Below are 72,089 nucleotides of genomic sequence, written 5' to 3' on the forward strand. Positions count from 1 at the left end.
AAGACCTTCCTATAAAATCATATACGGATTTATGTATGTGATTAGTAGAGACATTGATGCTATAGGATGCATTACATCTATAGAGTCATTCTCAAGACTCATCAACACAATACCTACTTTATGTAGTGCGTTGCATTATTACCATGTCTCTTTTTAAATCCAAAACCTTGTAAATAAGCCTCTAGCAGAGCTGGTATAGGTTTTCCCCAATTTATATCACCTGATGAAATGTACAATACTTCACCTTGTTTGTATTGAGGGGGAGTGTTGAGTTTTAGACATTGGGTTGATTAGAGGGGTATAAATCCACATTCATGTGATTGGTGGAAGTGGATATTGGATAGGTGTTGGATGTGGATGATGGAGACTTGGTACTATTTAGTGAGTGGACATGTCCTTGTATTGTGTGGATCACCTTAGCCCTCATTTGATATGGTTGATAGCGAATACCATCTTGATGTGTTGGCTCCTATTGTGTGGTCCTCCATCTTCTTCTCTCCTTCTCCCACGTGAGCTTTCCTTTTCTCCCATTGAGCACTCTAGATTTTAACAGAAATGGTATCGATGTAATCAGTAGCTAAGGGTTCAAGTCTACGCATTTTGTTCTAAAAATTTTGACCACCAGAAGTGCTAGGTGTTGAGGGGTATTTAGGCACCATAGGCTAGGCATAAGTCCCAATAATCATGAATGTCAACACTCATATATGTGTGGTGGCAGTTACCAAGAACCATGATGGTCAGTTATAACTCCTTTTGGGATCTTCTTGTAAACGATATCTTGATATGTAATAGTAAGCCCTAACAATCATGAATGTCAGCACTCATATATGTGTGGCAGTTACCAAGAACCATGATGGTCAGTTATAACTCCTTTTGGGATCTTCTTGTAACGATATCTTGAAATGTAACAGTTAGACTGCTGTTTGGCTGTCTGATGGGATTCAAACTATACATACCTTTTGGCAACTTCTATGCTGGGAGATGAACTATTCTCCATGTTCCTGAATGGAATGTTCAAGATTGTTCTTTGATGAAAAAATGTATTTTGATTACTAGTTGTCTTTTTGACTATGATCTGACTCTGTATGCTTTTGCCTGATGGACGTTGATGGTTGGAAACTATTTAGGGATGAATGTACCCTGAACAAGATGCAATAGATTAGGAAACCATTAAAAGTAGCTATGAGGCTACAAAGAAAAGAGGGAAACCAGCACAAAACAAGTGCAAGAGGGAGGGTAGTGTCCAAGCACTTAATGAAGTGCAAAGTGGAGAAATGTAAATGATCCTTTGGAATTCTTTAATGATAGCATGCCTTGCCTGGGTACAAAACTTGGGTGTGAACTTTTCAATGCCATCCTTCAACATTCTCAAGTACTTTGTGACCCATCATCAAGAGAAATAACCAAGCCTTCAAGCATGCCTCATAGAGAATGCTCTCAGCACATTGTCCTTATCAAGCAAGCAATTCTAAATATTATTAATTTGAAGAAAAGTATACGGTCTGTGCTAATGAGCTCTAATCAATGCATTCTTGTATCCAAGGTCTCAAGAGACCTTCAAGTTCATAGGTGTAGCTTGTATTAGACAAGATCAATATTGCATGCCCAAGTTAATGATGGTAATGAACATTTCTACATTGGCTACATGTGGAAAGCAACACTGCACTAGGCCAATCTCCAATTAAAAAAAGGACCAAATACACTCATTTTGGGAGACTAGGAAACAATTTATACTTTTTACTATAGTCTTGTAGGTTTTTAGCTTCAAACGATTTGCTTGATATTGGCTGGAGTTAAGTGCCTATAACCAAACTTGTAGAGGCCTAGACCTAGAAACAAGAATTCCATGCCCTTTGTCATGCTTGTCCCTCATTCATTAATGATCTTGGTCGTCAAAGTCCCAATCCTTACACATGAAAAGAAACACCCAATCTAACCATAATGGGAAATTTTCTTTTGTTGTGTGTTAGCCCTACATGAATTTGTAAATATTTCCTAGTACACTCTTACCACATCTAGTTGAACAAGATCAAGATTACAAAGAAGATTGTTGTCTTCAAAATGTAATGGAAGATATTTATGATTTCATCATCGAATAATAATGAAATGCAAGTGATTTCCCATTGATCCTAAGTTGAGTGCTTTTTTCCATGTACTGAAGATGTGGAAAAGTATACTAACTGAAGATTTGAAGGCCATAATGACATAGCTTCCATTACTAAAGAATATATATTCCATGTACGAAAGTCCTATTCACGAAAACATAAAGTCCCAATTCTTTTAGCTTGTACAATAAGACTAATAACCCTCTTATCCATCGCACATCATTGTAGTGCATGCACATCGATTGGGTTGTTAAGATCATAAATGAATAGATAAATTTCAAAGTTTGTGATAATTGAGTGGTTTAAGATTAGTGTTTATGGCACAATTTTTACAATGTTACTTTTAAAAATTCATTAAGATAACTTCTCTATACTATGTTAAGCATAAGACACAAGCATGTTGACATGCATACATGATAAGAATCTGAGCAACTCACGCAAATAGATTAGGTTGTATGTGCAAGTATGGATCATATAGGTCTACTGACTATGCTAATTAACACTATTCATATGTGCTAATTGATATGCCCAGGTGCCAATTTGCCTTTCATTCTCTATTATAGGCATGAGATTTGACAATTTGAAAATCCTTTTGGGTTGACTTCTCTCTACTAGCCTTAAGCCACCTGTCATGCTAGCATCTGTAGATTAGCAAGCGGATAGAGGAATATAAGAAATGCATGTACATGGCTTGGGTGTCAATCTCACAAATCAATAGATAAAATTTAAAAGTTTGTGTCAATGTAGTTGCTAAAGACTGCATAATTTCTGCAATGATAGTTTGGAAAATCCTATGTTAAGCCCTAAGACACACACATGCTAGCATCTAGAGATTGGCAAGTGGATAAAGCTGAAATTGCTCTATCCACTTGCCAATCGATAGATGCCAGCATGCATGCTTACCATGGTGTAGAGAAGTTAATCCAAAATTATCTTTCAAAATTGTCATCGCAAAAATCATGCCATAGAAGTGGCTCACATTAAACATGAATTATTACTATAATTTCAAGAATTTTGCATTTCTCACACTAAACTCTCACAAAAGCAACTCTCGAATGAACCTTGTCAACAATTTAGTAAAATAACTAAAACTTAATATGTTACTTGAAAAAAGACACCAACATTTGGCATTGCGGTATGTATTGCCTGCAAGCGAACAAAAAGACTTTAACATTTGGCGTCACATTACTTAACATGCTCCTTCCTGCTCTATGGATTGCTGCTACAGGTGATGCCAATGGACGCCCCAAGGCCCCCCTTATATGGGGGCAAAACCTCCCTTGCACTGGTCCAACCCAGTGGGGACATTCTGGCCGACCAGCAGCCCCCTACTGGTCGACCTAGTACAAGTAGTCTATAAAACCCCCTTTGGGGGCACATAAAGTGAGGGCTGGTTGGCCCAGCCTGGCCACATGACAGGTTGCCATTGGCCCAAGCTTGTCAAGCCCTAACCCCACCTCCATTCAAGCCTAAATGACCCCAAAACTTGCTGGGACTGAGGTGCCATAGTCCTACTACAGATCCACTTGTATCAGGACCTCTTCCATGCTATGAAATGCCTAAACAGTCCGTACAAGTGTCTGTACGTTTGATGAAAATATTCGAAGTCCCCTTATGTCTTCTGCCACCTCAACGTAGCCATTACTTGCTGGAAACTCTATGCAATCCTGCCCTCTCCTACTGTAGTCAGCCTCTGGCAGTTGCTGCCTCAAATCTGCCCACATGGAGATGCTTTGTTTGCCAAGTACACTCCTCTCCATGTCGTCCACATGGTAGCCTATTTGCTACCCATGTGGCAGCCCCAAGCTCTTTCTAGAATCCTATGGTTCTCCCCTTGATGCACTCCTCATTTGGGGGCTCATAGGTGGGGAGATCACCAACCCTAATCTAGCAGCCTTTATGTAAGGGAGAGTTGACCCCTTCCCCCCTTCATGAACTGGACAATTGGCCTTTTATTGAACAATTACTCGCCAAGTGAATTTTGTTGGCTACCCAACAAAGGTTTTGGGGGGTCCATGAAACCTTGGATTCCCCCAGACATTTGCTGGCCTGTAATCTAGCCTTTTGACCAAGATGCCTCCCTTTATGCCATCCCTTTCACCCTTGCATGAAGCCCAAGCATAGCCCCCCATAGCAGTCTTACATGGACATGCTCCATACCAGTTTACGTGGATCACACGACCCTCATCAGGGGTTGTAAGTATCCAAGAAAGATCTTTGTTCTACTTCCCTAATCACAGCCTGTGGATGCAGGCAACCAGGTGCTGCCCTCGTTGCTTATCCTTGTGCCACCAGATCTGCCCCCATGACATCTGCTGAGGCAATGGTAAAGAGAGGACTGCCACCGGATCTAGCCATGTGGCACTCCTTTCTTTCCCATTGCCTAAGCAAGTGTCACCCATGCACTGCGGCTCACAAGGGGGGCCCCAGGAGAGAGAGAGAGAGAGAGAGAGAGAGAGAGAGAGAGAGAGAGAGAGAGGTTATAGGACCTATGCAACTCGCATCGTTCTCTATAAAATCATAGGATTGTACACTATAACATATACACTCTATCATTTCTCATTTATTGCACTCACCGCGCATCCATGCAACTAAGGGCACAAGTTAATCAACTATCTGGAAAGGCAAATGTCCCACCACCCATAAAGAGAGAGGGGCCATTGGACGATACACAAAACTGCAGCATGCATCCACACTTTTTGCGTTAATAGTCGTTTTGTGTTTGTTGAAAGAACATTCCTAAGTCATGTGGCCTTTGTATGAAGTCTTTCAAGCATTAATAGAAGGTTCCTTTCTTTGGAAAAAAAAAAAAAAAGAAGCATGTGGCCTAAATGATTGCATGGAGTACTTTCATGACCAACACTCATTCACTATTTGGCCATCCACTTTGCACTTCAGCACCATACTCCAGATGCCAACCAATCGCCTAGGTCCCTTGTCTCGGTCTTGTCCTTCTCTAACTCTTCGTACAACGACTTGTGTGAGCCCTTCTTGAGCGTGTGGCTTGAATAACCAGGCCTCGCCACTCACCCTCCCGCTGGTGCTCAAATGGCCATTGTATGGACCTATGCAAAAGCATTTTTTGAGATGGTGCAAAAACATTTTCTGAGATGGGGACACATCCTCTAGGCCTTCCCCTTCTACTACTAGTCCTCAAACTCCTCTCTCCCTACGAGTGGCACAGCAGCAGCAACCACGATAGATGAGGCCTCACTTCATACACCATCCCCTTGTCACGCAAGAAGATCGAGTCTCCACCTCCCCTTTTCCCTTCTTTCTTCCCCCTCCATGTTCCATTACTTCATGTGCGAGTAATTGCACAACTTCCGATAACTAGATCCACTAGCATTCGATAGGTAGCATTCGTTCTCTCTTTGCATTGTACTGAAATTGAAAGTGCGAATAGTGCTCCCCATACAGGGGTGATGACGATAGAATCTTGCGTTGCCCCTAGGGCTTGAACTGAGAACCGATAAATACACACCTGGATGTTTTAGCCTCGTGGTGAGCATTCCAAGAGCAAGGCCGCTCGGCTACCGACGAGTACTCGTGATCCGCTGCACCACCTGATAGAATACTGAGGTACGCGTGGGGCTCGAAAGCAAGACGGCGGGCAGGGAGAGAGACACACCGAGGAGGCGTGGGGGCGGGGGCTTTCCACTCCTCACTACTAGTAGGAGCCCTCACTTGTAAAGAGGAGCTGGAGCCATGATAGATGAGAGCCCTGGGTGTGTCTTCTCGCTTGCTGCACCAACCTTGTTGTCACCCGGCTATGGCTATGGCTATGGCGACCTCCCTCTCCTCCTCCTCCTCCTCCTCCTCCTGCCCCTCCCCCTCTTTCTTCCCCCTCCCTCAGCCCCTCTCCCCTCCCTTCCTTCCCTTCGATCCTCGTCCTTCCTCCCTTTCTTGCCTCTTCTCCACCACCTCTTCTCCTCATTTGCCTCTATCCCGCTCTGCCTTGCCTTCTCAGTCCACCAAGACCCCGGCTTCTCCTCCTCCTCCCTCCTCTTCCTCCCGTAAGCCCCAGTTGGTTTGCCCCGGTTGTGGCGTCTTCATGCAGGAGAAGCACCCCGACTCGCCCGGATTTTTTCAGCGACCCCGCCGCTTGGTCGACGGTGTTGAGCAAGAGGACTCCATAGCGGAGTTGTTGGTCGGGAACCTGGACTTGGATGAAGACGACGAAGAGTGCGAAAGTGAGGAGGACGAAGAGGATGACGATGAAAATGACGAGAAGAATGAAAAAGTCGGAGGAGAATGGAAGTGGGTGTCATTAGGGGACAAAGACGACGAGGATGGGAATGGGAAGGTTAGCTTAGATGGCTTAGACAGCTTAGGCAAAGAAGATAAAGAGTGGAAAAAGAGTTTGGATGGCTTCCGACCCGCGGGACCAGAATACGGTCGTGGTGATGGTGGTTGGAATCAAATTGGCGGACACAGGGTGGATGTCAAGGCGGGGAGATTAGACAGGGAGAAGGGCAAAGGTAAAGAGAAGGAGGCCGAGAAGTTGTTAGTGTGCGCTCGATGTCATGAGCTGAGAAACTATGGCAAAGTCAAGGACGAGACAACGGAGAATCTTTTGCCGGACTTTGACTTTGAGCGGACCGTGGGCGCGCGTCTGATGAAGACCCATGCAGCACGAACGATTGTTGTGATGGTTGTTGACGCCGCAGATTTCGATGGCTCCTTCCCTCGAAGAGTAGCGTCTTTGCTGTCACAGCTCGATGAACAAGAGGGCAGAGCTTGGAAGGAGAAGAGGTCCGGAAATGTTCCTCGCTTAGTACTTGTAGTGAATAAAATTGATCTGTTGCCAAAGCAGATATCACCTGTTCGGCTTGACCATTGGATCAGAAGAAGGGCGAAGGAAGGAGGAGCACCTCGACTGAGCGGTCTATTCCTCGTGAGTTGTATAAAAAGCTGGGGAGTTAGAGCTGTTTTACTGGGCATCAAAGATCTTGCTGGACCAAGGGGACAGGTGTGGGTGGTAGGGGCACAAAACGCTGGCAAGTCGTCTCTTATAAATGCACTGTCCAAAGTTGAGGAGGGAACCAAAGTCACCCAGTTGACAGAAGCTCCTGTTCCAGGCACTACTCTAGGAATAGTGAGATTGGATGGCATTCTCCCTTCCAAGGCAAAGCTTTTCGATACGCCTGGCCTCTTGCATCCTCATCAAATCACTCTAAAGCTAACTAGGGAAGAACAGAAAAGGGCGCAGATTCGCAAGGAGCTCAGACCACGCACTTGGAGAATCAAGGTTGGTATGATGGCATTCAATTTATAACGTTCTGGTTGGAGAGCAACATTCAAATGGTCCTCCCGCCCCCCCTTTTCTTAAAAGCATTGGCTCATGAATCTCCAAAACATCACTCATGAAGGCATAGCTGACAGAGTTTGCTAAACTTTTGTGGTTTGTGCTCCTCTTGAAGTTGTCTTGACCTGTGAAGAAAGTCCGAACTTGTCTTGAGAATGTCTTGAGAATATAAGCTGAGGCAGCCAAACTCCTAAATTTTGCATGTACTAATGTGGTAGTCGTTTCTGCATTATAGGAGTTTAAGCTCTTGGGCTCATTGTCTTCTCCCTTGTCCTGAATGCTGGGCATTCTCTTTGCTGAACTGCTGATTAACTGTCACAGGCTCGTGCCTCTCACCAGCTACTTCCATGGGATTGCTGTGCCTTCATCTTCTGTTCTAGAAGGGCTAAAAACTCCTCCAATTGTAGTCGATCAGGATCATGAAGCAGGGTATCGACCAGCACTGAAACAATCAATTCACTTGTGAAAAATGGAAGTTGAAATGAGTAGGCACAAATGTCCCTTGAGAACAATAGTTTGCAAAGTAAGCTGCGAAGAAATTGGCCACACACTGAGGAAAGTTTGGGAGAGACTAAAATGAAATCGTATAGACTTCACAAGCAGTTGTAGCTTGAATGAAGAGATTTTGGACTACTTTTTAATTAGCCTTCTCCTTTAGTGCTAGCCTTCGTCATGGCTGAGTCTGCCCTTCACCTCTGGAGTGCCGACAGAAACTCAATATGAAGACTTTGTATAAATTGGATGCTCAACTATGTATGGGTGTGTGGATTTGTATGTGTGAGAGCATATCTTTATACTATGGTCTACACCCACTGTTGGGCGTTGATGACGTCAGTGGGAATGTCATATAGCTAGTCCCTGCTATGCGTGATGGAGCTCATGGTTTTCAACCTTATGAGTGACTATCATGAGATGGAAACTGCACTATGGTGAGTTTTTAGAGGATGAGTTTGGGAATGATCCTAGATTCATCTAGGAATATGCTTCCACCGTATTAGCGGACATGCAAATCTCACGTGGTGAAGTTTTCGTCCATGTTGCGGCCTGCTGGTATTCTGATGATTCTTTCTATCTTAAATGGTGCGTTGCCCTATCAGCTAGATTTAGATGCTTGTTTGGGAGAGACTAAAATAAAATCGTTTAGACTTCACAAGCGCGGCCTGCTGGTATTGTGATGATTCTTTCTATCTTAAATGGTGCGTTGCCCTATCAGCTAGATTTAGATGCTCGTTTGGGAGAGACTAAAATGAAATCGTTTAGACTCCACAAGAAGTTGTAGCTTGAATAAAGAGATTTTGGACTACTTTTTGATTAGCCTTCTCCTTGAGAGCTAGCCTTTGTCATGGCTGAGTCTGCCCTTCACATTCGGAGTGCCGACAGAAACTCAGTATGAAGACTTTGTAATGGATGCTCAAGTATGCGTGAGCATGTGGATTTGTATGTGTGACAGCATATCTTTATACTATGGTCTACACCCACTGTTGGGCGCTGATGATGCCAGTGGGGATGTCATAGTAGCTGGTCCCTGCTATGCGTGATGGAGTTTATGGTTTTCAACCTTATGAGTGACTATCATGAGATTGAAACTGCTGTGTCTTTAGAGGATGAGTTTGGGAATGTTCCTGGATTCATCTAGGTATACACACTGAGGAAAGTGCCTTGCAGCACCTCTTTGGGCACCATGGGAGGACTCAGTCCACAAGTCAATGACTGGAAAATCTGGCAAGAACCCTGGAGCAGACTGAGAGTAGGGAGAGGAGAGGAGGGTGTGAGAGAGCATTGAGCTCAAAATCTCAATACTGTGGCTGTCAGAGAACAAGTGTCAAATCCCGTTGGTAAGCTCTCAAATGAGGAGAGCACGGGGGAGTGGGGGGGAAGATGGAGAAGAGAGAGGCTGCCATGTGGGGTGTACAGAGGCTGCCTCATGGGCAGGATACCAACATCCTTCTCGCAATCAGTGAAGGTCCACTGTTTAGGGCAGACCTGTCCCACGGAGGACTGACATGGTGCTGGGCCACACATGAGCATTGTCAAGGGGCAGACAATGCAGAGTAGGCCTGGTGTTGGGTGGGTATACGGCCCAGGCAGTCGGCAGAATTGAAGGCAGGCAGATAGGCCCCAGGGGGTGTGGCCTGGTCGGCCTGTTCACAGACTGGGACGGCCAGTCTGCAGAACAGTCGGCATTCAGATTGCCAGTCGGCCTGTTTCATGGGCAGATCAGCCCCTATATAAAGTCCCTATTGTGGGGGGCATGGTTATTCAAAAGGTTACTCGCAGGGTGCAGCAGTAGGGCTCTAGGAGTTCTGTAATAGCACGAGAAGAGACAGCGAAGGTGGCAGCAGGAGGATGCACAGCAGCTAGCAGATCCAGCCTTTACATGTGCATCCAGGCACAAGAGAAAGGAGATCAAAGGCAGAAGCAGGTTGTGACTAAAGCATCTAGAGGAGACCTTAGCTTGTGCGTAGGGCTCATCCAGTGAATGGAACACACGGAGGCAGAAACGGAACTGTCAGACAGTTTTGGCCTGCTGCCATAGCCTCGAAAGACCTCACAGCAGAGGGAGTGGACAGTAGATTAGGGCAACACTCGTGGCCTCAGTTCAAGCACGAGTGGACAGCACCTGCTGTCCACGTAGTGTGGTTTGTGAGTGCACTATTTTGTGATACATTAAGTCCTCTCGTGAATTTATTGGTTGCCATAGCATGCTGTCTATTCCAGATCAGAAGCGTGGTGGTTCATGCTTACATGTATGCTGCACTATCTCACAGTAGGATCTATATTTCCAAGTGTGGTCTGGTGGGCAACTTAATTATTCTCCACTGCATGTTCTGACATGCTACTAGAAGCTAGGACTTAAGCTAGAAGTACATGGTCAGATAGTTTATTCCAACAGTGGCTGCAACATTGGACAAGAACCCAGAAGCATGTGGGGAGTATGGAGAGAAGAGGAAGTTGCAAGAGGAAGGGGGGCTTTGGGTCCTTAAATGACCCCATAAACCATATTTTCTAATCGTCTCTTTGTTTGATTAAAGATTCAGTTGAATGGTCTATAATTACAGGCGCTGATGATGTCAGTGGGGATGTCATAATAGCTAGTCCCTGCGATGTGTGACGGAGTTCGAGGTTTCAACCTTACGAGTGACTATCATGAGCTTGAGATTGGACACTGTGTTCTGTTTTAAGAGGATGAGTTTGGGCATGTTCCTGGACTCATCTAGATATCTACTTACAGGCAGGTTAGCTTGCATGAAATTACAAACTTATTTGTTTTAAAATAGATAACTACTGGTCTTTATCCTGACTGAGTTGACCTTAATCTCTGTACAAACTAGACACAGCAAAGACCATATCAATCAGTGAACACGAGTCTGAGGATACATGGAAAGGTGGGCATTGGGTAACATTTTTTTGTGTAGTCTACTACACCCATTGTCTATGCCCACCTTTTAGTCCTGATGAGTCGGTGGGAATACCATGTAGATAGTTCTGCTAAGTACGAAGCTTATTCATGGGATTCAAAGCTGCACGTTTCTTTTTTTCCTATCTGAATCATGGCACAATTCCCCTGTATATGTGTGTTGGTAAGTGTGTCTGGATGCCACATGCTCTTGATGGTTTTGCACTTCTAAATCCTGCACCCATGAAATGTATGAATATGTTGTTTGACTCCTTGGGTTAGCTCTCAGTGGATGCTATGGTTTGAGAATATCAAATGGTATACATCTCCAACTTTTGGTGCCACAACCGTTTTTGGAAGAATTGACTTTTAATTCTTTTGTGCTGGCAGGCCAATGATACGATTCATGTAGGGGGGCTAGCAAGGCTTGATGTGAACGATATGTCAGCTGGCAGCATTTATGTTACAGTTTGGGCATCACCCTTAATACCTTGCCATCTAGGCAAGACAATGAAAGCAGACGATATATATGAAAAGCATGTGGGCGATAAATTGCAGGTAGGCTGCTTTGACTTCTTTTGGCTTCCATTTAAAATCTTATCATGGTAAGCGATTTGACACCAGCTGATTAGATTTATGGCCAATTTCCATATACCTTTGTGTTTACAGCCCCCTTTTAACAAGGAGCGATTGGATGAGTTGGGGCCATGGGTCCGAACTCCTGTCAGCATTACTGGAGACAGCTGGGACAAGAGTTCTGTTGACATTGCAGTTGCAGGTATGGGGTGGTTTGCATTAGGCCTTAAGGGCACTGCCAATTTAGATATCTGGACCTATGAAGGAGTTGCAATCACTACTCGCAGTGCCCTAGTTCCTGACATGGCAAGTACTTTTGAAAAGGCTGGGTTTACTGCAGTAAAAGGAGGCACAGCTAAAGTGAACTAGTATTTATAAAAACTGCAAAGCTACCATCCACATTAGAGCTACACACAGTTTACATAGAGTCCGCCATGACACCACTCCGTGTTGATGCCATCTCTCAGAGGGTGACATATCTTCACAAGATAATTCAAAATTGGCTTTTGTCCTTTTGAAACAAAACCCAAGTGACAACGGAGTTGGACTGCTCAGCTAGCTGAGGTTATGAAAGAGTTGCTGACTGGTACATAAGCATCACTACGAACACTCTCTGTCCTTAATCGGAACATGTGCCAATGGATGGATGAAGAAGCTCAATTGTCCGGTGAAAAATCTATCCATTCTATTCTTGGCAAGTTTTCACAGCCATCAGATGCCAGATTTATCAACATGCTGTTTAACACTTGTGAAGGACCAAACATAACCGTCCTTATGCTCCTAAGAGAATACGTGTGCAAATTTTGTACAAGTTTGATGGACTTCAGAAGTCATTTGTTATGGCACTTTTTGCTTTGTCGTACTCGCATCATGCTATGTCACTTCCAATAATACGTGCTTACAAGGCAAGAAGTTGGCTTTCTATGTCATGAGATGGGATGGAGCATGGTTGACACGTACGATCACGTTCGATGCATACCGTTCGATATTAGTACAGTACTAAACGAACTAAAAAATCTTAGGCGTACGTCCGATGGTACATTCGATACCCAAAAAAAAAGACAGATTTTAGAGTTTTGGAGTAGGTACTTGTACAAGCTTTAAAACTTGTACAAAACATGTAATATAGGTGCTTGATGGAGATAGAGGGAGAGAGATGAAGATGCTTGATGCAGCTTTAGCCTCGTCACTTGTTGGAGATGGAGAAGGGAGAGTCGAGACTCAGAGTCGGAGGTAGATGCTTAGTGTGAGATCATAGTGAGGAGAGAGGGGGTTTATATGGAACCTTGCCATTTGGGAGGCCCAAAATCAGTTTGGCAGAACCACCACCAATAACACAACCAGTCATCCAAAACAAACGAATGAAAAAAACAAAAATAAAAACAAACAAACAAAACAAACCGGGGGGGGGGGGAGAGGAAAAAAAAAAACGAACATAATGTACGGATCGTACGGAACAGAACGGAACGTATGGAAGATTCCGTACGTTGAACGAAGGCAACCATGGGATGGAGGTAATCAGCACTATTGTTGGTGTCTTTATCTTTGGGTGTTGCAAGCCCATCGTAACTAAATGCGATTTTGTTGTTCTCCACGTTGTATTTATTCTTAATTATCTTGTGTACTTTAGGAGAAACCCTAGAAATGCAGTGAAGAAGTTTCTAGAAATGCTTTGTCTGGGAAAATTAGAAACGGCTAGAATGGTTGGCCCAAAAAAAATAGTAACTCATAAATAATAGATATAGATATAAACACAATACCATATATACGTAACAATTAGAAATGCTCAGGAAAAAAAAAAGTTTGAATTAAACAAAAGATATGGATATAAATGCAAATAGCATGTGTGTGTGTTTATATGTTCAAAGTGTCCTTTCTATGTTTTTAGTTTTTGAGTAGTAGATGCTCCTTACTGGAGCAGCTATGAATGTGACATTCTTTTTTTCCTTAATGAGATACTGTCTTTTACAAAATAAAATGTGTGTATATCTGTACATGTAGTCTAGAGTATATATGTCACAGTGTACAGTCCGATGATTTTATAGAGAATGATGCAAGTTGCATAGGTCCTATAATCTCCCTCTCTCGTGTCTCTCTCTCTCTCTCTCTCGTGTGTCAACTCCCCACTTGTGAGCCCTGAAATGAGCAGTGCATGGGGGGTTGACACCTGCTTAGGCAATGGGAACGAAATGACTGCCACATGGCTAGATCTGGTGGCAGTCCTTTCTTTCCCATTGCCTCAGAAGATGCCATGTGGGCAGTTGCGCTGGCACAAAGACAAGTAACGAGGGCAGCACCATGGCTGCCTGCATCCACAGGTCATGTAGGTGCATCCACAGGCTGTGATTACAGAACAGAGACCTTTCTTGGATGTTTACAGCCCCTGATCAGGGCCATGCAGTCCACAAAAGGATTGCTATGGAGCATGTCCATCCTCGGGGCTATTCATGGGCTTCATGCAGGGGTGAAAGGGCTGTCATAAAGGGAGGCATCCTCGTCAAAAGGCTGGGTTACAGCCCAGCAATTGTCTGGGGGAATTGGGGGTTTCATGGACCCCCCAAAACCTTGGTCAGGCAACCAACAGAATTCGCCTAGTCAGCACAGCTAAGCAGTTGTTCAATAAAAGGCCAGTTGGCTGGTTCATTAAGGGGGAAGGGGGTCAGCTCTCCCTTTACACAAAGGCGTGTTGGATTAGGGTTGGTCACCTCCTCACGTGAGCCCCAAAGGATAGTTTTGAAAATCCTATGTTAAGCCCTAAGACACGTGCATGCTAGCATTTAGAGATTGGCAAGTGGATAAAGAAGTCTACGATGATGTGTGATGCATAAGAGGGTTATTGGTTCTATTGTAAAAGGATTGGGACTTTATATTTCCATTGAATAGGACTTTAGCACATGAAAAATATACTCTTTAGTAATGGAAGTTATATCATTGTGGCCTTCGATAAAGAAGTCTACGATGATGTGTGATGGATAAGAGGGTTATTGGTTCTATTGTACAAGCTAAAAGGATTGGGACTTTTTATTTCCATTGAAGAGGACTTTAGCACATGAAAAATATACTCTTTAGTAATGGAAGTTATAATATCATTGTGGCCTTCAAATCCTTAATTAGTATACTTTCAGCACATGAGACGAAACACTCAACCTAGGCTTAATGGATAATCACTTGCATTGCATTTTTCGATGATGAAATCGCAAATATCTTCCCTTACACTTTGGAGACAACAATCTTCTTTGTAATCCTCTTTAATCTTGATCTTGTTCCATTAGATGTGGCAAAAGAGTGTTAGGAAATATTTACAATTTCATGTATGGCTAACACAAACACAAGCAATTTTCTTTATGGTTAGATTGGGGATTTCTTTTCATGTGCCAGGATTGGGACTTTGACAACCAAGATCATTAATGAATGAGGGGCAAGCATGACAAAGGGCATGGACTTTCTAGAACTTTGGTTATAGGCACTTAGCTGCAAGCCAATATCAAGCATATCTTTTGAAGATAGAAACCTACAAGACTACAGTAAAAAGTATAAAGGGATGTAGGTAAATTAGATATGTGGAAGATATGGGCAGTGCAAAGAAGTAGAGTGTCATTGTTTCTATCAAGAAAACTTGAGGGAAAAGGCAAACATAACAGAGAATTGAAAGAAAATAGGGAGAAAGCCCAAGGTGATGAAGATAGAGATGCCAACATAGCCAACAAGAAGACAGACTCTAGGAGACTTGGTAATGGAAGATGCTAACAAGGATAATGTATCATCTAAGGGAGAGGACTCAAAGAAGAAGGAAAGAAGCAAATGAGAGTGGCACCTAGCATATGTCAGTGGGGCAAGAAGCATTAGAGGTGCTAACTAGCAATGACAATGGTTACTAGCGTCACAGGTGGTGCTAACTAGCATCGAACAATGGTAACCAACATTGCAGGTGCTAACTTGAGTGTGATATTAGGAGCTAGCATTGTATGTGCTAACAAGCATTGCACGTGCTGAATAGCATATGATAGTGGCAACTCTGCTAGCTAGCGTATGACAGTGTAACCAACAATGCATGTCTTTACTAGCATTGGAGTGTGCAAACTTGAGTGTGACAGTGGTAGCCAGCATTGCATGTACTGACTAGCATATGATAGTGGTAACCGCATATGATAGTAGTAAGTAGCATATGATCGTGGTAACGAGCATATGATAGTGGTAATTGGCATATGATAGTGATAACCAACATAGGATATTGGTAGCTGGCAAGTGGTAACTAGCATATTACAGTGGTAGCTAGCACTGCACGTGCTATCAAGAATTACAAGCGTTCACTACCATATAATAGTGGTAAGTAGTAAGTTTCTAATTAGCATATGACATTGCTAACTAGCATATACGAGTAGTAATTAGTAGTAGTAAGTTTCTAATTAGCATATGACATTGCTAACTAGCATATACGAGTAGTAATTAGTAGTAGTAGTAAGTTTCTAATTAGCATATGACATTGCTAACTAGCATATACGAGGAGTAATTAGTATTGCAAGTGCTATCAAGCGTCACAAATATTAATTAGAATATGACAGTGGCCATAACATTGCAAGTGCTAACTAGCATATGATAATGGTAACTAGCATTGCAAGTGCTAATGATGATGTAGTTTACTATATTACTTGAGGCTCATCAATTAGGTGCACTGGATGCTAGATATCACTATTTCTTCCAACTCTTTTTCAGTAAACATCCTTCTTATTGGGGTAAAAATGTGTCCCGGTCTCCCAAAATGAGTGTACGAGGTATTTTTTCAAATTGATGATTAGGCTAGTGTAGTGTTGCCTTCAACATGTAGCCAATGAGAATAGTCCATTACCATCATTAACTTGCGCATGCAATTTCAATCTTGCTTAGAACAAGCTACACCTATGAGCTTGAAAGTCTCTTGAGACCTTGGATACAAGAACGCGTTTAATTAGAGCTCATTAGCATAGACAATATACTTTCTTCAAAGTATTTTTCTTTAGAAGTTGCTTGCTTGATAAGGGCCAATGTGCTAAGAACATTCTCTATGAGGCATTCTTGAACCTTGTCTATTTCTTTTGATGATGGGTCACAAAGTACTTGCATTTGAGGATGTTGAAGGATGGCATTGAAAAGTTCACACCGAAGGGTTTTGTACCCATGCAAGGCATCCTATCATTAAAGAATTTCAAAGGATCAATTATGATTCTCCACTTTTGCACTTCATCAATTCCTAGACACTACCCTCCCCTCTTGCACTTGTTTTGTACCGGCTACTCTCCTTTCTTTGTAGCCTTAGTTAATTATAATGCTATCCTAATCTATTACATCATTGCATCTTCCCTTGTTGTCTTGCATTGTTACCCAATACAATCTACAAACCTACACTTTAGTGCAAGCTGAAACTAAGTAATTGTTGGAGCAACAAAGAATATCAATGCAGCTAGGAATCCACGCATGATTTCACATTAGAAAACACACTTTAGACATATAAATTTCATCTCCTACACTAGTCTTCCATCAATTTGGTATTACTCCAAATTTTTATCTCTATCATTGGCTAGCAATTTCGATTATATAATAAGCTAGTTTGGCAAGTAGGAAGTCTACCTACAAACAAAGACCAATAAAGCATTGAGTTTTTTTTTGAGATGGAAAAAACTTATTTATTATATCAAGCTAATTACATTGACCTATATAGGATAACTTTGGAAGGTAGATGACTGAGCATAGAAGAGTGCTTGAGGATGTAAGAGCAAACCAACACACACTGTATCTAACCTCTTGAATAGTTATAAAAAGAGACAAAACAATAAATACCAAAGTTTTGGAGCTGGCTTGAATATGGAAACCGACTACAAGAATACTTTGATAGTCTATCCATAATGCCAAGTCAAAAAGGAAAAGAGTGAATGGTAGCATCAAGATCTATTGACTATGCAACTTGTTGGATGCTTTTGAGTAAAAGACTAGATCGTGTTGCTAATTGGGAATCTCTTGCATCGCCTAAAGTGTCTCAAAGGCTATCATGAATAAGATCATGGTACTATGGTAGCCACGTATCATGATCAATCATAATCTAAGGTTTGAATGCAAAAATTAGAGTAAGTATATAATATATGGCCATTGATGATTGTTAGTATAGTAGTACTCGACAATCATCAAGTACTACTGTCGAGTACAGTAGCACTTGGCTTGCTACATGTCTACCAATGGTTAGGATTCTCTCCCTTTCTCTATTTTTGGTTTAGTTGGTTGATCAAACCACTGTTTATAGTAGAGTGATGGGGCGTCTTGTAGAGTTTGTGATGCCCAACCCAAGATACTTTTTCGAAGTGAATGAGTTGAGAACCTCCCTTCCACAATGTTGAAGATTTTTGCCAAATAAGAATATAACTAGAGCTTGATCTCTATTGTTAATGCCTCCATTGTAGCCAATAATAGAAGGTTTTGTCTTAGACCTACCCCCCATGCATTCATTCCTTCTTTTGATAGGGCCCATACATTATTGCGAGCATCATTTGATAATTGAATGTTTGGGAAGAGATGAAAACTAGATGAGCTCAAGGTCCATGAGCTTGCCTTGACTATTCCATCTAATGTGACGTTTGGGCTCGTTCCATATTTGCCATATGGCTTTCCATAGGTGATTGCCTTGGGTTTTGGTTGGTTCATAGTTGAAAGATGGTTATAGTTGTGGATAATTTGTCCACTTCGGAATCTTTTTACTACAACTTAATTGGCACAACAAAGTCTTATCTAGAATTTTCACAATCCATTTGGTAGGAAGATTTTGGCACAACCCAAATTACCATGTCATAGCAACAAATAGTACATCAAAAAAATAAGAGGGAGGTAACTAAGTGACATCTAAAAGCGATGATCTTCTTGACAAAGCCATACAAGGAAAACACTCGCTATGACAAATCCACTATAATGGGAAACAATGGATTGAGAATTCTATAGAGAAGAGAGAACTAAGAGGCAGCTAGCTAGATGACCAAGACATCTAAAAAGTTATGATCTTCTTAACAAAACCCTAAGGGAAAAACACTACTGCTGCAAGACATCCACTATAATGGGAAAAAATGGATTGTGGATGGTAATGACAAGGATTTGATTAGGTAGTGCAATCTAGAGAGTGGGCAAGGTAGGAAAGAATTAATGTCTACAAAAGACCTCATAGGTCTATGAGACAAAGTATCAGCACCAAAAAGTGACTTACTACATCTGTATAACCAGAGAATCGAGGGATTGCACAAGGCCAACTCCACCGTGGTTATTATGGGGCATAGCTACATTCTAACATTATCATAAAGTGGCCTTTATGACATTAATTTAAGATTCAAAGTCTGATTTGAAATCCCTAATCAATGCTTGCCCATCTCGATAAACTGCCCATTTGCCTGCCTTGCGTGCTTCCTTTATCTTAGTGAGCTCATTGGTTCTTTGTTTGAGCTGGATCAGAGTGAACTTCTTAGATATCCAAATCTTTGTACCTTCAACTTATGTGTTTGACTGAGAATGTTGATTCTTGCTACCTTCCCTCTGCAGTAGATATGTGCATGTGTGCCAGTTTGACATACATTGAAATGTCATTTTCTTCCCATTCAAAGCAGTACTTCTTAAGGCAGATGACTCTATCCTCAATGCTTTTCTCCTCATCATCAATAAAGGCAGCCTTCTTTTAGTCCCCCAATGCGTAAGATCGTCGAGCTCTAGCTTTCTGCTCTTTTACTTCCACATAAAGGTCATCTCTATTGACTTTGTTACTAGCGTTAGCAGCTATTTCTTACTTGATTGATCTCACGTGAGTGGTGATCATGCCCTAAATCGAGGAGACAAGTATCAGAGTCGGTGGAGATGCATTACATTTGTGTGCTGCCTCTGCAATAATTTCCTCCTTTCCTCTACTCTCCATATCCTGTACTTTTCTCCCAAGGGCTACAAGTTGAAGCTTGAGCTCTTTGATATCTTGCTATAGGTAATAGATTTGCTCTTGCTGGTCAATATTAACCATCCTCCTTTGATGTGTTTTTGCATAGGGGGAAGGTTTCTTTGCAATGGTCAAATACGAAGGCTTGAAAGAGGGGGCTAGGGTTGCAAAAAATTTGACCTTAGGCAATGCCATGGTGACCTACACTTGTGTATATACCCCTTCTTAAAGCTAACCCCTGTGTCTAAGAGAGAGAGAGAGAGAGAGAGAGAGAGAGAGAGAGAGAGAGAGACTATTAGAGTCTATGAAAGGCAAAGAGTTCTATGAGACTTTAGAAACCTAGAAAAACAATAGAAAAAACTAAAGAGGAGATTCAATATAGTGGGCATCCAATCCTAAAACCTACCTACTTACATTTCTTATAGATTGAGAGTCTTTAGGTTTTGACTTGAACTCCCTAGTGAGAGCCTAAGCTTCATGGTACAAGTCACTTACCCTCCTTTCTAGCTTCCTTCACATTCACTAACATGATGACCTTTTGTTTCAATGGTTAGGAGGTTAGATACTTGGTTGCCCATAGCTTTGTGCCTTTTAGAGTTTTAGATTGATGAAGAAGTTTTAGCCTACTTTCTTTGGTTTCAATTACTGGGAATTGAGACCCTAGGCTACCCATAGCTTTGTGCTAGGTTTTTGGATTGATGAAGAATTTTTTAGCCTACCTTCTCTAGTTACAAATTTAATAATAGCATGGTTTTATAGTGTCCTTTACAGCAATTCCACTACCTCCAATAGTGGTGTAGCTATCTTTATTTTTTCAAACCCCATCTCAAAAGTGTAGCCATTGCCTCAAATATAGCAAGAAACCAATGCAAATAGCATGTGCTAACTTCTCCCATTCCTTTTCCTCCTTGATTCCTAGGAAGGAGGATCACTTATACATTGTTTTACAACTTTGATAATGCATTCGAGGTGGAACCGCTTGTTCCTTTAGGTTTCTGATATTGCCAAACACTTTTGTACTTCTACCATCTACTATTTGATCTATTGATTTTCTTACTAAAGTATCCCAAATTGTTGTTGTAGACCCAAAAACTATGAATGTTGTCTAGGGGATGCTTGAGTAGAGGCCATCGCCTAAGCAAAAGGCTCGACCTTGCCTTTCACCATTATGGTTTGGTATGTACTACTTGGTGAAGCTTGCATGGATATTGAGCTATTGACAAATGCTAGAAGTAGCCGTAGTTTAAAGCTCTAACGTTTATACACATGCGATAGATGTCCAGCTCTTGGGAACACAATTGGCCTGAGCTTCTTAAGCTTGTAGAAACATGTGTGGCAACAATTTGTAGTAGTAATATCAGTAATGAAATTGGAAAATCGCTTTGCATTTGCATGCCATAATGGAAGATTTATACAAGCAACAATCATTGCCCTGAAAACTGGTTTTTTTAATGATAGAACATAGGCAAAAGCTCCCACCACAGATATTTAAAGGCAGTAGGCTTTGTGGGTCCTTGGCTGCATTTTCTAGAAATACATGGAGACTTTGAAGCTAGGACATAAACCTTTGGTTTCAACCATGGAGGTTAGCCCATTCAAGTTTGGGGAGTGGGAAAGATGGGAACAAATAGTGGCAAAATGAGAAGAAGTAGATGCTAGATGAGAGAGAGAGAGAGAGATGAGAGAGAGAGAGAGAGAGAGAGAGAGAGAGAGAGAGAGAGAGAGAGAGAGAGAGAGAGAGAGAGAGAGAGTCCACATGAAAGTGAGTTATAACTACCTACTTCAATGTTTTTTAAAAAGAGAACTCTTATGTGGGTTGTAATTGTCTAGATAAAAGATTGGCTTGTTTTGAAATAAGCACAAAAGGTGCTCATTAACAATGTCTATGGACATGCTATTTTGTATGCATTAATGTGCTTTAACCATTGAGAACCCTCAACAGTATTATTGAATGTAGAAGCCTTACTAGTCTTGACTTCTTCCACAACAACAAAGTCTACCACTAGCAAAGCAACTTTTGTCATTTGACTATACCAATATCTAAATGATATAACTACTAATACCTAACTCTCTACACAGAAGAGAAACCATTGTAGCTATCTAAAATCATTGACTTCTATGACGTCTATGGCATGACTAGATGCTAAGACCGAGTCTTAGACATGGACTACAATATCAAGGCTTAATTCCTAAGAATGCTCAAAATCATAAAACCATAAGATAACATAATACAAAGTCAATGAAATCTCAAGTGACCAAGTCGACCAAGAGTTCTCAAAATAAAATAACAATAACACCAGAATAACAAGACATCAAGAAAAGAAGATACATCAAATAGACATATTCAACTTAGAGACAAGCTACAAACAAAGACAGACTTTTCCTAGTGACATCGCAATGACAACAAACAATAGAGCACTACACAACCACTCTCTACCGTGGTAGGCATTGACTTTGCAAATCAAGCAAGCAACCCCAACACACATGCCACAAATATATGCACAACAAGAAACCGAGATGTGCCTTGGCATAGTCATTGCATACATTAAAGTACACAACACAACACCCACAACAAAGTGGACTCGCAATAAAATGACAAATAGATGGTATCACACAAAAATGTGGACAAAAGAACATGTCAACTTCCACACACAAAATCTTGACACAAGCAAGATGAACATACAACACAACATGCAATCCACTCCAAATTGAATGCTATAATCAAAGTACTAAAATGACAAGCTATAGTCATCTATGTTACGGGAACATTGGGTGGTGATGTAGGAACTAGCTTGGGCTTTAAAGTTTTGTATTATGTCTCAAAAGGCAAGATAATAACCTTAAGTTCCAGTTACAAAGTTGTTCGACCAATAAAGATGAAACAAAAGAATTTATTTTCTTCTGTTCTTAATAGACTCAGCATCCCCCCCCAAGCAATTTTGTATGTAAGCATGTTAATTGGGAGTTTGGTAAACCCGAAATGAGATATAGAATGGTTAAATACGTTTGTAGTTGAAATGTTATACCAGTCTAAGAAACTACTTATTAGGTTGACCTCCGCCAGATGAGCGTAGAGTTGTATCTCAAAATCAGTGTGATCTATCTCTCTAATTATGAATGAAGAATAGTATTAAAATCCGATTTACTGTCTATCATGTTGCGCCTTTACAATTTAGATGTGGTGTTTTGTTTTAATCCAACTGTTCTTTGGCTTTGGAATGAGAGAAAGATGAGTTATTGTGTTTTCAACTAAGCAATCTTGTGAATTTTGCATTATATTTGACAGTCTTCTCTCCAAATGTATTGCCAATCTGAAAAGTATTTTTTTACATTTAGATCGATGTATTGTACTCCATTAACCATAGTGATCCTACATGTTTGAATACCCAAAAAAAGAAGGCTTGGTGATCGACGACCTAGTTCAAAAGTTTGTGTGCCATGAAGAATCGCACACAACCTAGACATAAGTGTTGTTGTCTTGCTCTAAATTAGAAAGGATCGAGCAAATATTGTCATCTACAGGATTAGATCACCCCAATCTAGTGTTTCCAAAAGAAAGTGGGTTCCGACAAGAGAATGCATGTCTGAGAATCACAATGAAGGAAATTCCATATCACAATGAATGAAACTTTGAGTTCGACTCCAAAGAGAGCAAGAGTAGTAGAAACACAATGAAAAGCAATAGTAAGTTGTTGAACTACACCTAAGAACCCACAAAGGGGGGAGGGTGCAATCACAATGGTGACTTGGGAAGAATCTGAGGTCAAAATTCTAGAAGATGAATAAAGGGGAAATCCAGAGATTTCCAGTATTTTAGGATCAAGCGAATTGAAGTCAATAAGAATAAGTTTTCAGTATTTTAGGATCAAGGGAAAGTCCAGAGATTTCTAGTATTTTAGCATCAAGCAAATTGAAGTCAATAGGAATAAGTTTTGCCAATTGCCATTCCATATCACTCCAATAATTGAGGAGAAAAATGAATAATTGCCACCAGATCTCTTGGCGCTTTATGAGCCTGGGAATGAGGTTGCAGAAGATGTTGGACCGGAATTAAAAGACACAGTCACGAACAATGCAAACAAATGTGGAGAACTAGAAAGTTTCAAGGAAAAAGAAGTAGATTTGGACCAAGAATCCAGTACAAAGACGAAGAGTCCAAATACAAATAAGTAGAAGTAGATTTGAACCAAGAATTTGAATACAAAGACTAAGAATTGAACAAAAGATCCAAGGAAAAAGTAGATTCGGACCAAGAATCTGAATTTGAAGACAAAGACAGACCACCGGGAAGGTTTGGGAAATATTGAAGTAATTTAGATAGAGAATCGGAGTAAGAAGATGCATTTCATACTCTGCCTAATAGTCCAAGGGATGAAGAGGAAGCAATGACACCACTAGGATCCCATCTTCATTAGCATCAATATTATTAGCACCTTTATCGCCAAGACAAATTGTGCACCCACAAGTGGCAAGCCTAAAGTGAAAATTCAAAATTTTGAGGTAAAGACAAAGAAGATCCTGATAGCCATGTGGCTCTATTTGAAACCAGTGGTTTCAACACTACGTGCAGAGATCTAGAGAAGCTCCAGTAGTTTGTGGGTACAGTTGCAGGAAAAGCAATGTAGTGGTTCATCCCGTATGGAGTGGGTCACTTCCACACATATGATGAACTCAAGGAGCATTTTTTGGAGATGTTTCATAAATACAGTGACCCTATTGACCTTTAGAAAAAGCTAAGAGAATAGAAATAGAAAAAACTATTCATAGGAGACTACACCTAGCAGTTTTTGAACCTAAATGCAAGATTGGCCCAAGCAAAAAGACCAACCCCTAAAACGATGGTTGAAAACTTTTACAAGGGATTCAAACCATAATTTTGCAATGTAGTTGGAGGCCTGACATTGCCAACAGGTGCAAATGGGTTCAATAGCTTAATTAACATAGCTAAAAGAGCTGAAAGATGAATAAGAACAGCAAGAAAAAAGAAGAAAAACCTCAAGATGGATTTCAATGATGGTTTCAAGGGAAGTTTGGAAGATTAGGACAGTGAGTTTGAGACCAAATTTGATTCAAGCAATGAAGAGTCCGACTATGGTTTAGACCCTGAATCAAAAAAGCAAAAGAAGAAGAAGAAAAACAAAGCATTGAAGAAGACTAAAAAGGAAGAAAAGAAGGAGAAAACAATGTCTAAAAAGGCTTCCACATCCTCGAATCTCAAGAAGCCTGTGGAGCAAATGCTGTAGTTGTTCGAGCTAAGTCCAGAATGGAACACAACTTCACTGTGGATGTTAACATCCATAGAGTACAATTGCTAAATGCAAGGTAATTAATGATTAGAGGAGATTAGGCTTCATGATCTACTTCAACGGACAAGCTAAGAGAGTTTGGTCCCCAAATACCCCAAGGCCAATGATTGCTGGCAATGTGCACATGGAAGGAGTACAGTACAAACTCAAGGAGTTTGATCCCTAAATATCCCAAGGCCAAAGCTTCCAGGCAACATGCACATATTGTAGGTTCCAACTGACACCCCAAGGCTAACGATTGCAGGCAACGTGCACATTTCAGATCTACGTCAGTGGAAATAGCCATGGAAAGAGTATAAGACAAGCTCAGGGAGTTTGATCCCCAAATACCCCGAGGCAAAAGAGTGCAAGCAACGTGCACAGGCTATATGTTCTAGCTGCAAGTTGATGTTAAGTGTCTCGCAAAAGTTAAGAATTGCCACTCCAGGTTTTGAGCTTTGAGGTGCAAGGCTAACACAAGCGCTATTTGGGAACCGATTAGGAACACCTCCTAATGTCAAGTTTGTCCCAAGCACTCTAATATGGTTAACAGAAGTGCTATTTCTGCTAGTAGGGAGAGATGGAAAGAATAGCAATATGCCTTGTCACCCTACGGGCCCAAGAGCCCTTGGTTATAAAGAGGAGAGTGCTAAAAGGGAAAGGGTTGGGCCCTCCCTTCAAAAGGTGACATGTATAAAAGGCCAAAGTGTTGACTTCGATCTTCATTGTTGTTTGCACAAGTTTGAATACAAGCTTCCTCTTCTCTTCCAAGAGAGTGTTTTGGGTGTTCCCTTGTTTCCATTGTAGTGCCCTTGCATTTGACACTCCATCCCCCTTCACTCTCCTCTTCCCTTCTCCTTCTCCCTCCCTTCTCTGCTCTTCCCCTTCCCTCCCTTCTCCTTCTCCCTCCCTTCTCCCCTCTCTTCTCCCCTCTTCCCCTTCCCTCTTTCTCACATGGAAACACATTGCAACAATCCAAAGGCCGCTTGAGTGACACTTGTGGACGACTCGTGCCTTGCAGTGCTCTCATAAGGAGTAGCTTGGAGTGGAGGCTCCATCTACATCTCTTCAACATCCCCATGACATGTGAGTCACCGTCGAGACCCACACATTTTTGGCACTGCTGCCAGGGATAAAAGACATGCTTTTGCATTGCAGTTGTCTTCCTTCGTTATCTACCCATTGCACAAGGCTTCAAGTAGGAAAGCTGTCATTTTGTGTTCAAAAGTCATTTTGGAGCATTTGAAGCTTGTTTTTGATGCTTTTTAGTGTTTTGAGTTGATAGGAACTTAGTTTGTGAGATTGGTAAGAAGTGTGTGATGTCCAAACACATCAAAAAACAACAAAAATGATGATTCTTGCTGAATTTTGAAGTTGTTTTGTGTTCTAGAACTCACCCCTCAAGAAAATTTGCATTTTGGCTTTTAAAAAGGGTTTTTTTTCCAAGTTTTTTTCATTGTGTAGGTAGACTAGGTAGTGTAGCACCCCCCTTGTGGGGGTTAAAGGTCACTGTGCCTTTACCCCGATTATGTACAATACTCAAACACATATATAAATGAATGAAAAAGAGGATTAGGGTGGTTCTGCACCCACCAAAACTTGTGTGGATCTATGTTTCTCTCTCTCCCTCTTCCGTTTCTACTTCCGTTAAGAGCACTCTCAACTGGTATCAGAGCCTGGGTGATCTAGCTGAGTGTGCGTGAATGCTTGAAGCTCAGCAGCTCTGTGGGAGGAAGGAGAAGCTCTGTGGGAAGCTTTGTGGGTGACTTTACTTGCATCCGAGTGTGTAGAGACCTTGGAAGAACCTTTGGAAAAGTCACTTTGGTTTTGCGAAGTGGTTTTGAGAGCCTATTAAGAGTTTTTAAAGAAAAAGTCGTTTTTTGAGCTTTTCCCTGTTCCGTTCGATGACAGAGACTCTGTATTGACTTGTAGAGGCAATTATTGCTTGATTTTGGTGTCCACTTCACTTCAGGAGCTTGGAAACACCTTCATTCTTGAATCTGGGATCATTTCATTGGATTTCTGACTCACTGTGTCAGTTTCTGCGTTTTTTGCCCGGGTGTTGGAACTCAAGTTTGGAGCAACCATTTGCAGATCTGTCAGTTCCGATGGACTCAGGAGATCCTAAAACTTCTATCTTACTCATCATTCACACTCCGGTGGAGTTTACAAACAGCTCTGTTTCCAAAAACGTTTTTCAGTCCATGTGTTGGACCCAGTGATTGAGACCACAGTTTCTAAAACCGTCTATCCCATTGCATTCCGGACGCTCAAAAACCCCTACCTGTCAGTTCTTGCATGATTCGGTGGAGGATTTTCAGAGTTATAGATCTCTGTGTATTCGATTTCGTCTCTCTGTTATGCATTTTTCATTCTAAGGTTTTGAAACCTTAGATTTATGCCACATGGTAGTGGATAAGTGTTGACTCCCATTTCTCACTCATCGGTTGGGATTTTGGAGTTCTGGCAGAAGCGAGATATTTGCAGATTTTCTTGTTGAGTCCGATTATGCAATGGTGCCCATGTTTTGAGGCATCTCAGGTTCTATTTTCAGTAGCGGTCATTACCGTGGGACTATGATTTCTTGAGCATACCTTATGCAGATCACTCTGGTTGCACTTTGAGTAGTGTGTGCTCATTCGTGGTATGCATTGGGTTGTAATGGATGATTTATAGGCCATTTGGATGCATTACGGTCCTTATTGGATGTGTTGATAGGCCCAAATTGCCTTGTGGGATGCTATTTTTTATGGACACTTTGCACATGGATGCTATTTTATGCTGAGGGACAGCTTTGACACATTGCAAGTGATGCACTGATAGTGCTATGCTCTCTTGGATGAGATATTATTGATGCATATGCCAGTGGATGGTGTTTATGCTTGAGTCATTTGGCACTTATTGGCATTTTCTTTTGGGCCAGATTTGCTCATATGGATGCATAGTATATGCACATGAGTCAGATGCATCTTTTGTTGCTTTGAGCTTTGAGTTTTGGTGATATTTTACTCTATTGTGGCATACACATTTGGGTGCACCTGGTATTTGGTGTGATTCTCTCTTGCAGGCACTAGCATTTGGGATTTTGTTTCATTTGCATCATGGCATCGTCTTCCATGTCTGAAAAGGAGTTTTTCAGCATTAAAAAGTTTGATGGGACAAACTTTTCTTTGTGGAAAGAACAAATAAGGGATGTGCTTATTCAAAAAAAGCAGATTAAACCCTTGGCAAGGATTGAAGCTAAGCCTGCAAATATGTCTAAGGATGATTGGAATGAGTTGGATGCATTAGCAAAGTCTACTATTAGACTTCATCTTGCAGAGTCAGTTTATTTCACAGTAATAAATGAGCAGACTACGGAAGATTTGTGAAAGAAACTGTGTGCCACTTATGAAAAGGAAACTACCTCTAATGAAATTTACTTCATGAAGAGGTTGTTTGAGCTCTGCAGATGAAGGAAGGGGTCTCCATTGCTTCTCATTTGAATGAATTCAATATTATTTTCAGCCATTCAGGCTCAGAAGATGAATTTTGATGTGGAAACTAAGGCAATATTTCTCTTATGTTCATTGCCATCCTCATGGGATACCTTCCGTATAGCTGTCAGTAACTCTACACCTGGTGGAGTACTGAAATTTGATGATGTTGTGGGTAGCTTGTTGGTCGAGGAGATTAGACCGAAGTCTATGGACGGCAATAAGCAAGATGCAGCCTTAAATGTGCGAAGGGGCAGATCATAGTTCAGGCGAAAGTTCCAAGAAAGAGGGAAGTCACGTAGCAAATCCAGGGCACAGAACATTGAGTGTTACCATTGTGGCAATAAGGGCCATATGAAAAAAGATTGCTACAAGCTGAAAAGAGAGCAAAAGGATAAGAAAAAGAATGCAAATTGGGGTGCAAATCAAAAGGAAGAGAGTCCAAGGGAGGACAAAGGAAAAGTGAAGATCGAGGAGATCAATGCAGTCACACATGATAGTGACAATGATGTTCTCTTCATGTCTAGTTTATCTGCAGAGTTGCTTACCACTTCCGATGATGCATATTCCCAAGATTGGATTTTGGATTCTAGTGCTTCATTCCATGTTACTCCCCATAGGGAATGGTTCTCCACTTATGATAGTGGAAAGATAGGTTGTGTGCATCTTGGAAATGACTATGCATGTGACATAGTGGGAGCAGGTGACATAAAGTTTTCTTTTGCAAATGGGTCTGCATTTGTTTTGAAACATGTGAGACATGTGCCTAAGCTGACCAAGAGTCTTATTTCAGTGGGTCAGCTAGATGATGTTGGTTTTCACACCGCTTTTGGCTTTCAGAGTTGGAAAATTCAGAAGGGCTCTATGCTTTTGGCCAGGGGTGCCAAGTGTGGGACTTTGTATCCCTTACATGTATCAGGGGTATTTGATCATGTTGTTGCAATAACCGAGCAGCCAAGCACTTCTTTGTGGCATTACAGGTTGGGGCACATGAGCTAGAATGGAATGAAACTCTTATGCCATTTGGGTTATGTACCGCATTTAAGTTTCTCTGATTTTGAATTTTGTGAGCACTGTCTCTATGGGAAGCAGACTAAATCAGCCCATAAAAGAAAGGGAAAGAAAGAATTTGAAAAGCTTGATTTGGTGCATTCAGACGTATGTGGTCCCATGCCTACACGGCCATTAGGCGGGCCTGAATACTATATGTGATATTCATTGATGATGCAACTAGGAAAGTGTGGGCTTATGCTATATCTTGGAAGTGTGATGTGTTCCAGGTATTTCAGAAATGGCTGGCCTTGGTTGAGAATCAGTCAGGTAGAACGCTTAAATGTCTATGGACTAACAATGGTGGAGAGTATCTCTCTCATGACTTTTAGCATTTTTGTGATACACATGGGATTAAGAGGGAGCTCACATCCCCTCATACTCCAGAGCCAAATCCACTTGTAGAAAAGATGAACCATACCATTCAAGAAAGGTTGCAATGCATGCTTTCCAATGCAAGTCTTTTTGGTGGTTTTTGGGCTGAGGCAATGAAGACTGCAGTGCATGTGATCAATAGATCACCTAGTAAGAGTTTGGATGGGGGTATTCCTGAAGTGGCATGGAGTGGCAAGAAGCCCTCTTACTCTCATTTGCATATATTTGGGTGTGAGGCATATGCACATGTGCCAAAAGAGCTTCGAAAGAAGCTAGATCCTAAGTCTAGGAAATGCATCTTTCTGGGTTATGGTGAAAGTGGAGAGATGGGTTATCGTCTCTAGGAATCAAAAGCAAAGAAGATCATATGCAGCCATGATGTAGTCTTCAATGAGAAGAAGATGCATAAGGCACCCATGAGGGATGTGGAAATGAGGAGAATCACTTTTCAGGATGTGAATCCACTTGCATATGTTGATAGACAGCAAGCTGTCCATGCACCAAATGTGCAAGAAATGGTACCACCAAGTACTCCCACAGGTATACAATCAAGGGTAGATGATGGATCATCTATCGGTGGAAATGATGAGCCAAATGTGGCTGATATGCAGGTGGGACAGCAAGCTGAAATGCTCTTGAGAAGATCTTCTAGAATGTCTAGACCGCCTGATAAGTTTGTTCCAGGGGTAGACTATGTGATGCTTACTGATTGCGGGGAGCCTTCTTGCTACAGAGAGGCTATGATGTGTGAGGATCAACGCAAGTGGGAGTATGCTATGCAATTAGAGATGAGTTCACTTATGAAGAATAAGACTTGGGACTTGGTTTCTTTGCCACATGGAAAGAAAGCATTGCCATGTAAATGGGTCTACAAAATGAAGGTCACAGGTGATGATGTGCCTAGGTACAAGGCCCGTTTAGTCGCTAAAGGGTTCAAGCAAGAGAAGGGTGTGGACTTTGATGAGATATTCTCTCCGGTTTTGAAGATGACCACACTTAGATGCATGCTTGGACTAGTGGCATCAAAGGATATGGAGCTTATGCAGATGGATGTCAAGACAGCTTTCTTGCATGGGGATTTGCATGAGGAAATTTACATGGTGTAGCCGAAAGGCTTTGAAGAAAAGGGCAAAGAGAATTTAGTTTACAAGCTAAAGAAAAGTCTCTATGGTCTTAAGCAAGCCCCTAGAGAATGGTATCAAAAGTTTGATGCTTTCATTCGGTCTCAGGGTTTTAGAAGGAGTGAAATTGATCACTACCTCTACACTAAAAGGGCTAAGGATAATAGCCTGATAATCTTGGCACTATATGTGGATGATATGCTATTGGCTAGCAAGAATACTTATGAGCTAGATGCATTTAAGGCCAAGTTGCATGAGGCCTCTGATATGAAGGATTTGGGATTTACAGGTCATATTCTTTGTATGCACATCACGCGTGATCAGAGTAGGAAACTCCTTTGGCTTTCACAAAAAGAGTATGTTACAAAAGTATTGCAGCGTTTTAATATGGAGGGGGGGAAGGCAGTGAGTACTCCATCACCTCCATATGTGAAACTGAGTCATACAGATAGTCCCAAATCAGATGAGGAGAGGGCCATGATGGCCAAGGTTCCTTATGCATCAGTAGTTGGGAGTCTTATGTATGCTATGATAGCTACTAGACCAGACATTGCATTTGTAGTGGGAGTTGTTAGCCGGTATATGGCTAATCCAGGAAAGAGGCATTAGGAGGCAGTTAAGTGCATCATGAGGTACATGAAGGGTACCAAGGAGATGAGCATCTGTTTTGGTAGAGGAGACATGCGTGTACTTGGGTACACAGATTCAGACTATGCAGGGCATGTGGATAGTAGGAGATCCACTTCTGGTTATGTGTTCACCTTTGCAGGTTGTGCAGTGTCGTGGATGTCTCGCACACAGAAATGCGTTGCTTTGTCTACCACAGAGGCTGAGTATGTTGCAGCCACAGAGGGTTGCAAGGAGGCTATATGGCTTGATCGACTAGTGGGAGATTTGGGGATTCATACAGGTGTACCGACATTGCATAGTGATTCCATGAGTGCTATTCAGCTAGCACGGAATCTGGTCTTTCATGCAAAGACCAAACACATTGAGGTCATGAACCATTTCATCAGGGAGGTACTTGAGGACAAGTGCATAGAGCTTGTCAAGGTTCATACAGATGATAACCCTGTAGATATGCTGACGAAGAGTCTACCTAGTCAGCGGTTTGAGTATTGTCATGTATTGATAAGCATTGGATAGTATGCCCACTGGTTGTTCTCCCTTAAAGGCACATTGTCCATTAAGTGGGAGGTTGTGGGGGTTAAAGGTCACTGTGCCTTTACCCCGGTTATGTACAATACTCAAACACATATATAAATGAATGAAAAAGAAGATTAGGGTCGTTCTGCACCCACCAAAACTTGTGTGGCTCTCTATTTCTCTCTCTCCCTCTTCCGTTCCTGCTTCCGTTGAGAGCACTCTCACCCCTAGCATAACAAAACCAGAACAAAAACTCAAAATCCCCCAAAAACCCCAAAAAACCAATTGGTGACAAAGTGTTCCACTATCCCCACGAGTTGGCACCATAGAGCTATCCCACTGACCGGTGCGTTAGCCATATCCTGTCAGTTAAACCACGTTGACTCGATGCGATAGCTATATCCCATCGACCTAACCTTTGACCACAGCCTAACCCATCGCCTTGATTAAATGCAGGTCGGAGTTAGTTATCCTGCCTACCTGTGCTGGCAGCCGTTGAGTCGTGGCCTTAGAGCGATCTCGCCAACCGTTGCTATCTCATTATCTTGTCGATCGCCGCTCTATGAGTATCCCATCATTCGGTGTGATACCTTAGCCCCACACCCATGGTCATATCTGTATTCCATTGCCCATCGCTATAATTATTTCGTCGCCCGTTGCTATTTTTATTTTGCCACCCATTGCTATTTTTATTTTGCCGCCCGTTGTCACTATAAGTATTCTATTGCCTATCATGCCGCCCATTGCTATTTTTGATCCCCACACCCATCGCTATAACTACACCATCGATTGACACGTTGATCCTTATCCCACCGACTTCTTATCCCACCATTCATTGTCTTAACCTTACCCCTACGCTCATAGGGATACCACTTGCGTCTTATCCCATCAAACACGTGGCAAGACTTATTTCACCGATCAGCGCGATACATCTACTACATCACCCGTTGCGTTCTGCTCACTTCGCCACCCATCGTCGCTATAATTATCATGCCGCCCACCGTCGCTATGCCAGTATCCCGCCATCTAGTGTGATACCCTATCTCTATGACCGTCGCCATAGAGCTATCCCCATGATCGTTGGGATACCTTTGGGATAGCCTAGGAGTTCAAAAAAATCTAGAACCTCAATTCAGCATGAGTGTGCCTAGTTAGAGATCTCCCACATGCACTTGAGGTCCGAGACAATTTTGCCCAAGGATACCATGTCAGAAGATAGTGCTTTGAGCTATGCTTAGCCTACCCTGCACCCTAGCTAGGAATCCGATAGCTTGATTTCTAGCCCCCACTCATTAATAAGGAACTTCCAAGGGGGAGCACCTTATGAACCCCCACCAGTCCAGGTGCCACCAACCTTCATCAACTATGGGGCACCACCGTTTCCACCTTATCGCCCATTGCATGGAACTAACGTTCCCGTGCCCCAGGACCCACCTCCTCTGGGAGTCCCTTTCCATCCATACCTATTGAATGCAGGCCTTGGCACATCCGTTCCAATGGTGGTACTAGCAACTACATGGATACCACCACCCGAGCTAGGTTTAAGGCTAGCCTTGCATCCAGTCAGGCCCACAACAACACCACCCTTGCTAGCCGCTCAAATAGTGTTAACTAATGAGGCCATGTGCATCTTGGTGAAGGCCCTAGCAAAGGGGGCCACACCACCTCCACCCGCCCCAGTGTTTCCCGTAGGGATTACGAATCCCTCAAGGAGCCGCGACCCATAGCAATCTCCAAGCTAAGGACCAAGTTCCTTGGACAAGGAGACCCAATCTCCCAGGTGGAGCGATTTGACCAAATTTGCGAAGCTTCTAGTGCTCCCGGGGACCTAGAAATGGCCAATGTGTTCAGTCTCAGCTTGGATGGCAAAGTAGGCCAATGGTATAGGGCTCTCACCCTAGAAGAGAAAATCAACTGGGAGACATTCAGAAAGGCCTTGATTGTGGGGTTTGCCCCTAGTGGCCATAAATGGAGCCCGATTAATCAATTATATGGGGTAAAGAAGAACAATAAGGAATCCCTAAGGGATTACATTGCCAGGATCAAACACCTCAACGATCGTTGTGAATCATACGAGCAGATGAGCGACGAACGACTGCCTCACTTACTCATCGGATTGGTAGACCCGAAGCTGCACGACCACCTCATGGTGATGAATCCTACCTCCTTATATCTATGCAACAAGGTGGCCATCCGTATATGTGACAACATGATGGACAATGAGAATTTAGATAAAACCCCGAATCCCTCAGAATTAGCTCCATCAGTTAGGTCTTCAAGTGTAGAAACGATCAAGAAGGAGACCTACGAGCCCAAGGGTTTGGATATGAGTGAGCTAACCTCCAATCTACTAGATCAGCTAGGCTAGTAGTGGAGGACAAGAACTCCAAGGAGGTGCCGAGCAATCCCACTTGTTTCCATAGAGAGACAACGTTTGGTGTGGGGTATGCAATGGAAACCACTGCCTATGCCTAAGGGCAAGGCTGGCACTCTTCTGCGCACACTGCCATAGGTGGGGAAACCATGATACCTCCCAATGTTAGTTTTTGAGGTCCCTTCCCCAACCCATGTATCAAATGAGACGCCCATTAGCCCTAACAGCTCCGCCTAATCCCCTGAACACATAGGGTGGTCCTATGGCCAGTTCAAGACAGTACAGAGCTCAGCTAGCTCCGTTACCTCCACCCATATTGGGCTCGTAATCCCCACTACCTTATATAACCCTAATCAATCAAGTGTTGGTAGAGGAAGTGCCCAATGACTGGAAGGAGACGGATCCAGGTCACAGACCTCATGATTACTACCCTTATGAGGAGGGAAGTGGCACCCTGATCCACTACCTCCTACCAGAGGATCAATAGAACCCTGTATTCTAGACGGCTCCCGTGAATGCAAGGGAAAGAGACCTAAACTCAATCACTTGGAGACTCCCAATCCAACGTTTTACCTGCCAGGGTCCCCATAGAGCAAGTGAATGCCCTACCTAGGTACTTCAAACCTTCTGGTGTACTATTTCAAATGCCAAGGGCCACATTTCTTGAAGGACTGTCCATATAGGGATCATAGCCCTGCTCGACCAACCCCACACCCTTGTGTGTGGGGTGTGGGACTGAGTATCTATTTCAAGATTGTCCCACGAGGAGACCGGCAACCCCAATCATCCTGCCAAAGAGTACTAGCCTTAATCTACTTAGCATTAAACAAGGCTAGGTTGCTGCAGTGCCCCACAAGTCATCACGAGAATGCAAGCTAAGGCATTAGGCAAGGCAATGAGGAAGCTGGCAAGGAAGGATAAAGGGTCCCTATCGACAAGCCCCGAGATTCCTCCACACCTCCTAACCCGATCCAAGAAGGCCATTCAAGTAGGTGATGGCTCTGACCAGGTGCTTATTTAGGACGATTTTGATGAGGAGACAACCACTCTTGCTACCTCCTCTACTTCTGAACATGCTTCCACCTAGGGTGGCCCTGAAGTGCCTCCGAGCCTAGAGGTAAACAATCCAGTGTAGGCCCAAGGCCTAGCACCCTCGCCCTCCTATAAGGAGACCTATCTCGACCCAGTCCTAGAAAAGCAATACATAAAGGATGCCCAAAACTTGATACGGAACTGCCAACAAAAGTTCGAGCATGACTCAAGGCAAGCAAAGGGTCAGATACTATTCATCCAGCCCACTTGATGGGTGAAATCGCTCAACGTGTCAAAAAGAGTAGAGGAAGAGGAATACCTCATCTTCGATCAGTCAGAAGCCCCAGATCTAATGCAGAAATTATTCTAGGAAGATCCAGTACTGTAAAACCTCTAGAAGGAAGGAGATCCATATGGCTTCAAAGACCTATTGCCCATGGAAGAAGATGTTTCACAAGAACCCTGCGATAGTGCCTAGTTGGCTGCCCTCCTATTGACAGAGGTAAAAATGTCGATCCTTCCTTGCTAAGAGGAAATCCCATCCTATGGCATGACCTGTCCAATTGGATGAATAGACTGCTCTTGCTCCCAGTCCGTGGTAGCCCTAATCCTAGCCAGTCATCGCCAGAAAAGGGGCAGAACTTACCTAAGGTTCCCATCAACAAGCTAGGCCAGTACTTTGAGGGTGATGACACGACCCCATTGCTATCCCCATAATCTATCAAAACCAAAAAGTTGAAGCCATACTGGATGGGGGAGCGCACTGAGTGTCTGTACCAAGGAATGCTGGGTGAAATGGGAAAAACACGCACTCCAGCAAACCCATCTGGGGGAACTACTGAGCCCTTCAAAGTTCTTACTAGCATAAATATTAAGGTATTTGGATTCATGTACCCCATCAAGTTCGTAGTCATGGACTTCAGTCATCGGTAGTCGAGATATGAAGCTATCCTAGGTAGGCCCTTCTTGCAAATATCTGGACTTGTGCATGACTGGCATAATGATAACATCTACTTGCGGCACAAGGAGCAAACCATGAGAGTGGACTTGAACACCTACAAGGTCCACCCATTGTCAGGACATATCTTTTGCAGAATCTGACACCACTGCTTGAACCACCTTTCTGAAGCTATTCCAACCCTGTGACAACGAAGAGGATGGGGACTCTGATGACTTTTGGTATGCACCTCTCTCCGAGCCAGAATTCTTGTAGAAGTGGATGCACATCTTAGCCAATTTAGATGTCCCAAAGAGAGTAGGGTTTTAGATCACCACCCTTGAGCTCGAGGGTCTAACCCCGGTTGTTCCCCTAAGAATGTTTAACATGCTCAAACCCCAAGAGGTAAGCAAGGGAACCATGAGGGTAAAATCAGATCTCCACTACCTATCATACGTGGGTGCCACGACTGCTCACCAGGAGTTCTCCTCCGATTGGGGAACCGGGTGAGTAAGATAACTTCCCCCGTCGGCTCTATAAGTGTGCAATGGAAGAGACTCCTTTAGGTCCTAAACCCCCTATATCCAAAAGCATGGCTGAGGCCAAAAGGACCATAGCTTTGACAGAAAGAAAGGAGGAAACTGAAGAAAAAGAGGACCTATGTCAGGGACCAGCCCATTACAAGGACTACACGATTGAGGATCGTAAGATCTTATACCAAGAGGCCAATAGGTCTTGGGAAGATGGATGCTCACAAAGGTATGATGGGCCAGCCTCGATCAAGGAGGTAAACCTAGCCTCAGAAGGGCAAGACCCCCAACCGATATTCGTCGCCATCGTGACGATCTCACCCGCAACAAGGAGAATGCCTTAATAGCTCTCCTACAAGAGTACAAGGACTGTGTGGCCTGGAAGTACACCGACATGAAAGGGGTGCCTACAGAAGTAGTGCAACACACAATCCCCATGCTAGACAAAGGCTGGTACATCAATGCCCTTACCCTATGAATTCCAAATATGCACTCATAGTGAGGGAAGAAATCCAAAAACTCATAGATGCAGGATTCATCTATGAGATTGAGCATATGGACTGGGTATCAACCATCATAATAGTCCTAAAGAAAAGTGGAAAAAATATAGTATGCATGGATTTGAAAAAGGTTAATGCCACCACTAGACATGACCACTACCCCTTGCCATTCTCAGAACATGTTTTGGAAAGGGTGGTTGGAAAGGAAGCTTATAGCTTCCTAGATAGATTTTTAGGTTACAAAAAAGTGTCGATCGCCCTGCAAAATCAACATAAAATCACCTTCGCGAGCTGAGTGGGGTGTGTGTAGCCAGGGTGATTATATTCGGATTAACCAATGCCCTTGTCACCTTCCAATGGATGATGATCACAGTATTCAAAGAGTATCTGAGAGAATTTGTGGACGTCTTCTTGGATGACATCTACATGAACTCGATGTGGGATGACCACTTGAAGTTTCTCATTCTCATCCTCGAGAAGTGCCGCCTATACCACATATCCTTGAATCCTCTTAAGTGCAAGTTCTGGGTCAAACATGGTGTCATTCTGGGCCACATAGTATCATGGAATGGAATCTCTACTACGGACGACAATAAAATCAAACTCATCTTGGAGATACCAGTGACCACGCCCCACCAATGCCAATGGAGTCCAACAATTTATTGGGCACATGGGCTATTACAGAAGATTCATCTTGTTCTACGCGAACATAGTCCGCCCATTATACAAACTACTAGTATCCTTTGAGTGGACCGAGAAATGCCAGAAATCCTTCGAAACCCTCAAACTAGCTCTAGCCACTGCATTAGTGTTGAGGTCATCCGACTGGAATTTAATATTCCATGTCCATATCAATGCCTCCAACTTTGCCATCGGGTGTGTGTTAGCCCAACCCGAGGAGCATAATTTGGATTACCTGGTATACTTTGCGAGCCGCCAATTAAACGAGGCTGAGGTTAACTACACCACAACAGAGAGGGAAGGCTTGGCCATGGTGTATGCAGTCAAGGAGTTCAAGCACTACTTGCTGGCTAGCAAGTTTGTCTTCTTCATGGACCACCAAGCATTGCTATACTTGGTTAACAAGCCCTGCATGACTGGATGCATCACTAGGTGGATGTTAATCCTTTTAGAGTTTGACTTCACAATCACAATATGTAAAGGAAAAGCCCACGTCTTGGCTGACCACCTGTTGAGAATCCCAAATGGTGAAGCCCCAATGGGAGCAGAAGATAATCTCCCTGATGCTCTTCTTCCTCGACCAAATGGGCTGCCAAAATCGGCCACTACTTGGCAAACAAATTACTTCTGGGCCAAGCCCTTAAGAAGGATCAAGCCCACAAACTCATTAAGGATGCAACGCCATACCAACTAATAGCAGGCCAACTATATCGCAAGGGCAAGGATGGCATCTTGCGAAGATGTGTGTGCGAACATGAATACATTGAAGTGCTTAAAGAAGCCCACTCAAGAATCGCAAGAGGTCATTTTGCTATTGATGTTACAGCATGTAAAATGTTGCAAGCAAGTCTTTGGTGGCCTTCTCTCTTTGGAGACGCGGTCGAATTCATCAAATGATGCGACCCTTGCAAGCGTATCCAAATCCCACATAAGGCAGACATCATGCCCTTGACTGGAATCCTGACCGATCAAACCTTCGAGAAATGGGGCATTAATTTTATTAGGCTCATAAGCCCAACAGCTAAGGAAACTGGGGCCAGATACATCATCTCGACTATTGATTACTTCACTAAGTGGGTAGAAGGGAAAGCGAAGGTGAAGGTATATTGCCAAATTCTTATATGAACAAGTCATCACGCGGTTTGGATGTCCATTGGAGTTAGTCAGTAGGTGACTGAGGAACTCAGGTCCTCAATGAAACGATAGCAATTCTGATTAGTGAGTTTTACAGAGGAAGTCAACGCCATACTAGCCTAGGACAAATGGCTTGGCTGAAAGCTCCACTAAAATGTGCTGTAAGATCATCACTTGTGCAGTAGAAGCCAGTCATACCAACTAGGAGCATAAGCTCTTAACAGTGTTATGGGCCTACAGAACCTCCTACAAAGTGGCCACGCACTGTACCCCCTTCAACCTAGCCTTCAGGGTGGAGGCGGTGATGCCAATGGAGTATGTAGTGCCTAAACTTCATCTTACTGTTAAGGAAAGTCTTACAAAGAATGTGTTAGTAGAACGGCTAGTTGACCTCGAAAGGTTAGAAGAGACAAGGTTGCATGTAGCCTACTCTCTCTAGGTAGAAAAGGCCTGACATAAAAAGTGGTTCGATCGTAACCTCAAGAACAAGGGCCTGGCAGAGGGAGATTTGGCACTCCTATGCAGTGTCCGTAATACCAAACACAAGCTAAAGTACCGAGATATCGGTCCCTATCGTGTGGTTGAGATCACTCCCCAAGGATCATGCTGCCGAACAGCCACCCTTGATAAAACAGAAATGGATGGCTACCTTAATGGGAGCAAATTAAAAAGATACTATGGCCCACTCACTCTCTCCACCCTTCAAGCCATGCATAGAGAAAAAGAACTCAAGGCCGAGGTGGCCAGGATGAAACGCCAGGCCATCGACGAAGCCAGAGCCCATAACGCTAAGCTCCGATAGTGTAAGCAAATTATAATACTTAAGGCAACGACTAAATAGCTAGAACTAATGGGTGAGCTAATATTGGAGCCAGCTAGGTTGCTTGTTCAACTACAGGTTCTGCACATGAGCATCAAAGCACTCGTAGACCCAAAAGTGAGCCACAACTTCATCTCCCTCGAGGTATGGGAAAAGCTACAGGTACCCCTAAACCTCACCATCACTTCAGTAAGAGCTATAAATAGCCAACTCCTACAAACCTTGGGTTTTGTGAATTTAAGTCTAACGGTTGTTCGCCAGGTAGTGGAAATACAATTTTATGTTCACCCCACAAAAGCAACCGAGTCGGACTATTTGTGGTAATATTGTGTACTTGGTACTTTGGAGTTGGTCCACTGCATTTGGTTCGTCGATAGGTTCTTGTGGTGCTACATCTCGGGTCAACACAGGTTCTTGTGTTACTACCTATGAAACCTTTGCAGCTTATACCCTCGTCTTTGGGACCCATGAAACCTTCTTGCCTCAGCCGTCCAAGTGTTTGGTGTTATCAGAGCTGTTGGGGGGATGTGGCGGCAAATGAGGTGTATTGGAGCTTGAGGCTCGAAGCGCGGGCTTGCAGTATGGTCTTCTTCTTGTATCGGATGGTTTCAAAAGAGATGTTCTTGGAGCGACTGGGGTCTACTTTGCTTCTTGGACTTCCTTTGGGCATCGGGTGTGATCGAAGTGACATTGGGCATAGAGGATAGCCTCTTGTACTTGTTGTTTATGAATTTCTTGAGTGGAGGATGGTAGTGGTAGTGGAGCGGGCAATGGCACCGGTTTAACACTACAACTAGCTTTTCACTGCTGGGAGAGGATTGGCTCCAAGAATTAGACGTGTGCGCCATCATGCACTCATGCTGCGCCTGTGAGACTACACCCTCCACTACCATACAGTGGTAGCATATGCAGCACTGAAGGAGCTAGAGGTGCAAGATGCACTTAGAGTCGTTGGCCTGATCAGAGTGGCAGACCGTCTCCCATGCCACCTAGACATGAAGCTACAATAGAATTCCTCTAGGTGTACAACATCAACACCAACGTTGGCATCCCGTGAGATGCAGCAGGAAATGCCCACCACTATAAGATCAATCACAATGTGGTACGTGTAGCCTTCGGCTTGCCGGTCATCGACGAGAAGTACTCCATGAAGAAGAAGTTGGATGCCCTCAGCAAGGTCTACCACTATGACCGACAGAAGAGCTAGGGCCGACTCCAGTTCATTGCTATTCGTAAGCCCGAGGTGGAAAAACTCTCAAGAGCCTTGCAATGGCTCATACAAGTCAAGCACACGAACCACCATCAGTCCTCATGCCCAATATCCTGTTGTGCTTGGTGGAGCCCTAGCTTACAAATTGGGTAGACTATTTATGCACCCAGATGAGGGACGACCTCAAGACACATGGGGAAGTAATCAGAAACGCCATGCCATACATGCTAGTTCTCTACTACTTGCTGCAGTAGCATCCACCAGTCGGCTTTGGGTTGGCCGAACAATTCACTACAGGGCCAGTGCCAACAAAGCCCGAAGAGACAGAGGTCAAGCCTAAGGTGAGCAAGGACAACACCTAGCACCACTCCGACCGATCATCTGCAACCAGACCCAAGCCACTTGCTCGCACAATATGAAGACTGCAATATGCAAGAATTCATGAGCCAACAATTGCGACTCCAATAGGCGGATTCTCAGAACAAAGGCAAATGGGTTTAGGAGGAGCCCGTCCTCATCGAAGACTTCCAAGGTGACGAAACAATCACCATTGGCCTCCATCCAAGAGCCAAAGCCACGTTGACCACTCCCATTGTGCCTTATGTCTCGATCTCCACAACCCCCCAAGAGACCACATCCTTTGCCACCGGCACCTCTTCCTCTCCATGGGCACGCCTAGTAGAAGCCCTACAGTTTTGCAACGCGCCCCAATATTGGGCACTAGGTGGCTATAGCCACATGTCAGGGCTGAGCAACTATCGAGTGCAAACCTAACGGAACAACACCTATTTGAAGCCATGGCACATCTCCCACAGGTCGCATGCACAATTTTGTAGAGGAGGTAGGAACAAGCCTCATAGTCTCCTTCAGGTACAACTCTCTGTGCATGACAGCCAATCCGTAATGGTTGTAGCCCAAGCCATGGGTCAAGTAGCAGTACAAAGAGCAGAGAAGTACCGTGCAAAAGCTGAAGAGCTTGAGCTAGCCCTTACAAAGCTGAAAGATAACCTCACCACCACAAGTGAATCCTTAGTCCAAACTCTCATGGGCCAAGTCGACAAGACAGAGTCTAGCCTGCGAACCATGTTGGAACAAAAGGCGCAGGCAGAGGCCCTGTGGGGGATTCTATTTGGCAAGTTTTTTCCTAGCGAGTTTGTGAGTTTTTTTGCTCCTGAGAACATAAAGAAGTAATAGAATCCTTGCCAAACTCGCTAGGAAAAAACTCACCAAATAGAATCCCCCTTAAATGGTAAACATCAACAACCAATAGAGAACTTGCAAACATAAACAAAAAAAACTCTCCAAATAGAAACCCTCCATAGGGTGTATGCCTTTATTCAATTTAGAGTGGTATCCCTTTTAGATGTATTTAATGACAAGGTATTGAAAAAAAAAAACATGTTCTAGAAGACACAAGGCGCTGAAGAAGTTTAACCTCATAAGTGACTATTCAAATCCATGACTTGGCAGACTTTATGAGGCTTCATCACATGTATGTCATTTAATATATTTCAAAGGGATACCACTCTAAATTGAATCTAATAGAGGCCAAAAGAGAGATGCATGTCACATCATTGATTCAATTGACAACTACAAAGGAGAAATTCAAAATTGTTTAGGTTATATGAATGTTATGCCAAAAATAAATATCAAGGGAATCTAATGACTTCGACTTGACTGTAACATGGGCAAAACAAATCCTGCATGTCACTTGAAATATGGGTCCAAAATATATCTTGAATCTACATTGTTTTATGGTTGATGTAGACTCTAGGAGAAGTCAGGAACTGGAAGATCTCCATAGCAGTGAGCCGGGGTTGGTGAATTGCCATGCAATCCATGTTTTGTCCCAAAACAAGAAGGTAAACAACATACATGTGCTTGCATGGAACAAATATTCCTTGTGATGCACACTGAATGAAGTCATTGCAAGTATATGATGGTTCACTACAAACACGCACTGTATATGTCTTTCCCATAGGATCAGATTCAAAGCTTTCAACCATGAATTCTTCATCTTCATCCACTTTGTGCATCATTTCTGGGCTCACATTAACTGCAACATGCAAAGAGCATTCAATGCTTTCTCTTGTATAAATTTTCGTGTATTTGCTACTTGACGCCTGCTTACAATAGGAGAAACATCATGATCATGGTAACCAACATGTATTGCCAATCTTGTGTATCCAACATCTTTTGGCTCATAGTAATATATTTTTCCAAAGCATCGAGAGCGACAAAATGGATGTTCTTCCACCCAGTGTAAACATTCAAGAGTACCATTCTGAGCACCAAGGTCTCCTATGTCTTGAACATTTATGATTCGACCTCTCCACTCTCGAGTATCTGGTCTATTGTGTCTTAGAAGGAAACCACATAATGGGTTTGTGCATTCAAATGAGCCTCCACAATTACTGACCCTGATCCTAGCAATTTTTAACAAAGATGGAATAGAAGTGGGATTTGTTCTTGACCAGTTGTGTGGATCATATGCCTGTTGCATTCCATCCATTCCGCTCACATTTGCATCCACTGGAGGCAACTCAAAAACAATATTCCCATTATAATAAGAAGGTAAATCATGTACCTGATGATGCTCATTAGCATGCTCTATGAATTTTGCAATAATAGACTTTGGTGCAAGCCGCATAACCTTCTCTCTCAAGCTAGATTCTTCAATAAAGGAGGTGCCCTTCCCTTTCACATCCACATTTTGCTTCGGAATTGCCGGTATAGTCGATTGGGAGAAATTCCGACAAGAGGACATGTCCTTCCAATCTTTTAGAGACGAAAAATGGCTCCCAATCTCTCCTTCCATTGAACCAATGCTTCCATTAGCACCCACAGTCAAGATCTCCACAAACGTACCATAATCCACATCAAGGTCATACACCATAGCTCCATCAGTAAGGAGCAGAACTGGAACTCTTCTATCCTCTGTGCAATTTTGTCCCTCTAATCATTTGGAACAGGTGGAACCTGCCCTTTTGCAAATTGAAGTTCTGGCAAATCCTTTCTTTTAAGATTCTACAATGACCGGAATGCACCTTCACCTGCAATCTTTCTGGAGAAGAATGTCATATACTTGGAAGCCATCTCTTATGAGAGTGTGGGAGAAAACCTGCAGATGCAGAGAAAATCGAGAACATCAAATCTAGGAATGGAAGGAAACTCGAGAGTGTGTGGGAGGAAGTCCAAGATTGGAGGGAAAGTCCATAGCAAAAGAAATGGGAAGACGAGTGTGGAGGGAAAGTAGAGAACAAGAAACGAGAAATTTGAAATTTGAGGGAAATTTAAAAATGGGAAAATCTAGAAAGGGAAAAAAAACGAGCAACAAACAGGAAGGAGAAACGGCCAAAAAATCTAGTAGAGGATAATCTAGAAACGGCCAAAAAATCTAGATACTCCGCGGTTGAGATGGACGGCTCTAAGCCTTTATAAGTGACTCAAAGCGGGCCTACACTGTCCTCATACACACATTACTATCGCTTTCCCCGTGAATCACACCTCGTTCGCACACAATCGCTTGCCGGCAGTCTTAGACTCTTAGACAGTCTCCCCGATGTCATTTTAGTCCGTTTATCTGTCAAGGACCCTTTCCTCGCACTATCTTCCCCAACGACCTCGCCCTTAAGAGAGAAAAGGATGGCTTATATTAAAAATGTCAACTTAAACCGAGTTGCCTTCGGTTTGTGAAGGGTATGCGGATGGTTTTGGTGTTTGGCCTCTTCACTGTCGACTCCGAAGTCGCCACCGAAAGTGTTTGGTGTTTGGCCTCTTTCACGTTGAAAGGTCCGGGGTTTAAAGAGAAAGATGATCCGAATGGAAGGCGGATGTGGTAATCCGGCGGCCATGAAGCGTCCGGTGAGGGGCTGGACACAGTAGGACGTAGGAGAAGAGGCCAATGCTCCACATGCGGAAGGTCCAGACGGGTGAAGAGGGGTCATCGAGGGTACTAACAATGAGAGCTACTTGTTCCACGGGAGACTGATCAGCAGTGGGGGGGAAGCTATGGCGAGGTGAATCCATTGAGGATCAAGGCGAGCTCGAGGAATGGAGCGCTGGCGGAGCAAAGCGGGTTGCGAGAGGGAGATTGGATCGCATAGCCGGAGCAGCAATGCGAACGCGAGCAGTGGATGAGGAGCTTGATTTCAATAGCGTGGTATTCGACAGGAGGAGGAGGCGGTAGCGATTCTGAAGCGAGCAATGTTGTGAGAAAATGATAGGGTAGAAGGAGATGGATCCTGCTATCACGGAAAGAGACTAAGCAGATGGGAGCAGGAAGTTAGAACTCGCTCTCCACTTATCTGCTTCCTGGCTGAGTTATCGGTCTGGAATTAGAACAGATCTCCTCCATAGCCATTGTCGAAGACGAGCGAAGACGAGCAAGAAGACTAGCGAAGATCTCTCCGCCATAGCCATTGTCGAAGCTCGTACGCCTTCCGCCATAGCCCCCCTTTCTTCCTCTCTTCTTCTTCTTCTTCTTCTTCTTCTTCTTCCTCTCTTCTCTCGTACGTCTGTCTTCCTTCTTGCCGCTTTGCGAGATCACCCTCTACAAGACCTTCGCCTCCCAACTCACACACGTCCTCACTAGCTCCCATCTACAGCTCGTCTCCTCCGCTCCTTCACTCGTCTCCGCTCACGCCTCCACTCGTCTCCGCTCGTCTCACCTCAATTTTGCACTCCTGCACTCGTCTCCGCTCCCTCCACTCAAGCACGTCTCCTTCTATGCTCCTGCACGTCTCCTGCCCCCTCCATTCCTTCTACGCTCCTGCACGTCTCCTGCCCCCTCCACTCCTTCACGTCTCCTTCCCCCTCCACTCCTCCACTCGCCTGGTCTCCTTCTATGCTCCACTCTTACACCCCCTCCTCTCCTTCTACGCTCGTCACAGTTGCCCAGCAGTTCGACAAGCCAGCGGTCTGTGATTGTAGTTCGAGCTTGAGACAACTCATTCGTCACGTCCCTTTGGCTTTTTACTCCGGAAAGGGGGGCCTCGGCGCGGAGCCTTCTTCCAAGGATCATCTAGGTTTCATTCTTCAACAAAGCCAAAAGGGAGGCTCGGCGCCGAGCCCTTGTCAACCGCATGTCTGGCCCTTCTATGTCTCGTCTAGGAATGCTTGGCTACCGTAATAGATGCTCTCCCCCCGTCCTCTGTTGTATACGTTTGCTTTGGAAGCCCATCTTTTGGAAGCAAATGGGGGCTCGGTGTTGAGCCCCCCCTACAACTCTGCTGTTGCTCTCGGCAGCAGCCCTTTCCTTGCCTCTGGTGCTCCTTTCACTTCCCATGTTGGTGCTAAATCTACACGTTTGTGATTTTAACTATCCAGCTCCCCTATCAATCTCAATTCTAGCTATTTGCAAGAAGTCAAAAAGGGGGGCTCGGCGCCAAGCCCCCCATACTAGTTGTCCACACATCTGTTTTTTGTTACAAGGCCCAAGGGTGGGCTAGGCTTCGAGCCCCCCTACAAGTCAGGATGTCTGTATGGAATGAACAAGAAGAAGTTGATCCTATGGATATTGTCATCATCTAGCGTGGGGATTCATTCCCCATCCTTAGAAAAGGATAAGATACACTAGTGTTTTCTCTTTTGTCTTCTAGAATGAGAAATGGGACTTTGTGGTCCTCATGGACAATTTTTCCAATACATTATATGGGAATGCGTGCTTGTTGTATTCTATAGTATGAAATTCTTTCTTATGTTCATAATTAGTTTCATCTGTTCTTATATGTCAATATATATATATTTTTTAATGCAAGTGGAAATTTGAGGATTCTTCTATCAATGGTGTCATTTTCTTAGGTGTGTGGCCTTTGCATTGTCATTTTCTAAGCATGAAAGTTAGTTGAATTTGGTATATATTCTAATTAATATCTGTTTCCTTTTTATTCGATAATGGTCTTAACAAGATCTACTATGAAGAAAGAATACAAGCTATAAGCATGTGCAGATGGCTGACATAGAGAATACAAGCTATAAGCATGTGCAGATGGCTGACATAGAGAAGATGATTGAGATAAGCCATGAAGAAGGCAAATCTTGTAAGGACATGGATACTATTGGGGAGTTGAAAGAGACACCTTCTAAAACAAAGGTCACAGAAACAAAGTCACAAGAGCATGATGATGAGGAACTCAATGTGCTAATTGAGTTTTCACAGGAGATTCTTCAAAGAACGTTGGAGAGAATTAGAGTTGTTAGGAGAACTCTTCCTCCTAAAATCCCTCTGTGTAGGATACAAATGAACCAAAAAATAAGGACTGTGGGTAAGCAATCAAAGGAGATGGGATTCACATTTAGAAAAGATGGGTACATTGAGGAGAAGGGGTCTTTTATTTTGGCAATGCAAACAATGGATCGGGCTCATATTCAAGTTACAGATGATGTCAAGGCTAATTGAGATCCAATATGGAAAGATGTTAATGATGAATTTGAAAGGGAGGTCCAAAGCAATGATGATTGGAGTGATCTTGCTGGGAAGATGTTCATCTGTTGGGATAGAAATCACAGGTTGGCTAGATGGAGAAAGGAGATAGATGAAAATTTTTCTTTTAACAAACAAGAGCACGTGTTGGTTCAGGCTTCCTTTATTGCCCCTAGCAGAGATGATGAGGTTTGCCTAATTGGAGCTCTCAATCGAATAAATGAGTGAGTGATTCTAAACTACTGTATTGGGTTTCTTGTTTATCTAGTTTCTAGCTTCATATTCTATTGTGATAAGTTTTGAAATTTATTTGCTTTGTGAAGGTTGAATGATGTTGGAGTGGTGAAAACCACCTTCAAGGACATTTTATTTTGCTTGCAAAAACTATGTGAATGTGATATGAGGTATTTCACCAGCAAGTTATCATGCAATGATCTAGAAATTGTTCATGAGCAAAGAAGAAAGGATTTAAAAAATGGTGGAGAGGAGGCATGGTACCCTTTAACTAGGTTCCTTTTGGCAAAGATGCTGTTTCAGCTACCTACATGATATATAATTTGTTTCATGCATGTCACTTCATGTTATTCTTTGACTAAAGTGCATTATGTGATGCCGTTGTTTATTTATGTTTTGCTAACAGAGCACAATTGATCATGAGATTGAGGTGGAGCGGGCCAAGGTAAAGGGGAGCCATCAAAGAACAAGGTATGATAATGCTCATCCAAATAAAATAGTTAATTTTTCTCTTTTTCCTATTTCTTCACACTTCAATCTTGTTCTTTTGTGCAGGATAAGAACATTGACCTTGAGACAATTGTGAAAAAACGACGGGAGAATAAAATGAGCAAGTGGTTGGGAATTATTAATCCTAAATTGGGTGAAGAGTGGTTCAAATTGACGACTAGCATTGATTTAGAGGGGGGAGGGGTTAAAATTGGTGTTGACAAACTAGACCTCCTTAGAAATGCACAGTTACCAAATGAGATGAGGGTGCAATGTTTAATAAAGTTGAGTGGAGGGACAGCAGTTCAGAGGTCATTTGGAATCTCAGTTTCGGACAAGGGTTTTAGATTGAGGGTTGCAAAGGAGACATGGCTTTTTGATTTGGAACGGGAGACAAAGAGCCTTTTGCAAACCCTGGCTCAAATATATCCTTCATTGTCTATAGATGCTGAGGATATGTCATTGCGTGCCTACTTGGAATCTTTTAAAGGAAAATATAGGCACAAGATTTTAAGGACTTTTGAGTTGAAAATGCAGTCCCCAACCCAAAGTCAGGAGAGAAGCAGTATGGGATCACAAAGAGTGGCATGAGAGTGGTTTACAGGTACATCTTCATTTTCTTTTTTTTTTAAATTGATTCAGATTCAAGTTTTTCAATATCATTCTAAATTTTGGGTAGTTGTAGGTATGTGTTTATGTTAATGGACAATGGAGTAGTATCCAAACGTCTAGATGTTATGCAGACTTGGAAGAATATTCAAGATGCTGTGGCAACAATGTACTCAGAGAAAGGTAAGAACACGTACATTTATTTTTTGGACATTGAAAAATATGTTCAAAATTTTAAGTATGGATATTTATGAATTGCAGGAAATGTAGATAAATGTGGGGGTTTGTCCAAATGGGAGATTGAAAATTGTCCTTGGTGGATTGATTTTGAGGTGGGTGAATTTCCTGACTGTGAAAAGGAGAAGTACCTTGCCCACAAGGGTGAACTATTGAGAAATATAGCAACACCTATTCATGAGGGATTCAACCCTTCTAGGAGTCCAGTGCATTTGGATCCAACCATGTCCCTGCAAGAGGGCTCGAGAGCATGATGATGATATGCCAAAAGGTAGTTACATATGACTTCTATTGCATTTACCTCGTACAATTAAATTCTCATTTCACTTGTTACCAATCCTATTTTGGTCTTTGTGTTTCATTTTGATTTGACTTTCATTTTGTATTGTCATTGGGAGCTTGTAGACTATTTCAGTACACAAGCGGAGAGCTTTATTTTTGGGAAAAAGTCTCTCTTGCTAGAAAATGCACAGATTATTCATGGCGACGTGCAAGAAATATCAAGAGATCTTCAACACAAAATTGCAAGTGTGCCCTACAAGACTTAGAAAGATTTTTTCATTGCAAAAGCAAAAGACAGGAAGTGTAAGGGGAAAGATGAGGTCATGGGGTGTGGACTTGGTTGTTCTCGACCTATCAACAGGACTGTCTGCCATAGGATTTGGAGAGTCCACACCATGTTAAAATGAGGTCAAGCCTCAGCTTGTGGATGATGCATTTGCTATTGCAGACTTGGCAGTCTTTGACACAGGACACATAGTTGTTTTTCACATTGAGAGTCTTTGTAGGCAGGTTCGTGCTACTGCCATGACGAAGAACCATGAGTTGACATTGCAAATGTACATGTACTTTGATGAGGCTATGGGTTTGAGTCCAGGAGCATCAAATGGAAGGGAGGTATGTAAACTTTTTTGATTTGGGAAGAAGTTCATGTGTTGTAGAAAGAAAATTCATCACTATGCAAGATGCATTTACGTTTGTGTTGCACTTAAACATTTATATATCTCACCTTTAACCCTTTTTCTTGCAGAAGGTACATTTATTGATGATGTCTATTTATCATAGGAAGGGAAGCATTCCTTTCACAATCAAGCATTGTGTTGATGGTTATCCATTTCTTGACTTGTCACGTGATTGTGTTCGACACTTCCTTTTTGCTACTACTAGACATGTTTACAGAGATGGAACTTTATGTCATGGTATGGTTGGTTTGGTGTGTTGGTAGATATTTCAGAATGTGGTTGGTGCAGAGCCATCCAATATTAGATTAAACAATGTTCATTACTTTCTTTCTTCAGGTGGGTTGGAGAAGAGCCCAATATTTATGGCAGCTTTGATAGAGGCATTGACACCATCAAATGGCAGTGTACTTGACCTAATGATGGGTTGTGGTAGCACTATAGAGGCTGCCTTGCACTGTGGAAGACATGTTGTGGTATGGACAATGACAAGAGGATGGTGTCTTTTGTGGAGGAGCTCTTTATTTCAATGGAACATGCTGAAGACAATGAAGATGTTGATGGTAGCTCAAGTGAGGAAGAAGCCTTTGAAGGCATAAATGAATTGGAGGATCCAGAGAAGGACTAGTGCGGTACCTTTACTTTAGCATCCTTGTATTTTTTGTGATTTGGGATTTGGATATGATTTGGGATTTTCTTGCCATTGACATAGTCCTTGGTGATGATTGCAGTGCATTGCCTTGCTATGTGTGAGAAGTTTTAAATATGATGGCATGTCAAGAGGATGAGAACCCTCATAAGAAAGGGATGAAATTGGCTCCCAAATGTATTTTTATGGATGACATTGCAGTGGAGGAAAAAACAAAGTAGTCTAAGCTATATTTTTTTCGATGTCCTTGCATATGCTTTGATCAAGCATTGATATAGTCCCCCAAGTTTTGAGAGAACATTTTGTTGTTTCTTTTTAGGTACATTGTTTGCTATTTCTTAGATATTAGTGCTCCTTTCGAAAGTGATGGAATTGAATAGTCACATATGAATTTGAACTTCTTCAATGCCTTGTGTCTTCTAGAACATGTTTTTTTCTTTCATAAACTTGAGCAAGTAAGATGGTTTATAGACGATCTCATTGTCTCTTCCGAGCTGTCAAGATTTCATGTATAAAAAAGGAAATGAATTTGTTGGTGGATTTATCACCAAGAAATTTATGAATAGTGGAGATTGTTGCTCTTTCATACATCTTATTGCTTCTTTGGTAGGTCATGGATTTGAAAATTCACCTATGAATTTGAACTTCTCCAATGCCTTGTCTTCTAGAACATGTTTTTTTTTCCATAGACTTGAGGAACTAAGATGGCTTGTGGATGATCTCATTGTCTCTTTAAAGCTCTTATTTATAGTAAAGTAAATGCTTTTGGTGGCAAAACTTATCCCTAATAATTTTATGAACAATTGTCTTTCTTAGATCTTACTACTTTTCTTGTTTAGAGTTAATTTGTATGATCAACTACATAGAACCATGTTTAGAGTTGTAGGTATGTGTCTATGTTAATGGACAATGGACAATGACCATATGTTGCATGCATGTGGAGTTAGAATTGCTAGCATCTCTCCCAATGTGTATTATAGTAAAAAAAACTCGCATGCTCGCTCAAAAAAATCTCACTGTTTGGTAGCACCCGAGGCCCTATACACAAAAACACAGGAACACCAGGAATGACAAATCCAAACTCTATAGGATCTCTTGGCACAAGAAAGGGAACTCACGGTGTCCCTCCAAGCAGAGAACAAATGACAGCATGCCCGGGCCAATCAAAGGAGTTAGGATTAGAGGACCGGGAGCAACAAGAGTTTTGGATGTATAGAGAGGTCTCCGCATAGTTCGGCACATACACACTTGCACCACGCACCATCCCCCAAACCCTCCAAATGCACTTCGATGCATTCCATGCACAAAACCTCATCTTCCACTTATACCTCACAGGTCCACTTTCGCCTAACACCCCATCCTAGCCATGTCATACTTCTCCTTAGATCTCTAACCCACTTCTCTATCTCTCCTCCACCCCTCTGACCTCCAGACTCTAGCCACCCATCCCATGCTCCTTAATTTTTAGGCCTAGTGCCGCATCTCACGGAGTTCCTTAATTATTTTATGGACGATGAAGTGATGCAAATCGCAAAGCCCGAGGAGCTCATACCGTGGGTATGCACCCCCAAAAGTCTGCAAGCAGACATTAATTAGATGCAAACCTATGACTGAGCCTCTGCAATCCAATCTCAAGGGTACGTTGCAGCATTCCAGTGCACCACCTACAACCCCCTCGGCATGATAATCCTCTTCAATAGGGTGCTACAAGCTCTCCAAGACTCCCTTGAGTCCTTGGTGAGAAATTTTGAAACGATTCATGTAGCCTATCTCGATGAAGCCACCAAGAAAGATGGCCAAGAAGCCATCGCCCTCTTTAATACTACTGCCCCTTCTTTCCAAATTCCACCACCACCTCCTCTGGATCCCGCCCAACCCACCCAATGAGCCACCCAACCTCCCCTCCCTCGAAAAGCACTGCTCGAGTATTCATCTAACACCTCTAACACCACCACAACATGGCACGCTACTCAAAGCAGCCCATTTTGTATAGGCAGCCGAAGAGACAATGCCAACATGCACTGCAGAGCTGGAGCCCATGCCCATTATAAATGACGAAGCTCCATGAGCTCCTCCTGCTTCCCCCCTTAAAGATGTCAAATGGCACCCCAACTTGCAATCATTTTAGGAGCTGCCAGATAGTGTGCTTATGCATCATTGGAAGCACCATCTTGAGGTCTCCCACCTCCATCTATACGAAATCCTAGAGGTGCGCCCCCTCACACAATTCATCACGCAGTCCTTCGATGACTGGCGATGCGTGCACCCAAAGCACACAAGAGGACGATACAACCTCTCCCCCAATGCTCAACTCCCAATGACCGATGCAGATGCCACTCTACAATGATGATGGTGACTCCCCTTCTTGAAGCTAGAGAAATTTTGGTGCTACTACCACAGTGCCCATGTCGATCGTCGAATCGACCCCCTATATATGCCAATGGACTTGGGCCAAATTCAAAGACCTCCAACAGAAGGAATCCAATATGTTGTACAACTTTCCAAAGTACAACGTCCCCAAAGAGATGACTCAGGAGGGATTTTGCTTCTACCTCCAGTCATTCAACAACACGTACGGTTCAATTCCCAATCCCAACATCATAGTAGTGGTCCACTTTAACCGTCTCCTCTTCTTACTCCTCTGCAATATCCCTGCCCATAGTCACCCCATCGATGAGCACCTCCACAATCTAAACAACCGGGCTTAATTCTCGATCCCACCATCATAGCAATGGTCCACTTTCCTCCTCTTACTCCTCTGCGATATCCCCACCCATAGTCACCCCACCGATGAGCACCTCCACAATCTAAACAACCCTGACATCGATCCTACCCAATTCGAGGACCTTTGCCTCTACCTTCATGTCCGTAATCTCCACGGACATCACATCTGCATGTACGAGGATATGCACGCCATCCATTTTTGGAGGAATCACTCGGACCTAACTTGCCTCACTCCACAACAACTGGATTACTATGCAGTCCTACAGACAATCCTCACCACACACCTCCTCCAGCACGGTTGACCCAGGGGCGAATCAACAACAGGAAGGGGGGCATGTTAACATCCACACAATACAGTCGCCGAATGCAGGGTAATCGGTGTGATTAGACGAGATTAGGCTTCATGATCTACTTCAACGGACAAGCTTAGGGAGTTTGATCCCCAAATACCCCAAGGCCAATGATTGCAGGCAATGTGCACATGGAAGGAGTACATCATAAAAATCAAGGAGTTTGATCCCCAAATATCCCAAGGCCAAAGCTTCTAGGCAACGTGCACAAATTGTAGGTTCCAACTGACACCCCAAGGCCAATGATTGTAGGCAACGTGCACATTTCATATCTACATCAATGAAAATAGCCATGGAAAGAGTACAGGACAAGCTCAGGGAGTTTGGTCCCCAAATACCCCAAGGCAAAATAGTGCAAGCAACGTGCACAGGTTATATGTTCCAGCTACAAGCTGCTATTAAAGTGTCTCATGGAAGTTAAGCCTTGCCAATCCAGGTTTTGAGCCTCGTTCATGGGGTTTGAGACCCAAATGACTTAAGAGATGAGGGTGCTTAGGGAGTTTGAGCCCCAAATGGCTTAAGTCTTGGAGGCGCGAGGCTAATCCAAGCACTATTTGGTAACCAATTAAGAACACCTCCTAATGTCAGGTTTGTCCCAAGCGCTCTAATATGGTTAACACAAGTGCTATTTCCACTAGTAGGGAGAGATGGAAAGAATAGAAATATGCCTTAGCACCCTATGGGCCCAAGAGCCCTAGATTGTAAAGAAAAGGAGAGTGCTAAAAGGAAAATGGTTGGCCCTCCCTTCAAAAGATGACATGTATAAAAGGCCAAATTGTTGACTTTGGTCTTCATTGTTGTTGCACAAGTTTGAATACAAGCTCCCTCTTCTCTTCCAAAAGAGTGAATTAATTTTTAGTCAATAAGACAATTTTAAACCATCTCTCGATTCCTAACAACTTTGACCTTCATCTCTTTCTACCAAAATGTGCCATCTTAGGCCTCAAATCTGTGCTTTAGAATTTGACATGAAAATCAAAGTAGGAAAACTAGTTCAAAGTGATTTTCCATGATCTTCGGACCATCCTTTCACCATCTAAATGATTGAACCATGTACACAACAAGGTATCCAAACCATCGCTTACTAAAAGAACTCTCTCATATGGCTTTTCCCAAAGTGAATTCTTTTCCCATACATATTTCCCTTTCAAAAAGATCTTATATCAGACAAAAGTACCAAAAAATTGTTAATAATAAAGCATCTTATATAACTATATATAAAAGAGACTAATCCCAAACCTTCCATGTGGAGCTTCATGGAGGTTTGGAAAGAGGAGGAGGCAAGTCTGAAGGATCTTGGTCAAGAGGTTTGGGAAGACCTTGGAGGAGTGATCGTGCAGCGATATATGTCACATGGAGAGGAGCATCACATGAGAAGGATAGAGGCAATTGCATTCTGCTCCATCCTAGGGGGGACAAACGTGACATGTGGTGCAGTAAGAGGCAAGCACAACACGTGGCATGATGAGAGCAACCAAAATTGGTGCAAACAGATCATGTAGACAAAGCTGGCTTGCAACAAGCCATTGCACCCATAGTAGCTATCGTGCAGTACCAATTGTAAAGATAGTGGGAGAGAGGGAAGGAGTGTCACTTGCGACTTTCTCACATGCACAATGGGGGAATACACACAAAGGTGGAGGCTGAAAATAGTTTTCCTCTTCTTAGTTGTGAAAGCCAAAAGAACTCTAGTACAAAGAAAATAGAAGAACCCTATATGTGGGTCTCAAACCAAACTCAACTAACTAAGGTGGCATACTAACTGAGCCACAAACTAGAGTAGATAAGGATAGCTGTCATCCAGCTATTATTCGTGGGTGGTGTACCAACTGTTGGGATATCTCAAGGTGTATGCCTCAGGCACACCTTATGTTTCTATGTGTGAGTGCTAGAGGCACAGTTAGGTGCCCACAAGCACAGTTATGTGGTGGAAAAGCCACATAGGATGATTGAGTGAATCTAGGAGCAGATTGAGGAGATGATTGTGGAGTTTTGAGGTCATCAGTGATGTTAGTGACCTTGTATGAGGTGCCTACTTAAGGACCTCTTTCTTCTTCATTCTATAAGCAAGTATTCTGATTTTGTGTCAACTCTACTCTTTCCTTTCAGTGTTCCAACATGGTATCAGAGCCATTTGATCCCCCTTGAGCCCATTTCTGCCACATCATCATCTTCTTCCTCTTCTTCTTCTTCAGCATCTCTCCCTCTTCTTCCAAAAATTTGCTTGAGCTTGTTCTCCTCCGATTCTCACCCATTTCCCACGCCCTTCCTGCTGGAGATCCCTCTTGTTGGGGCGAATTTTGGGCTGCAAGCAATTGAAGAAATAACCCGCTCTGCTGGTCGCCATTGCACGAACTTCGTCGAATCTTCTTCCTGCGTTTTCTCTGCGCCTGCTCCGTCTTTGTCTAATTCCTTTTAGGGCAAGCTTATCCATACCTAGAGCTACCTTGTGCTGAAATCTGAGCAGCAAATGGCTGCATATTGAAGGAGAAAACAGAGAAAAACCAGTCGACTTTGTTCAAGAAGGTGAAGGTGACCTGACGCATATTTTCGCCTCTTCTTCCCAGAGGATCTACTGTGGTATACCAGCTTTCTTTTGCCTCAGAAAGCCCCCTTTCTTTTGCTTTGAAGAGTGTGATATGAGCCCTCCAAGTTCAGCTCTCTAGTTTTGACATACTTTTGAAAATGATGCTACATAAAATGCTACTCTAGCATTTCTAGTCTTTTGAAGTTTTCAATAACTTCACTACAAGTGTTGCTTCAGTTTTGTTTTGACTTGCTAGACCTGGTTGTGATTGGAAGGTGTTTAGTTCATCCACTTCTATGAAGCATGCAAAAAGTAGCATCATTGTTTGAAAACTAGTCACTACTATTTGCTACATCAAGTGCCTATACTTTGGAAGCATTTCAGTTATTTTTGCCTTGTAAGAGAGATAGACACTGCCCAATATCTGGGTTAGACCCTCTCATGGCTACCTTATATAATCTTGAGAAGTTCAATGGAAAGGGCTTCCATACATGGCAAATGAAGGTAAAATTTGCATTGATGCGGGAGAACTTATGGGGACTTGTCAAACCTACTCCTACCGCTTCTTCTACGCCTCAAATGCTAGAGAATCTTCAACTCCAACATGACCGGCAAGGGATCCAGCAAGAGAAGAAAAAGCATATGGTATAATTGCTTTAGCTTTGGGTGATGATTACATACATCATATATCTGACTTGGAGTCTCCATCGGAAGCATGGCAGAAGCTAGACTTGATTTTTGGTGCAAGCTCTCACATATCTAAACTATCACTTAAAATCTCTTTCTTTGAATTAAAGATGGCAAGTGATACTACTTTAGCTGCTCATGTCAACTATATGCGGAGTCTTATGACTCATTTAGCTTCTATCAACTCTCCTATCACCCCTGATGATGCTATGGCAGTGTTACTTAAGAGTATGCCTGAAAGTTTTGATCACATTGTTAGCACTTTGAAGAATCTTACCAATCCTAACCTTGAAGGCATTATCTTAGCTCTCCAAGAAGAAGAAAGACACATCAAGCTAAGGAAAGGCAATGACACTGCTTATGTTATAAAATTCCAGAAGGGCAAGTATTCTCCTTGCAATCACTGTGGAAAAACAAATCACCTTTCAAAGGACTGCTTCAAAGTAAATCCATGCAAGCACTGTGGCAAAAACAACCATAGTGAGAAGTTTTGCAAAGCCAAAGCAAAGACAGAAAATGCAAATCTACTTACAGTGAATGGGCCTCCACAAGATGAGGCATCCTTTGAAGATTATGCATTTTAAATCATCTCTATGTATGCTCCAGATCTCTCTTTTTATGTTGAGTCAAGGTACTCAGTCTGGATAGTCCTCCAAAATGAATGAAATAAACTATTGTGTTTTTGTGTGTTTTGTAAACACCTCTGGTCACCTTATGATGTAGGCCATGTGTATGTTTTGCTCCATGGTACCTCTTGCAGACATTGTGTGCATGTACATGTAGGGGAGATAACCATTGGAAGGTCTGTTTGTATCCCTTTCTGTTTACCTTACACCCAAGGGAACCCTTGCTAGCATGAGAACCTAGCCATAGATTAATCCTTGACCACCATGAGATGGCATGAGAAACTATGAGACTAGATGTATCCATGACATAGCCTGAGGCATTTCCTTGAGGGGGGGTTTGTTGGGATATCTCAAGGTGTATGCCTCAGGCACACCTTATGTTTCTATGTGTGAGTGCTAGAGGCACAGTTAGGTGCCCACAAGCACAGTTAGGTGGTGGAAAAGCCACATAGGATGATTGAGTGAATCTAGGAACAAATTGAGGAGATGATTGTGGAGTTTTGAGGTCATCAGTGATGTCAGTGACCTTGTATGAGGTGCCTACTTAAGGACCTCTTTCTTCTTCATTCTATAAGCAAGTATTCTGATTTTGTGTCAACTCTACTCTTTCCTTTCAGTGTTCCAACACCAACCGCATCTCTAGCTAACAAGTCGGTGACATAAATGCACAACAATCACCCTGGCATATCGCAAGTGGAGCTCGATATCTCAACACTCCCCCTCAAGCTCAATCCCAATTCCTGCACATCAAGCAGGTCTCTGAACTTGCACAGCTTCTCTACACCCAATGCTTTCATGAATATGTCAGCTACCTGATCCTCTATGCTGACATAAACTAGATCAATAAGACCTAGTAACACTTTCTCCCACACATAGTGATAATGCACCTCAATGTGCTTTGTTTAAGCATGAAAGACTGGGTTCTTTGCCAAGTGTATACTGCTCATGTTGTCACAATAAATGACAACTACCCCATCTGTAGACTGATGCATATCATAAAGTACTTATGCAACCAAGCTACCTCACATGCAGCCATTGCTGCACCCCTGTACTCAGCCTTTGTGCTCGACAAGGCAACTGTAGGTTGTTTCTTGCTGCTCCAAGTGACTGTAGCACTCCCAAAAGAGAACACATATCCACTGGTAGATCGTCTATCAGAAATACTACTAGCCCAATCAGCATCAGTGTATCCATGCAACTGTATCTGAACCCCAGCCTCATAAAATAGTCCATACTGCAATGTGGACTTCACATACCTGAGTATGCATCTAGCTGCATCCAAATGCGGTTTCCTTGGAGCCTGCATAAACTGACTTACCAACCCAATAGCATAGCTCAAATCTGGCCTGGTAATAGTCATGTAAATCAAACTTCCTACTATGCGTCTGTACATAGTAGGGTCTTCCAGAAGCTCACCTGCATCTGCGCTCAGCTTCACATTCTGCTCCAAAGGAACTGAAATAGGCTTACAGCTTGTCATCCCATATTTGGACAGCATGTCCAGTCCATACTGCCTCTGCAAGAGCTGTATCCCACTTGGTGATCTAATCACCTCAATGCCCAAGAAATAACGTAGCTCTCCCAAATCCTTCATCTCAAACTTCTGCCTCAATAGCATTTTCACATGAAGGATATCTTCATCACTATCACCTGTGATGATCAAATCATCAACATAAATGACAAGCAGCATAATCCCTTTCTCTGTTTTTCTCACATAGAGTGAGAAATCTGCCTTGGAAATCTGAAAGCCAATAGTGACAAGATACTATCCTATCTTGTCAGACCATGCTCTAGGTGCTTGCTTCAAGCCATACAAGGCTTTCTTCAACCTGCAAACAAACTCAGGATGAATAGCATGAACATAACCTGCTGGCTGCTCCATAAAGACCTCTTCTTGCAAATCACCATGCAAGAAGGCATTCTTTACATCCATCTGATGTAAAGACCATCCCTTTGATGCAGCCATAGCAATGGCTACTCTTACGGTTGCCATCCTTGCAACCGGGCTAAAAGTTTCTTCATAATCAATGCCATATGTCTGTGCATACCCCTTGACAACTAATCTTGCCTTGTATCTATTCACAGAACCATCTGCATTGTGCTTGATCTTATAAACCCACTTATAGCCAATTGCATTCTTGTCTTTAGCCAAAGGCACCAATTCCCATGTAGCATTTGCATCCAAGGCATCCATTTCTTCATCCATGGCTTTCTCCCATTTTTCATTTCCCATGGCTTGCTCAAAAGAAGTGGGTTCTGGTTCCTGTATCACTTTGACCATATAGGCATAGTGAATGGCTGTAAATCCATCATATTTCAGCCTATCCACAGGATACCTAACCCTGGTAGACCTGCGCAAAATAGGCTCACTTCCAGGTGCTCTCAAAACATCCCTGGTCTTCCTTACTCTAGGTGTAACAATAGAAGGAATACCCAACTCATCATCAATGCTCTGCTCTGAGCCACTGGATTCACCATCCACATAAGAGTGACCTGCATTCACATCAAACATGGGCTAATCTACCTTCTCTTTTCCTTTTCGTGATACGTGCGTACCACTATCTGCACTACTTTGAGGAGATTCTCCTGATCTCAATCTACCTGTCCATGGTGAAGTATGTGAACCACTACTAGAGGACACTGTAGGTCCATTGATATTTTGTGATTGCTGCTGTGAATTTTGTGTAGCATTACCATTTCGTGCATCTACATCAATCATCACATTTACTGGTTTATACCAGCTGCTCATCTCATCAAAAACAACATCTCTGCTCACTGTGAACTTATGTGTAGAAGGGTTATAGCATCTATACCCTTTCTACTACAGAGAATAACCAATAAAGACGCACTTCTCAGCCTTTGGATCCAACTTGGACCTCAACTCATCTGGCACATGAACATAGGCAATGCAACCAAAAATTTTCAAATGAGAAATGTCTGGTTTCCTACCAGTATACATCTCCTATGGCTTCATGCCATGTATTGCTGCAGTGGGAGTCCTGTTCATTATATAAACTACTATAGCAACTGCTTCAGCCCAATAATAATCTGGTAGATCTTTTTCATTTAGCATGGCCCGAGATACCTCTCCAATATGCCTGTTTTTCCTTTCTGCAATTCCATTTTGCTGTGGGGTATGACTGCATGAATATTGCTACTTTATGCCATGCTCCTGCAGGAACCTTGCAAACTCATTTGAGAGGTACTCTCCCCCTCCATCTGACCTTAGGCATTTTATTTGTAGGCCTGTTTCTTTTTCAACCATAGCTTTAAAAGCTTTGAAGTGCCCAAACACTTTACTTTTCTTTTTCATAAAATACACCCAAAGTTTTCTGCTGAAGTCATCAATAAATGTGACAAAATAGTGACAGCCTCCAATAGATGCAGCTTTAGTAGTCCACACATCAGAGTGGATTAATTCCAATGGCTTTTTACTCTCTTGAACATGCTTAGGAAATGGTTTCCTTGCCTGTTTTCCAAATTGATAGGCTTCACACACCTTATGCATTTCTGCAACCTTGAATTTAGGCAATCCTGCAACAAATTTTGGGCCTGCATTGATTTAAGTCGCTGTACATTAACATGACCAATGCGTTTATGCCAGATATCAATATCTACAACTACACCGGTCCCATGTGCAAACATTGTTGCACTCAATTCAGGCATGTCCGCATCCAGCGTAAACATCCTGCCTTTCTTCTTTCCTTTTGCTATCAAGCGACCATTATTTTTCATATCCTCAACAAAACATCCATGAGGATTGAATCTGACCTGCAAGCCCTGCTCAACCATTTGACCAATAGAAACTAGGTTCTTGGTGATGTTCGGGACATGAAATACATCAGACAAGTATTTCTTTTTCCCATCCTGCATAGACAAAGGAATTTTGCCAATCTGCACAATAGGATGTGCAGTATCATCACCAGTCTCCACAAATCCTGGTTTTTCCATTTTCCTTGCATCCTACATCCATTCAGCATGACCTGTCATGTGGTTTGATGCACCTGAGTCAACATACCACACATCATTGCTTTCTTCTGCACTTGTCACAGAATTTGTCATATGCTGTACCATAAACAAATGTTCATTTCTGTCATCACCCTGTCTACTAGAGGATGCATAATTGCCTTGCTGCAATTTTCCATTCATAATGTCATTCTGCTTTTTGTAGCAGTCTTTAGCCATATGCCCCATTTTACCATAGTAGTAGCATTCAACATTGCTGTTTGCATTTTGGCCTCTCTGCCATCCACCACGACCTCTTTGGCTCCCCCTGCCTCTAGAGTTACCACGTCCTCCTGCATAGGACTAGTTTTCTTGAGTTTGCTGCATATTCTGATTTCTACCACGGCCTCCAGATCGGCCTCCTCTACCTCTGCCTCTACCCCTTCTAGCATTTGAGTAGAAGACAGTTTCTTTTGAGGTTCCTCCTGAAGAAGATGCACCACCATTTCTTTGCTCTTCAGAAATTAGAAGAGCAATCAACTCCTCAAAATCAGGAAATTTTTCACGGACGGCAATGGATGTCCAGAACTATGCATAATCCTTTCCTAGACCATTCAAGGTCACAGAAACTAAATCGTCATCATCCACTGGCGACCCAATGGAAGCAAGTGCATCCGCAATTTTCTTCACCTTCATGTGGTAGTCATTGATGCTCATATTTTCTCTCTGCACATTGTGCAGCTCTTGCTTGAGCTGCATTTTCCTGGCCTGCGTATTTGTGTTGTACATTTTAGCCAAAGTATCCCATGCCACCTTTGGCGTACTTGCATCCTGAATATGCACAATCATTGAATCTGAAATACTGATAGATAGCTAGTACATAACTTTTCTGGCTCTCTCATGCCATCCTTTAAATGCCTGCATTTCCTGTTGATTGGGAACATTAGGAAGAACTGGTTCTTCTTCATTTCCTGTAATGAACTCCCAGTAGCCTTTTCCCATAAGGAAATTCGTCATTCTAAACTTCCATGCTTGGAAGTTGTTCTTGTCAAGCTTTTCAATGACAATCTGTGAAAGAGAATCAGACGCCATTACAGAACACTGCAAAATATTCTGTCACTGCAAAAAACACAGCTTCTGCCTCACAAGGGCAAATCTGCAAACCTGACGAAAGTGGTTTTTGACCACACAGTCACTTCCTAGTGACGATTTTGCATCAACAGGCAATAAGGATGATTCTGCAACTCCCAATATCTCTGCGCATAGGCATACAATGCAATTTCTGCGGCAACTTTTCAGCGACCTGCAGAACAGTGGTCGCACAGCAAAAACAAGGCCTTTTTCTGAGTGCCTGCGGAGAACTTCCGCCTCCAAAACGAAATGACCTCGAATCAAAAAATTAAAGTCGAAGGCTTCACCCTATCCTGCAACATATAATGCCCTCTCGCGACACCGCGAAGGGCGTCTCAATCTGAGACAGTGCACTCTTGCACTTTCGGCTGTGCTACCTGCAGAGATTTGCTCCCAAACTCGAAAAAGGAAAGCAACACTAGTCCTCTTACCAGGACACTGCGAACTTGGTTTGCTTTCTTGAGCTCCTTACCACGAACAAGGCTCTAATACCATGTAAAGATAGTGAGAGAGAGGGAAGGAGTGTCACTTGCGACTTTCTCACATGCACAATGGGGGAATACACACAAAGGTGGAGGCTGAAAACAGTTTTCCTCTTCTTAGTTGTGAAAGCCAAAAGAACTCTAGTACAAAGAAAATAGAAGAACCCTATATGTGGGTCTCAAACCAAACTCAACTAACTAAGGTGGCATACTAACTGAGCCACAAACTAGAGTAGATAAGGATAGCTGTCATCCAACTATTATTCGTGGGCGGTGTACCAACCGCATCTCTAGCTAACAAGTCGGTGACATAAATGCACAACAGTCACCCTGGCATATCGCAAGTGGAGCTCGATATCTCAACACCAATCACACCAATTGCCATGTCTGCAAGACTCAAAACTAAGCATTAGATTGTGCCAGAAGTGTGAGAGCATGGGCCACTAGACAGAGAGGGGGAGTCATTACAAAGAGGAGTCGTCCAGTAGAAAGATGAGAGGAGGTGTGCCATGAGAGAGTGCCACATAGACAAGGGGCATCATAAGGTACAGAGAGAGAGAGAGAGAGAGAGAGAGAGAGAGAGAGAGAGAGACTACCAAGTAGTAATTCTCTCTCTCTCTCTCTCTCTCTCTCTCTCTCTCTCTCTATCTATCTATCTATCTATCTCTATCTACACACACACACACACACAGACTAGCCATGTGTGTGTGTGTGTGTATATATATATACATACGAGTAGCCTGACCCATCTATGATGAGAGGTAAGAGACCCGTTTTAATCATTCACTACTTCTACTGACTAACCTCAGTTCAAAGGGCTCAAATTATTTCGATTAACCTCTCGTCACTCGCAATTAAGCTTAATTCCGTTGAACCTCACTCCTCTCCAACCTCTCCCTCTCTCCTCCTTGCCTCAAGGGGTCCACCTTACATAAGCCAACTATACAATGTGCGTTCGAAAGGTATTTAAGAAACCTCTTTGTAACCACATTTTATCTATTTTATATACCCCTACAGTGAATTTTTTGATCAATAATTATATCCCTTCAATAAATTTGAAATTTGAGAAGCCTATATTTTTTACCCTCCTCTTGTACATTTCAGTGTAAGTTGAAATAGACGCTCCTTATGAGAAATTGTATTGTATAATTGAATAAAACCCTTTTATTTGTATGTCGCATAGATGCATGCTTTACACCCATACTAGTACCTAATAGAACATATTTTCAACTTTTGATCTTTTCAATTCCCAAAATCTCATGTATTTACTCCACCTTATCTAATTTTGTTTCCCTTGCATGCTCCCAAACTGTCACTAGCTACTAGAGATTTGCATGAAGTAACTTGAATTGAACGATGAATAAAATGGCACAAACTTATAAGAAGATGGCCCAAAATTTAACCTTATGTTGATCTAATTGGAGTTTTTATATTAATGCATGTAGTAGCATTATGTTGATTTAGTGCAAGTGTTTATATTCAATATGATGCATGCACTATCATCATGTTGCCTATATGCCACTTTCTATATTAGGAAAAGGTAGTGTTTATCATCTCATCATAAAGGCATCCAACCTAATCATGTTAAGTGCACAAAGTTATTAAGCTTACTATCACTCAATCCGTACCTTTCTCTCAATTTATGTTGCTTTACTTTTCTTTAAGTCACATGCTTTCATATTTATGTATTTGCATCACTTTTTTCTAAATTTTTGAATATCCTAACTTCCAAACCATATAGTATAAAAGGAAAATTTGTAGAACAATGGAATATTATAGCTTCTTTATTGAATTTAGATCATAATTATTAATGTATCTGACAATTTTTCAATTTGGAAAGCACCCTTTATTCCATTTCTACTATATTTTAATTCAAACATTTGAATGACCCATGCTTCCCCTCACAATTTTGAGACCATATGTAAATAAAATAATGAGCTATTTTGGCAGATAGAATTGGAATGCGTGGATCTTCAAGGGAAGCCATACACCACCTGTAGATTGGATGCATAGTTTCTTGGATATAGTCTATTCTTCCTTTAGTAGTCCTTTAGATTTTTACAATCCATCTTTCGCTGCACAATATGGAATTTCACATGAAGGTTTAGTTAGAGGTTTGGGATGTTTCAAGCTTTGATGTGATCCATATCACACTTGCATTGATTGCACAATTTGGTAGATAAACTCTATTTTGTAGATGCTCAATTTGATATTCAAACTCTAGCACACAACCGAGGGTCACAAGCTATAGCCAAATTTCATCAAAAGTACCAAATGAAAATGTAGAGTTGGATCCAAAGTACAAGCATATTGATATCTAAAAATAGATATAGGTTACAACCAAGACTTGTCATCAAGAGTATAATCAAAACCTTAGACTTAGACATGGTAAAAAATTAGCTACAGATAACTAGACTAAAGGTTGCTATGCAGACTTCTCCTCCTCATTGATGGATCCTTGAATGGCCTCAGCTAAATAACATGGAGGATGTGGAATTATCTTGTTCATAGTGTAAAGATTATAGCCAAGGGAGGGCCCTAAAACAAGCCACTTGGCTTCCAAATTTGACCCTCCATCCAGTATTGCCTTGTTTTTTCACCAACAAGAATCAAGAATTTTGCATGATTAATGTAAGTAGATAAAGCTAGAAAATGTTTGCACTCAAGTTTATCTAAATTACTTGACTTACAAAAAATATATCTCAAGAAAAGTTTGTATTCAAGTTTATCTAAGGGTATTTGACTTACAAAAAATGTAGAATTTTGCCTCAAGAACTAGCCCAACTCCTTATGCAATACATGTAACATATCATTATCTGAAACCAAAATTAGCCAAGGATGATCGTTAGTGATCTAGCTCATTATAAGACATTTTGGAAAGTTTCACCAAATGAAAAGTAATCTTACCTAGCACTTTTCAAGAAGTCATTAAAAACCATGTAGTCATTCTCATCTACCTGGTACTTGTCTGTTCTTACATTATTTGTCAAATTTGCTAATGCAATAATTGTTTCAATATCCACCATGTTTAAGTCTGTCAAATCATAGGTGAACATCTATGCTCCTTTTGCCCTTTGATACCATCCTAGTTGAACTTCCAAACCTTGAGGCCTATATGCTAAATCAAAGCAATGCTTATAATCCACATACCTCCCTTCGACTTTCTTCCTCATCTTTTGAACTCTTGCTAAGTACCATGTACCATGAGTTGCATCCATCTTCCTCGTGATTGTATCTTTGCCATTTCTTTTCATGTGTTGATTTCCTTGTCCTTTTGTGTCATCATGAAAGTATATAGTACAATCACAACCTATGCCAAATAAATTTCCATTTGATGATTGTGCTTTTGCTTCATGGTTGAAGTAAACATCTTGCTTCACCCTTATGAGTCTATCTTTTGACAAGTTTCGACATCCATTGAGTTGGCTCACCAATGTTGACTTGAAAATAAACTTTCTGTCCACCTCTACAATGGGGCTAATGTTTTTCTTAGGGGGTGTGTTTCTTGTTTCCTTCAAAATGTCATTAATTTCATGTCTAATCTCACTAAGTGCAATAACTTCAGTTTCATTGCTACATAGATTCTTCTTCACTGCATGGCTCTGCAAAGTCATCATTCTCATCTCAGCAGCTTCTCCCATTTCAACATCTAGCTTAGACCACGTAGACCCTACATCCAGCCAAGGTTGAAACCACCATTTCAAGTCTTCAGCCTTGCTAGGTTTCAAATCCAAAGACTCACATAGTATGTGAGCTTGTTGTAAGCCCTCCTTCAATGCATCAATCCTCTTTTCATTAGAAGAAACACTCTCATAGTCACCTAGATTTGCTTCAATCATCCCTTCTTATTTGTTCTAATGTTTCCATATATGCTCTTGCTTTTTATGAGCCCTAGAGAAAGTTAGACCAGTTTGGGCACACTCATGCATGGCAATTTTATTCAAGCTACCAATGCTATGAAGAAGATCTCCAAGATTAAATGCTCTTTCTTGCCCAATCATGCCTCCAACTTTACTAAAATAAATTACTGAAGCATCAGAACCAGTAAGATGTAGTGGAAACTTCAGATTAAGATAAAAATCTTGAAACATCTTTATAAGAGCAATACAACAAAATGACAAGAAAGTATGCATTCCGTATAAGCCTCCTTATTGATGAAATTTTTCTTCAAGGTGTAGGTTGGATGGTGATGAATCCATAGTCACCAAATTTTGAAAAAGAAAACTACCTTGGCTGCAAGCACCACACGCTCCTTCAAGATCAAATATGGTGACAAGAAAATATCAATATAATCAGCAACAATCATCAAATAGGCCTCAGTCCCTTTCATACTTTTTTCTTTTTTTTTAAGTTTTCTCAAACATTTATGCACTTGTCTACTTGCAATCCTTTGAATTGCTCCCCAATTTTGTCTATCATTCCTTTGAATATCTCCATCTCGTAGCTTGTGCTCCTCAATTGAAAAAGAATTGTAAATAATAGATACATAATTTAGTGTGATCCAAACACATCCAATTGCTAGTTGTCGAGTAGGACTATCAAGTGGCCTTGTAAGTTTCTTTCCACAGTGTACAAAGTCTTGATCATGAAGGCCATACACATTTCCTCCTACAATTTTTGCTCTCAAGAGTCAAATTCCATCCACACCAATTGATAGTAAAAGGTTGTTCGCTTTTCTCCAAATAGTCTTCAAGCGTCAACTTTCATCTTCTACTATCTCCATCTGGCTGAAGCATGTCCAATTATGTGTCCAACTTTATCTTTCAAGTTTGCATTACGCAATGTCTCCAAAAGATTTCATTAGTTCCTTACAAAAGCACTATCAAAACAATTGCATGTGCAATGCACAACCAAAGCTAGTCATGAAAGAAGATCATGAAGAGGATTAACAATCAAAAGTCTAGCATAATGACCTATGATATGATTTTGAAAGGCATCTATAATATTTGAGTATCCTTGTGAGCCTTCACCAACAACAATGGAGTCATTTGATGAGCATTAATGATATTCTCCTTTCTTTCCACAAAACCCAATAAGAGTGTCATCTTTTGCATTCCATCTACACAACACAATTATAGAGTTTAATAACTTCCTCATATTTTTGAAAGATTTCCAAACATAGCAACTATAAATATCTTGATGATATAGATAAAACTAGAATGCATAGAGAACTAAAATTACCTTATTCGATGCTTAATGGTTGTCTCATCTTCCACTATGATAACTGGAACTATAGAAATGACTCCATACCTTTTTTTCCATCCATATAGATCTTCCCAACAGCATCGAATATGTATTCGTGCTCACCACAAATAAATTCAATTGCTTTTCTTCCTTGCCTTCTAGTGGTCGACAAAGATGGACCTCCAAGGTTTATACTCAAGAAGTCATGTAGACGTGGACCACCACCCCATAGCTTAATAACTTCATATATGATTTTTGTAGACTCACTAAACCTGTGTCCTTGCTTTGACCGTAACATGTTTTGTGCCACCTCTTGAAAAAACTCCCACAAGGCTGATTTTCCACCAAAATTTCCTTGTCTATTAGCTTCAATTATGTTGTTACAAAAGCATCAAACATCTTTCCTATTTATACATTCAAAACTTGATTCTTTCAAAGTTTTGACTCTGACTGACAACATTATAATTTTTTATGTTGCCCACCACAGCCTTATTTTTTCTTCATTCAAAAATTTTTTACACTCAAAAGTGGCATTTTCAAGCTCTTAAATTGTTAGGTAGTCCACCCGCCTTCCTTTTCCTCCTCCTTTTTCCTCTCTTCTGAAGGGCAATGTTGGGGTAAAGGGCAGTGTGCCCACCCACTTGTACAGTGCCCATGTATACTCATATATATATGATAGAGGAATAAGCTGGAGTAGCTTTTGCTCCACCACTTTTGGTGTCTCCTTATTCCTTTATGTGTGCTCTCCTCTCTCACAACTGGTATCAGAGCAGGTCGTGGTGTTCGATCTACGAGGATCTTCGCGAGGGCTTGTGGTGTGTGCGAATCGAGCATTGAAGGAGCTTTGGATCGATGTCTCTCGTGGAGAAGACAGGGCAACCATAGCTATGCTTATCTACTGATCTGAGCTCCGAGAGCTCGAGGAGAAGAGCCTGAGGAGAGAGTTCAATGGAGCCATCGAGGGAGCCCAGGCTATTGAGGCACCCATGAGTGTGTGTTGTAGGACACTGTTGTAGAGTCGTGAGTAGGAGTGGTTGGAGAAGACATCATTTGGGAGCTTCATGCCTCGTTGATGGAGGCATTGCTTCATAGATACTTGCTGGAGATCGTTGACGGCCGTAGGCTTGGTCTTGCTTGTGAAGTGTTTGGAGACTCGGAGATCCGATCGTAGGAGCGTCATTTAGGCTTGCTACTACTGCTAAGGCTAGAGCTTTGAGCCATGCGTTGTTGTTAGGACGTTGACTGGAGAGATGTGATGCCACGCGACTGGCATTGTAGGAGTTGCTCAATGCAGAGGTTTCTACGTTGGGGTGTGCTGCAGGCTGGAGTTAAGGTTGAGCCTTCATTGGAGAGCGTTGTTTGGAGAGGGCTGTAGGGAAGCTCTTTGTAGCTGCAGCTGCTGCAGATGGCTCGTGAGCCACTGCGAGCTCTTAGATGGAGTAGATAGGAATCTCTTTCTCTCCATACCCTTCTTCTTCCCGTGAGCAAAGGAAGAGTAGCCCAGTGATAGCCACAACATCCACTTTGGAGAAAAAGAGTGAGTTCTTTGTTTTTAGTCTGGAAATCTGACAGTATTTTAGACAGTAAAAGTGAGCAGAATGCCATTTTCGACAGCAAGTATTTGCAAATCCATAAGGATTTAGCTCGGTGCCCAACAGAGGAGTCGGAGAACTTTGGAAGGGCTACGTTTTTTCTGTTGACAGCTCGGTCATCCGAGTTTACAGTACAGAGTTATTTACTGTCCAAAATAGGGACAATTCGTGATCAGTGTGTAGACAGCCATTTTGCAGACTATATATTGGCAAACGCATACATGTTGATACACTTTGGCAAGTTGATGCATTTTGGCAAAATGATGCAGTAAATGTCACTTGGTATATGCCATTGGTGATGCATTTTGGATGCATAAGTGAGTGGCAAATGCATACAATTTGATGTTCACTTGAATGCCAATATAATGAGGCCATATACATGCAGTAAATGCATTTTGGGGACTCTTGAAAGGCATTTTTTATTCTCTGGTATGCAATTTCCAGAAAGCGGTTTATGCATTGGATGCCACAGTATATGCAAGTATTTTGCTCAGAAATTGGATGTTCAATATCTGGTTATGCTTTGAAGCCCACGAGAAAATGATTGATATTCTTGACTGACAGGTCATTGAATAGTTGCTGCTGTTTTTTTAAAAATGACAGAACAGTCATTTTCAGGACTGAATATCTCTTTCCTGGTGCAGAATTGCACTTTGTGCAGAACTGGAAAGTTGTAGTTCACTAAAATACTACAACTTTGCTTTTGGAAGCAAGTTGATCCGATATAAGCTGCAGGAGTTACAGCCTCTGCAAAACCCCAAATAGTTGCAGTCTACTGTTGTCTATCTGTGACCAATGTGCAGGAAGCTATTTTTCAGGTGAGAATATCTGAGAATCCACAAGGATTTGGCTCTTGAGGTCAACTGACAAGTTGTAGATCTTTCTACCAGCTACAACTTTGCTGTTTACAGCTTTGGCATCCGGTCTTTCAGTGAAAAGATATCGCTGTTCAAAGACAGGGACAGCGTGTTATTTTGCCCAAAGTGGCTGTGAGGTATTGTTGTAGGAATTTCTCTTGCACAACAGTGAATTGGGAACTCACAGTAAATTACAAAAAGTGATTGGGATCTCACTTCAGTCCAAGGGCATTATTGGCATTTTGGCAAGTCACTTTGGCACATTTGGCAAGTGGTGAATGCTTGATTTTGTTGCCAAAGGGTTGCACACTTGAGGTGATGCATTGGTGATGCAGTAAATGCCATTTCGATGCATTATGGATTTGCATTGGTGGATGCCGCACTGATGTTTATGGATAGTTGAGCTGGGCTCCTATTGCCATTGGTTGAGTAAGCATTGCTCATTTGGTTCAGTGCATTTCTTACTTGGATTGCCAGGCATTGGCAGGTTACTGGGCTGCATATATTCTTGTTTATGCCTCTTTATGGCTGAGTGCCTTTGAGCATTGGATCAGCCAGTTTATTTGGAGACCTGATTGGTCTGGACAACACTATAATTTTTGGTCATTTGGGTTGCCTATTGCACTATACTGCTCTTTGGTTGTGAGCTATTGTGCCACAGATATGGCATCTACAGCTGGCAGTGCCCTCTTTGATATTGAGAGGTTGGATGGATCAAATTTCAGTATTGGAAAGAGCAGATTTATGATGTGTTAGTGCAGAAGAGGTAGCATAAGCCCATTCAATGCAAAGGTGTCAAGCCTAATAGCATTAAACAGAGTGATTGGGATGACATGGATGAGCAAGCATGCTCTATCATTTAGTCATCACTCTCGAAGTCAGTCTACTTGCAGGTACATGATGGTGTACAAGGTGTAGACTGCCATGCGTATGAGTTCTATACTCGTATATGCCGGATGTATGACCATGATAGTGTTATGTTACAGCATGATGGGTTGAAATGTCCTGATGGGCTGAAATACAGCCTTGATATGCACTCCAAAGGTAGATCAATTGGTAGAAACAGGTCATGTTCAAGGGGGAATTCCAGGAGCAAGTCTAGCTCTCAGACTTGTGTTAGATGTTTCTATTGTGGAAAGTATGGCCACATGAAAAAGCATTGCTGGAAATGGCTGAGAAAATACAAGAAGAAGAGAAAGGTTAAGAATGACAGGAAGAAGGAGAAGAAGCATGTTGAGCTTCAAGGCGTGGATGCCGGGGTTTCCACTGACAGTAGCAGTGATGAAGGCATTCTTTTGTCTATGTCTGACACCTCCTTCTTGGCCACTGATGTACCCATCCTTGGTGATTGGATGTTAGATCCATGTGCTTCATGTCATATGACCCCTCATAGGTC

The 72,089-nt window shown here is 42.4% G+C and overlaps 1 protein-coding gene across 1 annotated transcript; it reads left to right on the forward strand.

The window, feature by feature from the left end:
• Positions 1–5,791: 5,791 nt before the first annotated feature.
• Positions 5,792–12,117, forward strand: LOC147901941 (GTP-binding protein BRASSINAZOLE INSENSITIVE PALE GREEN 2, chloroplastic-like). Its single transcript, XM_087375012.1, has 3 exons — positions 5,792–7,356; positions 11,201–11,368; positions 11,480–12,117. The coding sequence occupies exons 1-3, from the start codon at positions 5,821–5,823 to the stop codon at positions 11,753–11,755; spliced, it is 1,980 nt and encodes a 659-aa protein (XP_087231138.1). The 5' UTR covers positions 5,792–5,820; the 3' UTR covers positions 11,756–12,117.
• Positions 12,118–72,089: the final 59,972 nt, after the last annotated feature.

The sequence above is a fragment of the Dipteris shenzhenensis genome, chromosome 5, assembly GCF_047967505.1.
Source record: "Dipteris shenzhenensis isolate YYH24624 ecotype China chromosome 5, Dip_SZ_1.0, whole genome shotgun sequence".
NCBI lineage: Eukaryota > Viridiplantae > Streptophyta > Polypodiopsida > Gleicheniales > Dipteridaceae > Dipteris > Dipteris shenzhenensis.

Bases quoted from the DNA above. Each gene is read 5' to 3' on its own strand.
- LOC147901941 (XM_087375012.1), top strand. From the start codon at position 5,821: ATGAGAGCCCTGGGTGTGTCTTCTCGCTTGCTGCACCAACCTTGTTGT. The intron at 7,357-11,200 runs GTTGGTATGATG...TTGTGCTGGCAG, and splicing joins CACGCACTTGGAGAATCAAG to GCCAATGATACGATTCATGT. The intron at 11,369-11,479 runs GTAGGCTGCTTT...TTGTGTTTACAG, and splicing joins ATGTGGGCGATAAATTGCAG to CCCCCTTTTAACAAGGAGCG.